General features: G+C 38.2%; 4 protein-coding genes across 4 annotated transcripts in view; all 4 read right to left on the bottom strand.

The window, feature by feature from the left end:
• Positions 1-10,421, bottom strand: part of LOC139915282 (immunoglobulin-like and fibronectin type III domain-containing protein 1) — a 16,116-nt gene extending 5,695 nt beyond the window's left edge. Inside the window, exons 1-12 of the mRNA XM_078283375.1 lie at positions 10,417-10,421; positions 10,222-10,325; positions 4,443-4,586; positions 4,203-4,342; positions 3,716-3,815; positions 3,251-3,286; positions 2,973-3,018; positions 2,668-2,863; positions 1,722-1,835; positions 1,419-1,581; positions 1,010-1,282; positions 238-612 (exon numbers count right to left, since the gene is read on the bottom strand). Coding sequence (XP_078139501.1) covers positions 238-612; positions 1,010-1,282; positions 1,419-1,581; positions 1,722-1,835; positions 2,668-2,863; positions 2,973-3,018; positions 3,251-3,286; positions 3,716-3,815; positions 4,203-4,342; positions 4,443-4,586; positions 10,222-10,325; positions 10,417-10,421 — 1,696 coding nt within the window. The remainder of the gene's footprint in view (positions 1-237; positions 613-1,009; positions 1,283-1,418; positions 1,582-1,721; positions 1,836-2,667; positions 2,864-2,972; positions 3,019-3,250; positions 3,287-3,715; positions 3,816-4,202; positions 4,343-4,442; positions 4,587-10,221; positions 10,326-10,416) is intronic.
• A 1,858-nt stretch (positions 10,422-12,279) lies between these two features.
• igfn1.4 (immunoglobulin like and fibronectin type III domain containing 1, tandem duplicate 4) lies at positions 12,280-25,982 on the bottom strand. Its single transcript, XM_071903856.2, has 21 exons — positions 25,937-25,982; positions 23,721-23,843; positions 23,092-23,231; positions 22,378-22,477; positions 21,979-22,057; positions 21,665-21,857; positions 21,353-21,466; positions 20,934-21,102; positions 20,450-20,722; positions 19,978-20,250; positions 17,061-17,176; positions 16,706-16,847; positions 16,321-16,614; positions 15,813-16,115; positions 15,295-15,474; positions 15,062-15,190; positions 14,895-14,974; positions 14,156-14,348; positions 12,926-13,222; positions 12,386-12,712; positions 12,280-12,284 (listed from the first exon to the last, which is right to left on the bottom strand). Exons 1-21 carry the CDS (start codon positions 25,980-25,982, stop codon positions 12,280-12,282), a joined length of 3,576 nt encoding a protein of 1,191 aa, XP_071759957.2.
• Positions 25,983-36,372: 10,390 nt separating this feature from the next.
• igfn1.3 (immunoglobulin like and fibronectin type III domain containing 1, tandem duplicate 3) lies at positions 36,373-44,316 on the bottom strand. Its single transcript, XM_071903855.1, has 24 exons — positions 44,265-44,316; positions 43,909-44,031; positions 43,671-43,810; positions 43,435-43,534; positions 43,282-43,323; positions 43,149-43,194; positions 42,790-42,976; positions 42,507-42,620; positions 42,195-42,357; positions 41,816-42,088; positions 41,428-41,657; positions 41,121-41,319; positions 40,900-41,024; positions 40,668-40,809; positions 40,274-40,567; positions 39,838-40,134; positions 39,513-39,692; positions 39,199-39,327; positions 38,772-39,080; positions 38,578-38,663; positions 38,093-38,285; positions 37,306-37,602; positions 36,472-36,798; positions 36,373-36,377 (listed from the first exon to the last, which is right to left on the bottom strand). The coding sequence occupies exons 1-24, from the start codon at positions 44,314-44,316 to the stop codon at positions 36,373-36,375; spliced, it is 4,053 nt and encodes a 1,350-aa protein (XP_071759956.1).
• Positions 44,317-47,998: 3,682 nt separating this feature from the next.
• Positions 47,999-69,807, bottom strand: igfn1.1 (immunoglobulin like and fibronectin type III domain containing 1, tandem duplicate 1). The gene is made up of 23 exons (XM_071903854.1): positions 69,759-69,807; positions 62,948-63,067; positions 61,649-61,791; positions 61,424-61,523; positions 61,230-61,279; positions 60,129-60,160; positions 59,793-59,976; positions 59,065-59,178; positions 58,772-58,940; positions 58,247-58,519; positions 57,291-58,067; positions 53,084-53,208; positions 52,753-52,894; positions 52,290-52,583; positions 51,814-52,110; positions 51,054-51,233; positions 50,773-50,901; positions 50,353-50,661; positions 49,978-50,063; positions 49,668-49,860; positions 49,278-49,574; positions 48,845-49,171; positions 47,999-48,718 (listed from the first exon to the last, which is right to left on the bottom strand). Exons 1-23 carry the CDS (start codon positions 69,805-69,807, stop codon positions 48,714-48,716), a joined length of 4,395 nt encoding a protein of 1,464 aa, XP_071759955.1. The 3' UTR covers positions 47,999-48,713.
• Between the last annotated feature and the right edge of the window lie 2,100 nt (positions 69,808-71,907).

Raw genomic sequence — 71,907 nt, 5'->3', positions numbered from 1 at the left:
AGCTCATGATCATATACAATACATTAATCTGAACAATTTCTCAAAAGAATCAAGCATCCCAAAACTGGACTATGAACATCAGATTAGCAAAGCTGACAATATTTGCAGTAGCAGAGACACAGAAAGAGCAGTGGAACTCAAACTTTGATCACAGTCTTGATTACATTAATCTCTGTAATACAGTTAAACACATGATGCAGTCTTTTTAACCAATGCAATGAGCAAACATGTTCTTACCTACAACAGTATCAGGAACCAAGGGGCCTGTTCGTACTCGCTTCTTTTTCTTATCTTTTTCATCATCCCCTTGCTTTTTATCCTCATCATCTCCATCTGCTAGGAGGTTCTTATTCTTGTCTTCTCCACCCCCCCCATCTCCATCTGCCTTGCCACCAGAACCATCACCAGAACTATCTCTCCCATCTCCTCCATCCCCTGTTGCAGCTCTAGCTGCTGCATCTGCAGCATCCTTTTCGGCTTGTGCACGTCTGGCTGCCTCCAAGTCGTCTTTCTGTTTTTGTAGTTTGGCCTGCTGTTCCAATGCTAGTGTAGCCAGGTCATCCTGATCCCCAGCTGTAGTGGCCTTACGACCTTTACCAGCGTTTGGATCAGCTGAATTACAGTGAACACATAGAAAGGGGGAGAATAAGTAATTTAGTTTTGTTGAAACTGTTAAAACTATGATTTTAAATAAGCAAATATTCAAGGAACACTTCTGAGAAAGAATGATCCCACTTCTCTGGGTACAGAGAAGTGGATACACTTAATCAAAATTAGATTCAAATTTCAAAAAGTAGGTGCAAAGATACAACTTTGAACATGGTTTTACATATCAAATTTGTGATTATAAGAGTCCTACAATATACAGTATGTTGAAATATGAATTGACATAAATTATTGGAAAAATATTACAAATAGGCCTATAGTTGCTATTATTGTTACAACAAGCGTCATCTTTACGGTTTTAATTTGATGTCAGTACAGAAACAAAGTAGTAAAGATATCCCACCTTCCACTTTGAGAGAGGCACGGCTGGAGGCAATGCCAGCAATTGCATAATAGGCTCCATTATCTGCCATTGCACAATCTTTCACTCTTAATGTATGAATGAGTTTGTCCTCTGAGACAGTGATTTCATATTTGTCCCCGTGTTCAACTGATGTGTCCTGTGTTGACCAAGTAATTCTGTTGAGGGGGGTTGATAAGGCACATTGAAAGATGGCATCCTCATTTTCAATGGCCTTCACATCCTTAATCTTGGCTATAAACTCCACTGCAGGGACTAAGAGAGGAGAGAGAGTGTTAAGTGTTTGGAACATAAAAATCAAATATTAGATTTTTCATTCATAAATGTGCCTTGATTTCTGTTGCCAATACAGGCATCCTGTTTCATTACAAGGGAAATTGTTATGCCTTACCTTGAAAGTCAGTTGTGAGAACATTTGCCTCATCAACGTCAACCTGGTAAAATCCAGCATCCTCAGGCTGAGGATTATTGATGCTGAAAAGATAGTTTGTCCCAGTTTTCTTAAGGCTATGTTTTGAATTTTCGTCATTACCATAGGGAACCATCGTCCCATCCTTTTGAGAGAAAAGTAGTGAAATGAGGTTTGATGTCAAATATATACAAGAGTTGGGTAATGTATGAAGCCCCTTTTTAATTTAAATTTGAGGAATGATTCTTTGTAAATTATGCCTTTTGGGATATGCTTTCAACTCACCTTGTATAAGTTAATTGCACTGTTGGGATCCCATAGCGTCATGTCTAGCTCAAATTCAGCTCTACCATTTGGTTTCACTTCAATTTGTTTCACATTCTCCAGGGTTTCCACAACCTACATGGAGAAAGAATGACATAGTTTAGACTAAATTAAAGGATTGAGTCCTGTGTATGTGACAATATGTTTGACTCCCAGATTCACCATTGAAGCCGCTGTATTCATTTTGTCATTTGCAAATCTTAGGTATATTCACACAAGGCCTTGAACAAGGTGTATACATGTTAATGCGGCACTAGGTCCGATTTTTCTGTAAAAATTCACCTGTCTTGTCAGCCTAAATCAGTAGGGCTGCAACAGAGATGTGTGTCCTATCCCCGCCTTATTGAGACCCTTTAGATTTGACCTATTTGCCTAAATGAAATTCTGGTGTTGGGTATCACTGGCTGGAAATTTTCTCCGCCAAGAAGAAGTGACAAAAAAGTTAAGAGCGAAATGCAAAATGTCTCCTAAACAGCAGAGTGAATGCTCCGTCCGGAGAAAGCTGGATTGCTGAACATGAGTGTGCTGTGTGTACTTTACTGATGTCACGTTACATGATTTCTGCATTTTGAAGTGTGCAAAGCTCAAACACTTAACTCTCACCACCATTTGGGCCACCAAAGTTGCCCAGTGTAGCGTTAAAAAAGCTTTTTGCAAATTTCATAACCTATCATAGCTCAAAATAAAATTATGTTTTTCCTCATTGTTTACAAACATTACCAACATTTTACAGGCTCAAAATACATATAAAATTAATGTTAAGCTGTAAGCTCTTGTATCAAAGGGTCACTCAATCAATTTGAGCGTGTCAGAAGAATCAAAACATCAACAAAGCCAGTAGTGGGACGAAAGTGTTTCAACAGGAGGCACCAAAGTGCAATTTCAGATTGGACCTTCAGCAGCATACCTTTGCCTGTTCGTCTTTCCTTTCCTTTTTCATCTGGCTCAGTCTCTTCAACATCCAACGGAAGTCAGTAACTCCAAAATCGAAACAGATTTTTTCATAATCCTTCTTCGGTGCACACAGAAGCAGTTCCCAGAGTTTAGGATCAATCTCTCCCTCCTTCTTTGGTGGGAGTTGCTTTTTTCTAGTGACAACCACGCTGAATAGAGAAATAGTAAGAGCAGTTAATATTTAGTAATTCTTATTTTTGGTTTTACATCAGTACACATTTTAAATGAACTTATGGTTTTTTTTTTTTCTTCCTTTACGTTTTCTTAAGCATTGATCTAAAATCCTGTGGTACTTGTCCCTTTCCTGCAAGAAAATTAGAGAACATTTTAATTAGAAAACATTTCATGAGATACAGGTTTATTTGACAAAACAATTCCGCCATCATAATAGTTTTTCTTAGCTCTTCATACAATATATTTAATACAAAAATGCAACTCTGTATGATATATAGGATATCTACATCTGTTTCATCTAGGTGAACAGTAATGGGTCCAATTCAGATCTTTGTCCTTTTTTCAGGTGATACTGTTGGAACTGCCATGTTTATTTTGACCTAGCTTTTTTTCCCCAGCTAATTCAGAGATCATTATTTTCATTCACAGTATAAGTCTAATTTTTAATTGCCATGTTGTTATTGAAACCTCAATCTTGTTATTGCCTTAAGTATTTAAGAAAAAAACATATCTGGGCATTCTTTCAAAAGACTTCAAACAAGAAACTTGTGGATGGATGGATAGATAGATAGATAGATAGATAGATAGATAGATAGATAAACAAATGAATGAAGGAAAAGCTGAAGAGTGCAAACTTGTGCTCCTTTTTCGGTCTGTACTAAATTCATACCTGTCTGGCCTTTCTTCTTGAATCCAGCTGAAAAGAACATTTTTCATAATAAGTGTATAGTTGAAACTACTGTCTATGAAACAGCCATTCAATGAATAATTATAATAATAGAATTATAATTGCAAAATATACATTACACAGTAAATCAGTTTCTCACCTTCCATAACATTCAACGTAGCAGTGCAAACAGCCTTTCCATATTCATTGGTGGCAAAACATTTGTAGGTGTCAGCTTGGTCTGGTTTTATATCAGGTATCTGATAAAGCAATATTGTCATATTTAGATTACATCTGCAGCGCAGAATATTAGATTATGTCTCCCATTGACATGAAGAACGAGCTTTTCTAATTAACTGAGGTGAAGTACATTATTGTAGCGCTGTAGAATGAAAGCAAGGCGGTAATTCAAAGTTTACCTCATCAACATTTTAAGCAATTTGTTATACAGTAGCAAGTGTGGAAGTGAAGGAGGATCTCTGGTTTGCTAACGATGTGTATCTGCCCCTTGCCTCAGCTCATTAATACAATTTCCCATTAAGATTAAGCCATATGTACAGTATATTAGTTTGTCTATATTTCATTAGATCTACATTAGGTCTAAAAATACACATGGATTTCATTTTACTTGCATGCCGTTACCTCACCTCAAGAATGTGCTCCCGAGCTCGTTCATCATATCTGGTCTTATACTTCTCTTTGTCGGCGACTTCGCCCTTATTACGCCCCCATGTGACAGTTGGTGCTGGCTCTCCAGTAACCATAGCTTTGAAAAAGGCTTTTTTACCTGAAAATCAAAATGCAACAAAATTACATGACTGTGATACAACTGTAAATGATGTCAAATAATCCGGTTGTGATCACATTTTTGTTTGTTTCTTTTTTACCTTCTTGGACAGTCAAAGGCATTGGTTTCCGGCTGAAATCCGGGGTTGACTTTCCTGCAGGAACTTGCTCAACATACTGAGTGATCATAACCCCAGGAACTCTGGATCTTTTTTTGATAGCCACTGTTAAGTAATAATAATAACCTTTAAGATCAGAAAATAACACTTAAATAACACTGAAATTAGCTTTGTGAGGTTGTGAAAGCAAACAACAGGAAGCCTACAAGAAAGAGGGGAAATACAAAACATTAGAAATGTTTTGTGTGTGTCAGTAATATATTCACACTTTTTATTAGACCTGAGCAAAATCATGGGCTTGAATATGGTTAAAAATATATAACTTGAGTTGCTCAATCTATCTTGCCAGGCACCAGTCTCAAAATTGACCCCAGCAGTCAAGCCCCCCTCATGTTTTTTTAAGTATTAAAAACGTGAAAAAATATATTCAACTTCCATTTTGCCCAGGCTTTGTAAAACACACACCATAATCAAACAGGCATGGTTACTGTCTTCATCAGTGCCTTTGAGGTTGTATTTTAGCCAATATGTCACAAGAGGTCAGTATTTCCTTTCTATTTGTCAATCAACAGAGCTCAGGAAATCATGAAAATAATGCACAAATTGACATGGTAGATACCATTAAAATCTGTTAAAGTTGGCCTTTTACTAATATGGATTTCCTATGCATTGAGACGACAGTACAAATAGTCCACTTTTGATAATGTTTTCCCTATTATATGATAGGTAAGAGAAAAGTGATAAATTCAAAATTTTACACCAGCAACATAGGGCTTGTGTTGTTCTTCTGAGCCCTAAAATCAGCCTCTTTCCTCTGTGTATCTAAATGAGATTTCAGCTGTAGGATGACTCAGCCCAACAGCACCACTCAGGTGGTGTGTGGAACCTGACTCAATGATTAACTAAATTACCAGCCCCTAAATTTGTCCAACAGCCAAAAGCTATTGCTCTCCTCCCATCATGCCCCATATTGTAAAGTGGTAACTTTTTGCAAGCTAATTTCCCCAATCAAGTCCATAGGAAATTTAGCCAAGAGAAAACCCACTGTTGACATGAGTCTTTGCAACTTAAGTAATGAGGGGCAGCTTTTTCATTTTCTCAGTTTCATCTCACCTCTCCGAAGGGCCCCCCTTCATCATATGCATGTCATAAGGTGAAATCTCTATCTGATTCATTTGCAAAATGAAAAAAAAAAAAAAAGGTAAAAGAGTCCAGTATGTTCAGTCTTCTGACTGCACAATCTAAGATTTTGTCATTGTCTTAATGAGAAACACATTTATTATACAGCAACAGAGAAATTAAGTTACCATTTCAGTAATAAATGTATTGTGGGATCTGATTTGTTCAGTTTGAAAGATTACCCCTGGTCCTGGTAAGGAATACTGCCTTTGTGGTAATTACTTTATCAGGTTTAATGAGTGAGTCCTTATAGATGCCCAGGTCGGTTTAAATATAAATGATTAATTTCATAGCTTTATAAGAAACCTGATAAATAGGAGAAATAGGAGACCATAAGGCCAATTCTGTGAGTACATCTGTCATTTTCAGGTGCCTCAGACATTTTGACAGGGATACATCCCCATCCTGGTGTGATTTCTTAATAGACATTTAGTAAAAGTATAATATATAATATATAATGAAAATGTTTTAAGTCACAGTAAACACGCACAAGCACTTCGGAAGTTGAAATATATTCCAACAGCATCCCTCCACTCTCAATCCTACCTTTACCCATGAGTACCTCGTCATCATCTGGTTGTACAAAATCACAAGGAAGCACATGTAAGAAGGCAGGTGACGGTACTCACAAAAAACACAGATCCAAAGGGAAAATAGGAAAAAAAAACACAGATTTTTCTATCAAGTAGAATAAAATGGGTTAAATTACTTAAACAATGTGAGACTGCAACTAGAAAGCGAACATCAAAGTGAAACCGAATCCTGTAGTGAAGTTAACCAAGACAGATCAAAACAAAACAGGTTTAAACAAGATGGTGGACATCGTGTCTGCTATTCACTTTCATTATAATTCGTTGAATAATGTAAGTCAATAATCTGCCAAACAAAACAGAATCGGTGCACAATTTTTTTCTTGCCTCAAAGCACATTTGCACAAAAGTGAATTCAAGGGTTGGCATTATTTCACTGCTCCCAATGTGAGTGCCTTGTAGAATCATTTTCCTGCATCGGTTTTCCTCAGCAACTCTGCTCCAGTTAGCAAGCCTTTATTGAATATTCATTAAACTGCATGTGTCATCTCTCAGGGGGTTGTAATACTTTGTTATATCATCTGAATGCAGTCAGGGTTCTGGTACCCTTGTTTTCTAAGCATTGATTCATACATAATCCAAGTCTGGTTGGACATCAGTCAGTAGCTTGCTTCCGCATACCAATCACTCCTGGAAGAACAGTTGGATTTGGACACCAGCAGACGACGGGACATCTAAAGTTGAAATATGTTGGCTGTGGAAAGCTGATATCCCTTTCATGAAGCCTTCTGAGTCCCCAAAACTAGGCCTCTACAAGGAGTTTAAATGCTTCTCAGAGTCTACTGGATGTTGCTTTCTTGGAGGTAGTACATAAAATTGTTGCATTTGTTGTCCTTCAGAAATATCTGTGGTGTGCTTCTTCCTTTTTAAAGTACTCAAAACAAAGAGGTGGGATTTCAGAAGTCAAAGTAAGCTAATTTTGAAGAGGATGTGTAGATAAGGAAGTATAGTGAACTTCTCGTTTACTTGAATCTCATATATCACCAACCTTCATAAGTACTTTTTGGTCGTAGATATGAATTAAAACATGGAAATTCATTTAAGGCATTTAATTGAGAATCAAAGACAAGCTCATACTTTTAAGAAAGTTTTCAGGGGCTTCATGACAGATCTTCAGTGGAGATGGATAGATATAGGGTCTTGAAAGAAGTTTAAACTGAAAGCAATTGTCTTTCTTCCACATTTCCTTTGTCAAGTACATTTTATCATTGAGATTACAAAGTTTGCCATCAAGTTTATGATATTCATTCATTCTTTGTGAAAACAACTACTCAGGCGATAATGAAATTTTAAAAGCTCTTTTTGATCAGTGTTCTCTTCATCTTTCGCACCAAGTCTGCAACAAAAGAGTGATGCTCGGGTGTTAAACTTACCTAACCCATTTGGGGCCTGGTTTTGCTCTGGGTTCATTGCAGTGTCTTTGGTTGTTCGCCAAATCAGAGAGTTGCTATCACTTTGGGACTGAAACACAAGGAAATATGTCACTTAAGGATTATTATATAATTTCACATATATTAGATGTGAAAATGACTACATTTTACACTTCTCAGATCAGATGTAAACTTTAAATACCAAACAGGTCATTAACTATTTAATTACCTGTATGCATATATATATATATATATATGTATATATATACATTTATATATAGCCATAAGCGGCCATTAGTGAGGTCCAGGCTCATGGCCGGGAGAATATAAGCTTGATTCTTCACTATGGAAATGTTCTACTTCTCAAAGATGGAACATTTCAGTGATAGTGCTGTATGTTATTCAGCATGACGAAATGTGGTCTATGTGAAGTTTGTATGGTCTAGCATTAATCATTTAGGAAATATGCCTCCCTTACTGTTTGTGCATCTTCACTCTCTTCTGTGGTTACAAGTATCAAAATTCTGTGATACAAATATGATGTATAGGCAGTTGAAATGAAAGTGTAAAATTTGGTGGTGATTAAGGCAACTTTGTAGGAGATATTTTTAAAAATTGTTGCTGCTATAAGGTTGGCCTGATGGTGGTACTACTAGCGCGACCAAATGTGGTCTGTCGGGTCCATCCCAAGTATGTTTCTGAAGTTTGGTTGCTCTAGCATGAAGCGTTTAGGAATTATGCTTCACTACCTGTTTTTGTGTCTTCGCCATCAACTTCATCTGTGCACCACAGCCAAATGATATTGATTTTCAAAACTCATGGTTTATTTTAGAAAAGGAAAATCAAGCTTTATTCAACTGCAGTGAATATTTGCAGCAACTTTTAAATCCTCTTGAAGGCCTTAGGGTTTCTCATCATGTGACATGTAGGTTGCTGTATGATATCACTCTCTTAAAGCGGGAATGCCTTGACTTTCTGCGTGACCCATGCAGACAGTTGGAGACACTGTAAATGGGGAATGTGAAATCCCACCTAGTGGCTGACTCTGCTCAACTGCTTCTGGAGTCAAGTGGCTGTGTCCGCAATTTAACTGCTCTGGATCCAAACATAGACAGGGGCAGAATGTCGTCGCAGTGACTTGCTAAGCTGATCCACGTTTCTGTAAATCTCTTGTATGCTACCAACTGTTTCAGTGATGTTTTGCAAAGTATTGATTCCAAGGTATCTAGATGTTTATTACCAAAACAAAAACCACAATCGCACAATTATCAGAATTGCTGGTACTAAGTGTTCATATTGATGTGAAAAAAGCACAGTATCTTTACTTGACGTATTTATGGAAAAAACACATCTTCTCCAAAGAGTTGATATGAGATAGATAATTTGTTTCATCCGAGCCCCACAGCCTTGGCAGTAAACCAGAGGCGACTTTGACTGTCGCCCTAAAGGCCAATAGGTCAAGCACCAGTAGACGACGACGGCCAAAAGATTGTCAGTGTAGGATATTTTTACTGTTGTTTCTGTTAGCTGAGAAACTATTTCAGTATTTTTAGAGCTGGCAGGCTTTTAACTAGTGCAGAATGGGCCTCCCATTGTTATTGAAGACCATGTTTATGGCCATAAGGGTTTTATGAACAGTAAAGACCTGAGAGAGGAGTCAGTTCCACCTTTACGCTTGGATTGAAGGACCGTGAGAGGAAAGCTGAAAAATGTGTGGTTCTTCATTTTCAGTTTGCAAGTATATTTGACCTTAAACATCAAGAAGCCAGCATCAAAGTTATATTAAGGCTTTGATTTGATATATCACATATGCTGTAATGCTAAACCAATAATAAACAGATTTATGGGACACTATTTCATGGGCTCCTGCTCAATCCTGTGCAAAGTCACGGGAGACCAGTTGGATAGGTCACATTCCTCATAGAAAGAAAGGCACAATGTCATGACCTTTAATGTCAGTATTACAGCATGATCTAAACAAGTTCATATGCAGATCCATGTGTTCCCCTTTTGAAGGGAATCAAAATCTTTTGACACTATTTTACAAATCACTAATTTCAGACTATGATATTCGTCCTCATTGTATGACCATTCTTAAGATGTGATGGGTGCTTTATACATAGACATTGGAGGATGGCACATGTACGTATTTAATAATTAATCATTAATTTCACTTCATTTCATTTGAATCTTTAAGTAAAATACAACTTTATCATAGTTAGAAGTTCACCACAACACACATTTGTTAATGGATAAACTCCCTAGAAGCATAAAATCTGAAGTATTGTCAAATTGGGCTACTTGTGCATCCCAAACAATTATACTTGTGTATACTTGGTCCTCTGGCTTATCTAATTGTTGAAAACCAGCCTACCAGCCTCTTCGCTAATATCATATGTGGTAATGTTTTTTTCTTCAGTATATCATGTGGTTTCTTTGTACCAAGACAGCAAACTGTATCAAACAATATACCAAAAAATATAACGGCTGCAACAGTATCTTCTATTACATCTGTAAACATCTGTGAAAATGCAGCAGGCTATCCTTATTTCAAAAGCTTTTCTTGAAATACGCCACATCTAAATCTCCTAAATAAAATAAAAAAAATCAGACTTTACTTACCTCTCAGTTCTGCGTCCTCAATGTTCAGCTCTCCCTCTTCAGCTTGTACTCTTCCCACTATCCAATATTTAAAAGGCAACACCCCTTTTTGTAAGGTGATAAAACTTTAGAACACATAGGAACCCATACACGGGTGAAATCTGCTTGGTAAAAACCCTTATTACAGCAATGTTAAGGGGTGGAGGTTCTTCTTACCCCATCCCCATGAAACCGATCACTTTGCAGTTGGAATTGGAGATACATTATGACCGCACACCCAATTCGCTTTATGATGAATCCAGTGAACGCACCATTACTGGCGAATATATGTACAGTATATTGTCACATACCAATATTCACATTCCTTTACATAAAACCGACAAATTGCACCATAATATCCCATTACCTTCAGTGATAGATATTGCATGATGTCATGGTTAAGTCCTGCTGATTTATGGATCTACAATAGCCATGTAATGTCCCACATGCAAGGACCAAAGCATCTAAAGGCTTTAGCCTGGCTGATTCACAAGGTCGCCAGTAACACGATCACCCCACTACTGACTTTATTGGTCTATAAACATCAACGTGAGACATTTTATTTGGTAAAATAATATCTGGTTGATAGTACTTAGTCATTATATGAAATATGGCTGTTCCAATTAATCTTTAAAAGTATCAATGGAAATTTGGGCAGCATGCTTCTCCAATGAAAGCAGATGGTGTTTGGTGTTTGGTGAGTCACACTGGTCCCACACCCTTGGCATTATAAAAAGACGGTTACTCATGGTTTGGTGGTGTGTTGTGCCCCTTGCATTTAGGAGTTTTAGTGGGTTCATGCTGACATAGGTTAAACAGGCATAACATACCCAGACAGTTTGAATAGCGCCAATGCGCCACCCTGGCCTCATAAAAGGCTGTGAGGCTGTGACACAACTGCAGGGAAATCCTAAGGACACGAAATCAGGACAAACACAAACATCACCCCTGACCTGGCAGAGGAAATGGGGTAAGCAAGCACACTTACATGAATCCAATACACAAACAACAAGCCTACATAAAATATCCTAGTATAAACAATGCTCTAATATTTGACTGTTCACAGTCAGCAAAAATATCATCAGATATTCTAGGCATGCTCATCGGTTGTGCAAGTTTAGTAAAATGGTCACACTCTGCAGCTGTTCCACTCATATAAAAGCATATTATGTGCAATGTTGAGCCCACTTGATTTCATCAGTAAAATATGGTACGTAATATGTTATATGTATATGATTTGAGTAGGTCTCCCTCCTTCAAATTTAAACATATGCATATGCATAGCAGTTATCAAACATTTAGGTGCTAACAAACATCTTAACTCACATTGGAAGATCTTCCCTTTATGGTATGGTGTATAACTGTAGATGTAATAAGGACTAATTTTGCAGCCTACAGCCTATAGAGATATTCTCATAGACAATTTACTGGGGAGCTTAAGTGGATATATTTGGAAATGCAATGAAAATGTACACTTGGCTCCTATGGGTTGAATGTAGTACTGACATGTGCATGCTGATGTGGGCTCGGATATTAGAGCCCTGTACTGCTGGAAACACACTGAGTCAAGGGCTATTCATGCTGCAACTTGAAACAATGGTTCTCTGCACACACAGTAATTATATCAATATCTCAAATGTCAGGTTTTGTTGCCTCAGAGATGGCCGCTGAGTTCATTTGTGTCAGTGATGTCAGAATGTTTGCAAAAATATTAATGCAGACTGAATTTAATGATAAAAAAGGCAAATAAAAAAGAACACTGCTCAAAAATGTAAATTAGTTGATTTATTGCGGTCACCACAAGAACTTTGCCCTATCCTTTTTTGACTAATTCAATACAATTTAAAAGAACACATAAAAACAAGTTAGTAAAAGTATGTTAGCACTCTGTCTAGATGGTTTGAGCAGCATTTTACATCATAGTATTGCACATTGTCAATATAGCCTATGCAGTAAACCAACATATTCAACTTTCTTGTTTTCTAAATAAACCCAGTGAGAGAAGGATAAATTGTGCCTAAAGCAAGTCTTCATGCCGATTCAATCTATGGAGAAATCACAGGGGAAAGAATATTAATGAATTGGTTCAAGAAGAAATCAAAACATACACTACTGAGTAAATACCAGCTTTTAATTAAAACCTTACCTCTAACCATAAGTTTAGTGGAACACTCTGCTTTGCCAAAGGAGTTGACTGCAACAACTTTATATTCACCGCTGTCCTTGGGTCGGACTCTGAGAATATACATGGAGCAGACACCGTATGCGTTGGTGATGTAGTAGTTGTTGTCGGCGTTGATGCAAACGTCGTTCAGGTACCAGGTTACGGTGGGCGTGGGGCATCCTCGGACAGCGCAAGTCATATAGAGTTGGTAACCTTTAGGCGGTGCGTGAACTTTCAGTGGGACCAGGATGGATGGGGGTCTCTCAAAGTTTACCTCCATTGGGATACCTCCGTTTGATATCATTTGAACTACACAGGGGAAAAATCAAGGAGGGAAAGCATTGGAAGTTTAGTGTAGGGTCACTGTAAGCGATTCCCCTCTTTGGTGCAGAGTACAGGATATTTGTAAGATGAACTTGATTGAACTTGAAATCGTGTCAAACCATAATTTACAGCCTACGATTCGGCTTAATTTAATTCCCTGATCAAAGGTAATTGACCTGGAACTCGATAATAGCCCACCTCTGTTGCTGTTGACACCCCATGTGGGAGACTCAGATGGATCTGAGAGGCCCATATCGTTCTTGGCGTAGATCCGGAAATGGTACTCTCTCCCAGGAAGAATGTTGTCGGCCGTGTACGTGTTACTGAAGAGGCGATCTGCGACAGTTTTCCACACTCTGGTGTTGGAGTTGTGCTCTGCCACCACGTAGTACAGGCGGTCGTCAAGCTCCTGGTCTGGAGAGGGGGCCCACGATACCACAACTTTGCCTTGGACCGTTTGCTCTAGCTCCACTGGTCCTGGGGTTTTAGGTTCATCTAGCAGCACCCAAGATGCAGAGATTATAATTATTACCAAGCAAGGAAAAGCGTGACCACCCACTTATTCTTGCTCCTATACCTTTATCCTATTCTGTGCTGCTGCAGTGACTTCATTTTCATTTCTTGTTTCATAATCCAGGCACTGTGAAGCCTTTTGAGACCATAACTGTGATAAAGAGCAAATACACTTTTCCATCACGGATCAATGAGGTTCATCTTATCCTACCTTAATTTTACTTTGAACTCAGTGTCAGTCTTTGTCAGGATTTGGGTTGCTGTCAATGTGCATTTGCAACTGACAACTGTCGTAAGATAAGTTAATCCTTTCATATCAGTGCAGGCAACACACAATAAGAATGGTGTTTATCTTTCCACTATGAAGGGCACAGTGTTAATTAGGGTTAGACCAATATATTGGTTTGCCAATATTGGCCTTTTATTAAATATTGTTCAGTCAGTGTTGTCCATTGTCGACACGATTGAGGTTCCTCCCTGGCCACAGCAAGATAAAAACAGTCTGTAAAACTTGCAATTAAATTATATTTTCTTTGCACATTATATTCATTAATTTAATTGTTAAATAATGTTCAATTCATTTAAAGGTAGGAATGTATCCAGATTTTCCTCTGCCACTGAATAGCAGTGGCCAGTCACCCTCAAAGAGCTAGTAACCCTAAAGGAATTTAATTCATATAGGTTTCAATTTGTTTTAGTTTTGTATAATGGTCTAAATGCTGCTTCAGAGGCTTATTCACCCTTCTAAGAATAAAATTGTATTTTTTGGCATGACAATTGTCAAATTTAAAGATTGAATATCGGCACACAATATTGACTATCAACAGCTTTAGTACAAAAATCAATATCCATATCAGCCTTCAAAAAACCCATATCAGGCGAACCCTTGTGTTAATGCCTGTTTCTTGTGCTTACCTGTGACTCGAACCTCGATGTCGAAGGCAGCCTCCCCCACAGAGTTTTTGGCCTTTATAGTGTAGATGGCTGAATCTGAGCGTTTTGATGAGGGGATAACAAGCTGAGACATTCCCTCTATGTTGATGACATTTATCCACGGGGATATTGGCTCATCATCCTTCAACCAAGTGATTTCTGGTGGAGGTTCAGCCTGAAGATATCAATATCAGATACAGTGAGATAACTTATGAGGCTTATGTCGCATTAATGCCATACTGCAATCAAGTCATCACTCAGGAATATAATAACAAAGCTGGAATGGAAGAATAAAATATGAAATGCTAAATTTACTTGAAAGATATGTGTGAAACAGGATATTAAATATGGACTACAAGATTTCAGTCTAAAATTTTCATATATGAAAGCAATAATTTGGTATGGATAAAAGAACAAAAAAGTAAAAAAGATTCTTGTAGAGAATGTCATTGTAGATGGAAAAAATACTTTTAACAATGTTTCCATCTAACTTGATAAACATGCTGGCCTCCTTTTTATAATACCAATGTAAACTAACATCTTAAAACAAATTCAACATTTGAGCGCAGTCATTTAATTACAGAAAAAGTCTTTATTAAAGTGTTTTGACTTTTTGTGAAAGGGTTACTGTCTGTTGGGAGTGAGGATTAGGCCTTCAATATTTTATTGGATTGAAGTAGGCAAAGGTAGAAAGACTTGTTTGTCAGTATCTGATCCATACCTCATAGTTTACTTTGACACGCACAGAATTTCCTGCTCTGACAACAATGAAGTCCTCTGGGTCTTTAAAACAAGGTCTCACTGAATGGAGAAACACACAAAATAAAATGTAGACAGGAAACACAAATAATCCTCTGGGTAACTGAAGTTAAATTGTTAAAAACTTACTATTGGGATTCTTTGCACACACCATCTCAGAGGGAGGGCTTGGATCTCCAGCTCCAGACTCATTGATGGCTGAAACCCTGAATTCATACTCTGCTCCCTCAGTGACATCTTTAACGCTATAGTTTTCACCTGAAGGTGAGATGTATGACAAGGTAAGAAAAGAAAATATTCACAAAGGAAAACCCCATTTTCCTACAATCAAAACATAATAGTATGCTTCTGTTCTGACAGACCTTCAATAGGCTCATTCAGTGGGTTCAGGGCAATCCACTGATTGGTGTCCTTCTTGCGTTTCTCCACTTGGTAACCGATGATTGGTACTCCTCTGTCATCCACTGGAGGGGTCCAGGTCAAGTCGATACAGGTCTTGGAGGCGCTCACCACTTTGGGGGCTCCAGGTGGACCGGAGAGTACTAAGGGATGACAAGAAGTTTAATGAACATAATATGGAGTTGTCTGCAATTCAGTGACTGCAAATGAGTTCTTTCTCTCTGACTCATCTTACACAATGGCCTCATAAAAGCTCCCCACCTCTATCTTACATTAGTACTGCAGGATTTTCCAGACAGTTCCTCTTTTACGGCAATGATAAAAGGTGGGGCTTCTACAGTGGCTATATAGTTTAGGTGATGTACGATTTGAAGCGATGATAAAACCTATCCAGAGGCATTTTCATTTATTACAAACAGAAAGAAATTAACATGACATCCTCTGAGGAATACAGAATGAGACTCCTTTTTTCTTGGCTCACTCATTATGCCAGCCATAATGCTGTCTGCTGTCTCCAGGGCGTCGCTGAGACCCTCAGGGTTTTCTGCATAGATTCGGTAGTTGTACTTCTTGCCATGAGTCACATTCCTGTCTCTGTAGGAGGTCTTGTCAGCTGAGACGTCCCCGAGCTTCATCCACAGACTTTGGCCTGCCTGCTGCCGCTCAATAATATAGTTGGTGACAGCGGAGCCACCGTCGTCTTTGGGAGGCTTCCATTTTATCTCAATTACGGATGAGGTGGTTTCAGCAATCTCCACTGGACCCTCTGGTGGACCTGGCCGGTCTGTAAGAAAAACATGTACTAAAGTTTTTATGTAGGGACACAAATGTAAATGTGAGTGCCACATATCAGCTGCTTGATTTTTTTTCAAAGTGGTTGCAGATGGAGGGATGAACGGCCGCTTGTCCAATATGAGACATAAACGTCTACATTTGATCTCACAATATTTTTCACTTTCCTCACCACATTTCTGCCAATGTTTTCGTACCAAGCACAATTAGTTGAGTTGTGGCCTCCACTGCCCCAAATGGGTTTTTGAGTTGGATCTTGATTTCTCCTGCGTCTGTCCGCAGGCAGTCTCTGAGCAGCAACCGGCTGTGGTTGGGCTCCCTTACGATCTTGACTCCTCCTCCGTCCTTCACCTCGGCGCCGTCCTTAAACCAACTGACCACCAAAGACTCCTGAGGAGGAAAGGGCATCTTGAAAGCAGCGTTCTGGCCCACTCTTACTACCACGGGTTTGGAGAACTTGTGAAGATCATCGGGGTCAAATTCCGGTACATCTGTGAAACATAAAGCACATAGTCCAGTGAATGCATTGAATCCATTGTGTTATTTAATATGCATTTTAGAACGATAGGAATTAAATTATACCTCCAACAGTGACCTTTCCTTGCGTACTGAGGTCTCCTGACACAAAACGATACACTCCAGAGTCACCGGTGCTACAGCTTTGAACTGTCAGCTTGTGAGAAGTTCCATCTTTGGTTATGCTGATCCCAGCTTTGGAGGTTAACTAGTGAGACACATTAATCCATTAAAAAGGAGGATTTTTGGTTTGCTTTGTTTTACATTACAAAGAGAATGAATGAAGTTAAAGAAAAGTCTCCTCTACTCTACTACTGGCAATCTAGGAAGTCAAGCTTATTCTACTGTTCACTCAACACTCATGAGTTATGTTAAGAGTGCCTGAATGTAAAATATAAGTATGGCAACTCGAGAGCCTTACCTGCTCTCCATCTTTGAACCAGGTCCCATCGCAATCAGTGTTCATCTGCACAATTAGTTCAGCTGGCTTGCCACGAAGAGCATAAATATCAGAGAGTCCACTGGTAATTCCAGGCTCTAGGTAACATGAAACAAAAAGTTACTCTCCACTTCAGTTGAGCAGTTGAGGAATACATTTATATTGAATAATAGAACACAAGATGAAATAAATTACCAACATGTATACGTCTCTCTGCTATTATGCTTGTTAAGTTAGTTGAACAATATTAATGATTTCTAAATGTTGCCTTAGTTGTACTTTACATAGAGGAAAAAGGTTAATGTTATGCTTTGCTCAACCTTATGATACTAGCACTGTGTGAAAAGTGAGGAAAATAAGGAATTAAGAATACAGTTTTAGCTGAAACTACTCCAACAGCACTGTCTTCAGGTTTTTAAATGCAGTGCATATTCCAACAATATAGTGCATGGTTCAAATATCAGGTCAGTGTGATCTGGTTATGAAATTTATGATCAGTACAAGTTACAGTGCAAGTTTGTTACATCAAAAGCAAGCACAATGACAAGCAGCAAACACATAGCTTTACAAACTTTGTAAACAAGTTATGTGCACACAAGACTTTCCAAGCATGAGCGTCCTTGTGGAGTGTTGAGTGGCATTGATAAGAACTGGCTTTCACGTGCTGGTTATCAAGGATCTTCTACTGTGTTATTTCACACCTTCACATTTATGGATTGGCATTGGATTTATAAGAGTTACTATGGTAAATAACAGGATTAAGTCATGTTATAAACAATCATTTGATTAGGCATTGAAATTTAATAATACAAAAAAAACAGTGAGTTATTTTGTCATTTAAAAACTCTATGGATGAGATATTATTCAAAACACTTTTGTGTTATTATTGTACTTATTCAGTACTAAATATCTGGTGTATCACCTCCTGCAACTGCAACTTGTAGATCAAGTCTTGCACCATCACTGGCCTCATCAGCTGAGTGGCCTAACAGTAATAACAATAAGTTATTTAAACAATTTTCTCCCTCAATTTTATATGTATATATCCTGTGCCACTTCCTGAATCTCTATATGCTGCTGTTGATGCTTTATCTGAATTACCTATCAGCGATCACAAAATTATTAATATAATTTTAGATTTTTGTATACCTGTAATCCAAAGCCAGTCTTACACTTAGTTTTTGTTGGTTGCGGCTGGAATTAAGTGACATATTAAACTGATTTCTTGAAGAATAAATCAATTTAACGCTTTGGGATTACTAGTTGACAAGTAGCATTATAAAGTTCCTGCTTTGGAAAATGTAATTAAATTATATGCTATTATATTATAGTAAGTAATTTGTAATTTGGCAGCATTTATGGATCTCTAAATGTATACATATTGCAGTACAAGATAGCAAGAAACAAAACACAAGACAAACGTATATACTATAAACATTATATAGAACACAATTTGTGTAATATACTGATAAAAATGCACTTCCATTCTATCATTGTATCAACCAATCTCTTGCCATGCTAAGAGGATTAGTTGTACCAGTAAAGCTAGATGGGCTTAATACTAATAAGCAAAACATGACATTTAAATAAAAAAAACATGACATGTAACATAGGCAAGCAATTACACAACGGACTAAACAACAAAACATGAAATAATGACAAAAGGTTACGATGACTGGACCTCAAAAATGGTTAAACTATACTAATATAAAGTTTCATTAAAGTAAAGGCTACATCAGACTACTGTGAGGTGTAGTTGATTTTTAGTTCTACAGGGTCAGTAGTCTACGAACAAACATATTTTAATATTTTTGCATACGGTCTACAAATCTATGTTATCTCAGTTATGGGTAAACACACTGATTTTGAAGCCATTATATTTCAAATGGCTGTCATTCAATTTTGTATCCATGCATAAATTAACGCAACCGCTGACGTTTCTTACCACCACTAACCACATCCACAACCTGTGGATCCGAAACCTCTATATTCACTGCTGGTCCATCTTTTATTCCTATTAACCATCAACACCAGTCAGTAACTGCCATATGAACAACAGGTTATCATACCAAATACATTGCATAGTATGCAAATCGCTGGACACCAAAAAAAATATGTATGAAACAAATACAGTATCATTGTAATCAATGAGACTTGAAATGAGAATGCAGATGACACTTGCGAGACAATAAGTAAACAAACAGCATTCATGATGGAAATGTGTATGTAGTTTCATTCTGATATGCTGATGGCATATCCTTTGATAGCATTGAATTTAAAAGTGAAAATTTTGGAATGGATAAACAGTATTTGAATGGCTATATATGATTTCAATAAAAAGACTTATTAAAAATGTCTAGGTAAGGCTTAACCCCTATTTACACAGGACTAGCATTACTGAATGTGGGGACCTCAAATTAATGAATTACCCCCCCAAGTTCTTCATTTTGTTAAACACCTTGGCACAGGATAATGACATTCGCTGAAATGAAATTCGCTGAAATTGCCAGTGCCTGGAGTACAATTAAGGGTCAAGATTTGACAATTTTTCACTTCCTGATTTAGCAAAGCAAAGCTTGAAGTTTCCTCTAGAGATGCCACTGCTGCCTCTATTTTTCATGAAAGGCAAATAATAGAAATCATATGTTTGGAAGAAGAACAAAATCAAATCACATTTAAATTATGCCTGAAATTACTGAAAGTTTGATTTGCACAAATTAGTTTCATCAGGGGACCTCTGTCTTCTCCAAAATATGGTAGGTAACTGTAAATTAATGCTGGAATTTTTACTTAACAAATTACAGATATTATTAGAAATCTCTGGACCCGGGTAATATTAGTCCTGTGGCAATATGGCTTCCTTGTCTGGGAATTCAGCACCCCATTTCATAAGCCTTACTTGGTTCAGGATCTTCCGGTGCCTTGGGTTCGGCCACAACTGGAGCTGGGCTTGGTGCAGGAGCAGCAGCAGGAGCAGGGGCTGCAGGGGTTGGAGGTGGAGGTGCAGCTGCTGCAGCTTCTTTAGCAGCTTTAACCTGTTCTTTCCTTTCCTCTCTCACCATCTCTAGTTTTGCCTGTTGCTCTTGGGCAACTTTCTGCAGGTCCTCTCCAGATCCTCCTGCCCTTGTTGTTTTCCTTGCTGACTTTTTGCCCTTTTGCGCGTCTTTGTCAGCTGAACAGAAGGAAAGAGGATATTCACAGTTGATGCACACTAAAAGGGCCATATTATGACATAAAAAGCAAAAATTGGTATGATAAATCATCATCATCACATTATTGACCATTATCATTCCATTATAAACCATTAGCAATGTCCATTATCCAACATTATCAGTACCAATCTTCTGCTGGAGTGCTGTGTAATATCTTACCTTCAACAACAAGCCACGCATTGCACGATTTTATTCCTGCACAGACAGAATAAATTCCTTTGTCTACTATCATGCAGTCTTTGACCACCAGCCTGTGAATGAGCTTGTCTTCTGAAACCTCAATATCATATTTATCCCCTTGTTCCAGTGGTAAATTCTTGCCAAACCACAAGATCTTGGAGAAGGGGTTTGACAGGACACACTCAAACACAGCATCTTCTCTCTCTGTTGCTTTCACTTCCTGAATTTTCACCAAGAAATCCACCATGGGAACTGAAAAATAATGAGCGATGCTATTTAAAGTCAAATTGAGGCTTGTTAAATCCATATAAAAGTTAACTGATAGAAAAACGTGGGCTGTTTAATTGGGGCTGTGCTGTATTAGGCAACTTGCAAAACAAACACTGTATGAAAGTTATATCACATACCCGCACTCCAAAATAGCAATAAGGATATTTGTTGTGTGTCCCAGTGCAGAACTTACTTTTGAAATCAGTGGAAAACATATTCACATCTTCAACATCCAGCTGATACAGTCCAGCATCATCTGGTAGAAGGTCCCTCATGCTGAAAATATACTTTCTACCCACTTGGCTGAGGTTGTGCTTCATCTTTTCGCCCAACTCCTTTGTGTATGGAACCATTTCACCATCCTGCGGGGAAATATACAACGCAATTTCCTTTTGGGGTGCTTGAAATTGTTCTTGCGAAACATAGCTACAAGATAATGTCGAAGGCTGGGAGAAATACTATTCATTTGAGATAAATATGAAGAGGATCATGTTAGGATTTCATCGGAACATTTTTCAAATTCAAATAATAACCACTATACAAGGGATGCGCTATAAATGCCATAGCTAAATGATTGGGTGTCTCAGAGGTATGAATTTTTCTCAGACTAACCTTGTACAGAAATATCCTGCTGCTCGGGTCAATGAGATCCATGTCAAGCTCAAAGGATGCAGTGCCATCTGCATTGACTTGAATAGGTTTCAGGCTAGACAGGTTTCTGACGAACTGAGTTAAAAAGGAAGAATTAAGTATCAAAAATAAACGGCATTGGGACATTGTTTCAAATTGGTGAATAAAGATACAGGCGGCCTACTGCTACTGTGATTAATATCAATTGTCAACATCAGGTCTCTATGTCACTATCAGTAAAAAAAGAAAGAAAACAAACCAGTTAACTCCATGCAAATGTCACACACGACAAACCTGTGCTTGCTCTTCCGCCCTTTCTGTCTTCATCTCATTTAGTTTTTTAAGCATCCAGCGAAAGTCGGTCACTCCAAACTCGGCACAGATGCTCTCATAGTCTTTTTTGTCGGCACTAAGCAAGAGCTCCCAAAACTTAGGATCTATCTCCCCGTCTTTTCTCTCGGTTTGCTCAGATTTAGGGCGGATTTTACTAGAAATTAGAATACGGTTTCATCAGTTGAACAGCCTTGTAAATTATTTATAGGTTAATTAAATGAATGTATACATGTAAAGAACACACAAGACCATGGACACATGGAACATAAAACCACCTTTTCCTTGCAAGTACAGTCTTAAAATTGCCATCGATAGCTTCTGCTTTTTGCTGGGCTTTGTTCTTTTTGAAACCAACTGAAAGGAAAAAAGAGGATACTTCCATGAATAGATCATATAATCATGTAATGAAAAAACATACAATAGGGACTGCTGAGTGATAACTGTTGGAATGAGTGTAATACTTTCAAGGGGATGGAGTAGTAGCCTTTCAAATTCAAATATAAGTGTACTCAATTTGAAATAGATAGCGAGTTTTGAGCGTATGCTTGAGTCTGCATGCTGTGTCAGATGTAATGGGTCTGCACTGTTTCACTACAGTTCCATTGTGCTAGGAAAGCTCAATTAATCACAACAGTTATAATGTTTTATAGGAATAGCAAGCAAACAAATCTTACCTTCAATAACATTCAGGACAACTGTGACCATAGCTTTTCCATATTCATTTGTGGCAAAGCATTTATAAGTGTCTGCTTGGTCTGGTGAAACATTCAACATCTGCAAAAAAGAAAACATCAAAGAGAAAATGGTTGGAAAATGATTGAGATATGAATATCATGGACCAGGTGTGCAATCATGTTGGCCTTGTCATTACTTTTTCAAGCCAGTGTGCCACTTCATAGTGTGAAGTCTAGGGTGAATAGAAAAATAGATGCAGAACTCTTTGAGACGTCCTGCAAGTGACAGAGCAATTGGATCAAAATAGACCAATTACACACTCTGCTCATTGCTTGATTGGTAGATGGCTCACTTATGTATGACTGCTTGCATTTTATTCCACATTTCCAAACTTAAACACAGTGAAGTGAGGAGATGATGGGAGTAGGCATGTCCAGACCCTTTTTACAAAGAGGAAATTGGGTTGAGTGTTGAGATCTTTTGTCATGTATGTCAAAGAAAGAGCAATTGGCAAAGCAAATACTGATTGTGCATGGTCAGAGGACTGAATGACATCGGAGTAATCAAATGGCTTTGACTGAAAAATTAATTGAATTTGAGTGTGTCTGTCTGTCTCTGTCTCTGTCTCTGTCTCTCTCTGCTATATTTATCCCTTCTTTACATCAGCATGCCATATGGCGTCACACTGGCCTTTGATAGCCCATATCACTTGCCTCAAATGTATGCTCATTGGAATTGGGATCATATTTGGTCTGGTATCTTGACGTATCGGACACATCTCCGTTATTTCTGCTCCATGTTACAGTTGGCTTTGGGTCTCCAATGACAATGGCTTTGAAAAATGCAAATTTGCCTGTGAAAAACAAACACACACATACACACACGGTCACTTCACTTGCAATAGATCCTTGGGAAACACAGTAAACATATGACGCAAAATATTACTGTATTGTACAATATATAATGTATAGCCTAATTATTACATGTGATGTGCATTCTATAATAATATATATAATACATACATTATCATACATTTTCATCACACCACTCGTACATGCAGCGGTGGAGAAGGAATCTTTTTGAAAACATTAACAGAATGGGTTTTTGGTCATCTAATCGCTGTTCATGGTTTCAAATTGAAGTCAGTGGGCCCGTCTGACTCAGGTTCTGAAGCCTAGATCTTGGATGACAGAGCTCTCCTCCCATTGGCCTTGCCCTAACTGAATTGCTGCTCACAATGGCTCTGGATCTAATCCATTATGCAAAATTGTGAGACTGTCATCATAGAATATTTTGTGATATTCATGTGATATTTGAACTTATTCTCTGCCATCAGGCCTACCCTCTTGGATGGTCAAAGCGATAGGCTTGCGGGTGAAGTCTGGATGGCTCTTTCCCTCTGGCAGCGTCTCAACAAACTGTGTAATCATAACCCCGGGGACCTTAGATTTCTTCTTGATCCCTCCTGCCAACATTGGAAAATGAAATGTTAGCAACCATACATTTTAACTCTAGGAAAAAAACAACAACAAAAAACATCAACATGACCATGATCATACACAGCTTTTAAAAATCTATTGAGTATTATTTTGTAAAGAAACCATCACCCACGTAAACCATGCTGAAACACATTCTAATACATGACATATTAGAATGTTTGATGTTATTCATTGTATAATTTTATTCAGAACAGTAAGTGCCTCTATAGTAGATGGCTCTTCCAATTATTGTGTCAAACACATTTGCATTTATTTCATAACATTTTTTTTATCTTTTTCTTTGTGAATGCATGCCTAAGCTTCATACTGTGAACAGATATGTAGTAATACACCTACATATCCACGCACGCAAAACCGTACGTTCTTGTATGCAAAAATCCATTGCATATCAGTTCTTGTTCTTCCCTAAGCCTACCTTCTTTACCATCGAAATGCTCTGCAGCAGGACCTGATAAGGCACATGTTGAGGAGCATACACAGCACATGTCAGCATGGTATTAGGATCACATTATGGATTGGATTTAAATTATGTACTTACGAGGGACAAAAAAAAAAAAAAAAAATAGAGCACAGGGTCAATCGACACACTGAATGGGAGCATTATGAGATTTGGCATACTTGGCTAAACCACATCATTCTAATTTCAGCAGATTTGTGGAACATATCCATGCATAAAAATACGTACATTAATGTATGCAATAATCCATTGCACATTCAGTACTTCATAACTTAAGGAGGAAGCAAACCAATCATGACCGTTGTTGTGATTTCCCCAGCTCGCCCACACTTATTTCTATTGAAAACCTTTGCAGCAGGACCTGCTAATTTTCAGGTGCACATTAGAGCACTAGGAAATTAAAGTCAGTCTATTTAGAGCCTGGGCAGCTCAGTCAATGAAGCATCAGACTTCCAATTTGAGAGTCCTGGCTTCCCTGTTCAATTCTTCTAGTGGCTATTGTGTACTATTCTGTTCTGTTTATAGTGATATACAGCCTGCGGCCTGTCTAGAGCATTGTATATGAGCTCCTGTTATGTTTGAGTGTAGTATGTCAATGCATACTGAGATGTAAATATGTTGACAAATTGCTGTCTTGAAGTTGCAGAATAAAGTGATTCTGCCTTTGAAATTGTGAAAAAAAACAAAGAACCAGAAATTCACAAAAATCATAAAACAGCCAAAGACTGAAAGCATAGCCTATGAAGTCTTTTTGAATAAGCTGTAGCCTTGATAATAGCTTGTAATAAACCGTTCAAAGCACCAAACAGACATAGAAATAAACAAATAGAGCATAAAGTTTTGGATGCATTCATCATTTTCTGCACATTTGTTCACAAATAAATCTCCCCCTTGTCAACCTCATTCCATCAATCCTGTTTACCCGCAGGGTCTGACTTGGCAGTGTCATCTTTTCTCCTTTGTCAGAGTTTGTCAAATATTGACTGAAGTTAGTTTGTGCTTTGCTTTGTTTAGAATAGGCTGGAGAGCTAACACCTTAGTGTGCTCTTTCCCCCCAGTTGGTCTCAAATTTTCATTATGATAAACCTTTATTCTGTGGACAGACTGAGGATGCAGCTGGGAAGTATTGCATGTAATACACTTCTATCATATGTTAATTTGACGATTAGGTAAGGCACTACAAATAATAATAACTTATTTGCACAGCACTTTACTGAAACAAAGCTTGCAAAGTGCTTCACAGTCAAGACAAAGAAACAAGGTTACACAAGAAAAGAAGATAGTGAAGGCCCAGTTTCCTTTAGCACTTAAGTCTAGACTGCAGTACCAGTCTTATCAATTACTTATGATCCTTTCAATTTTTCCTCTAGGTTCAGATTATTTGGTTTGCTAAAATTCTGTCTCCTAATTGTTGCAAAAGGAGCTTCATACTGCACACAGAAAACTTTGCAATAAAAGACTTAAAAGTAACTTAATTTAAAAATAAACTGATGTTGCACAGACACACTAAACTTGCATAATGGTGGTTGATGCTACCTCCGGTTTGAGTTTGTTCTTTACCCGTAGGAGTGGAAGAAGATGGGATCACACTTCACTGCTTACCTTGGCCAGCGGCCGTCCCATCCGCCTCTTTTGACCTTTTAATCATCTTGGGTTCTTTGATTCCTGGATGGACTCAGCAGTGTTTCCTCAGCTGTAATAAATGGAGGTAGAAATTACTGTGTTTTCTACTCCACTGATCTATTCAAATGGCAGGGCTAATGTGAAAATAATCTTTTATCCTCTTTCAATAATCGGAACAAAATTGATCATTCAGTGTTTGCTTTCACATTATTTGAAGAGATTCATTCATTCAAAAAAGATCTATTAAAAAAAAAAATGACACATACAAAATTAGTGAATGATTAATCACACAAAATGGAAACAAATTGTGGCAATTTTTAAAGTGACAAGTGTCTTGGTTGACAAAATGAAAAAGGGTAAAAATATAAAAACAATTTTACAGACTCGATACTCATTGGTGCTAACTTCAGGCCAAAATATATATCGCGTTTTGAGTCTGAGCTCTTTATTTGTCATGACCTCACATTGGCCATGATTTAACTGCAACCTTTATTTAAGGTCCACATGTAAGGACATGAAACATGACCATCTGAGACTGTATGTCATGCTGCTGCCTAGCATATGCTGACGGTTATCGCATTCTCCAAGATTAAAATCCTCTTAATCTGGAGTGTAGCAGGTGATGTTAACCATATGTCATTTTTACCAGGTTGAAACTTTACTTAGTTAAGGTTTTGTTGATCACTTTTAGTTGTGGGCATGCTGCTTTGATTTTCAAATGATTAGATGCTGTTTTCATATTGGCTTTTTTTTATGATCTGTCATTCCATTCACAGCAGGAATCTCAAATGGCACATAGCAATCTTTCATTACCCAAATGGATTGCTAAACTTAGAATGATGAATGTCACTTTACAAAAATAGACTGATGGAACGCGTAAGTGTAACGGATTCAGTGTTGCATGGGCTTAAGGGGATTTACAGAAATGTTACTATTTGTTTAGTAAGCCAATAGTATATGCTTATTATATGCTAATAGGAGCTTCATTCATACCTGTTTTCCTGCTCAAAAGACGGATAGACTATACAGGTTTTTAGAAGTTATTTAAGACACGAGTTAAGAAATTAATACGTTAAAAAGATGGTGACATTTGTCATCACTGTAGGAGGTGCCGGGTTGCTTTCCATAAGAAACTCTACACCTGCAGCTACACCTGTTTGTCCTCAAGTGTGGCCTGCCTGTCTCTTTCTTCATTTGGCTTCAACCTTTGGATTGTGGGTAATATGTCTACTTCAGCAATGTGTAGTTGACATGGTTTGTCAACTTGTTGAGGTCTCCACTAAATCTTAGTTTGAAATTGGCATTGAGGGAGCAAAAGACAAAATGGAACATTGCCATTATCAGTACATGTTAGAATTATATAAAGTACAGAAAAAGACAAAGTCTAGTTATGAAGCTGATGACATTTGGATTGTTTCGTAACAATCTAATAAAAAATATATAGCACTTTATCTGTGTATTAATAACCTTCATTGATATTGGGCAGTTATATAACTATTTATTGATGATGCCATTGTGGACATTGTGGTCAACTAAATGTTTGCCTGTTAACCCACAGAACTGGAATTTGATCTCTACCTTTTGAGTAAGTTTAGTTAATGCTAACGTTAGTCCTTACATTTAGAGCAACCTTACCAAGTCATGTTCTTACCTAGACTGCCCCACTAATCAGTTTGCTTGCCTAACCTTATGCTGACCCTGACAAAATAGTTGTTTTACTTGCCTCACCTTCACCTTAGATAAGTATCCATTTAGACAGTGAAAATTAATTCAAGGCCAAGTCTATAAAATTCTGAAATATGAACGTTACCACACTGGTAGTCTATTCAAAACACGATTAGCCCTAGGACAGAATATACAATTGTCATAATAGTCTGGTAAAAATGAGCCTAACAGTTTGCCTTAACATGGAATACCACAATATTTAAGAATTCACTTTGTGTTCATGCTGTGTTTCGTCTTGATTGACCAAGACGGTCAATCAATGCTGTGACCCTGATTAATTCCTTCCCAAAGCCAGAAAATGGAGAAAAAACTTTAACCTGTGGATGAATTTAACTGCAGTAAATAGCATGAGTTGGCATCTTTCCAAAGCCATTCTCTATGGCACGGCTCCAGCTTCTACATCTTAATCACAATTCAGGTTCAGGCATTAGCTCTCTGGTAAAGGTGACTATGAGAACACCCAGGGCAGGGGATTGCCTGCGGCTAGATTATATTTCCTGGCGCAGCTCCAGATTTTGCCTGTTACTGACATCACAGTTTGTATTCCTAGTGCTTTGGTTTCTGGCTTCGGAAGAGAGTTGTTCATGTTCACAAATATTGATTGTAATATGCAAACCCCTCTGCTAATTTTTTTAACCCCCCACCAAGGAGCTTGTCACAACTTTGTCAAGCTGCAAAAATGAAAAATGTGTGTATTTTGTAAGCAATGCATTATATTTGATTCAATCCAGAAGCAAGACAATCATGAAAGAAAGCTTTGCACAAGTCAGATAGCCACTCATTTACATTGTAGACATATAGACACTGTTTAGGTGAACATTAGAAACTAAATAAGAATCATTCATTGAAAAAATTCCTTTGTATGCTATTGACATCTCCTAAAATGAAATCCTGCTGATGCATGCTAACTCTAAATGGCAAAAGTAATTTTCCCACAAATATTGATGCTGGGTTGCTTTTGACCTATTTCACAGTCCCAGGAGTTTTAACAAAAAAATGCCAGCTTCCCTGCCATTAGCTAACAGAAAGTGGCACTGCAGAACTAAATCCTGGATGAAGCCAAGCTAGCTTTCTATCTCTCCTGCATAGTTTCATAAGCACACCAGCTATATTATTTAACCGCACTCTCAATGCCATCTCATGTACGCATTGTACAGTAGCTAAGTTGAACCCAATAAAGCGAATTTAGTTTCATAAGGACTGCATCAGATTCTTGACTGGGAAATTGGAACAGAGTTGGACATCTATACTATACATGACAAGTTGAATGAATGAAAGCTGACATGAAATTCATCGACATTGATAAATGTTCTACAAAGCATTTGTGTCCTGAATCGGATGTAAATTGTGCTTCCAGTCTATTACATTACTTCCAATATATTCCATTACCACACTGTGTAGCCTGTTCTCTGTAATGGAAAATTGAATGGAGACAACTATTGTTTCTGGTATGTTTGACAAGTGGTTGACCTCTGTCATGTATAATTTTTTCAACAAATTTTGAATTAATATGAACAACATCTGAAAACAAACCCAGCACCACCCAGTATAGCCGTATGATATTCTAGGGTGTCCAAGGACCGGGGCTGGTGGAGGATGAGCAAACCAGATTGTCATATGATCACAGGTCACATGCCACATAAAACTGTGATCATCCCGTCACCAATGTCATGATATGCCTGTAAATCACTGCTGGCATGACGAGTGAGTCTTACTAAAACCTGCTCAAAATAGCCAATTTAATAACTTTAGAAAAACTGTATTCTAGTGTTCATTACTTTGAGGCAAAAAAAGGTGCAACATTATGCCCCAACTCTAGATAAAGAATAGTAAACTTTAATTTAACTTGGTTTATCATGCAACTAAATAAGTATCTTTATCATGGTTTAGGGCTATACTGTGTGATAACGGATAAAGTATTCACCACAAAAAAAGTTAAAATATGTAATGAAACATTAAATATGATCAGTACTTCCCATGACTACAAATCTCATATGCTACTGAACTCAGAATCGTTGGTGACGAATGTTCTCTTCAACACTCAATGCAGGTAGTGAGAATTAAATGTTTTGGATTTGAAACATTTTAAATCTTGCTGCTCGTGCTTGGCTTTTGACACGGCACTAAGTGAACAGTCTTCTCACAGCGAGGGTTGGTTTTTATGGGTCCATGTGGCTTGTGCTGCATGCTGCTGTTAATGCGACCAGCTGCTTATGTGACCGGTGCTGAAATACAGCACGGGACAGTATGCGCGGTGACTGAGCCCATCATAAAAATGATTAAAAGCGAGACACTACTAAGGGCATGTTCCGAAAGCTTGTGGCTATCTGGGGACCTGAGTCTAGTGCTATGCGTGTTCAGTAGCTGAGGGTGGTAGGTTTGCTAAATTTGGATTATCACAGAGCTCTTTTTTTGTGTTAGCTTTAGAAAGACTCCACGGTTTCCAGTGTTTCTATTTCAGTGGCAGTTACAAGTGGAGAAATAATTGCACAGATGAAGATGGGTTGGGAAGTGTTTTGGTAAATATTTCATTAACGCTTGTATCCTCACTAGGGATAGCACAGAAAAGCATATAGAACTGAAGCTAGACTGAAACTAAGATCTCATGGGAAAGGCTTAAATACTTTTTTTCAGCAACTGATAGAGCCTTTCCAAGCCGTTTAGGTCAGTAGCAACAAAGTCACAACAGTCACCAGTAGCATCATAGTGGTTAATGGCTTTGAAATAACTTACATAATGTGTTTGTTTTCTCATATGGACCACTGCACACATATCAAGATATATACATATGTACTGAATTATGAATAGCAATAAATTTTTAAGTAACCACACAATATCCAGTCACATCAGGGGGTTTTTGAGCAGTTACTTTGAACAGTTTCGCGTAGTTACTGTCTTTTGCTGTAAGAAATATAAGTCAGTATATGCATTTACAGGTGAAACTGGTTAAATTGATAGCTTCATGACTTATGAGTTAAACTTACACACCTGACACTTTCACAACATTAGACACTTAGGTGAGCAGTGGGCCTACAAAACTGTGAAAGCATTCTACTGTACTCTGAACAATGAAGAATAGAGCGAACTATGTATCAAGACAGCTCAATTGTTTTTATTGGCAAATACAACATTCCACAATTTGCTGCAGTAAAGCAGTGTTATCTATGGACTGGATGTTATGAGTAAATCAGTCTTAGGGTAAGTATCTTGATAAAGACTTGATGATATGATATGATAAAGACCATACTTAACACCTCCAACTAAGCCTGGTGCTATAGGGGAGATGAGCGATGGACTTACCTCAATACTCCCCTGATCCTCTCGAGTGGTGCTGCTTCCCAGTCTGATATTTGAGTGTTGCCTCCCTGGTCTACAAGCTAATAAATCCTTCCAGGTATGCCAGTGATTCTGCAGCAAGCTCCCACGGTCTCAGACATGGTGCCTGCCAAGCAAGGGAATTGCCTTTTTGTTTCTGGCTTAAACGACAACCCCCGGCAAGGGGAGGAGGGAAAGCCAAGATGGGTACAAGCTTCCCTGAGGGATGACCATGACTTTTATCATTGTGATAGCTAACAAACATTCGCTGTAGCTTCATGTTTACAAATGCATGAGGTCCTTCAGGAGATGTAGCCTAATCTTAAATACATTTGAAACCTGTACGAGGAATGCCACTCAATTCGAGAATTAACATATTATTCTTATGGACAGTGCAATCGGTCTCTGTCAGCATGAATAACTCATTCCCAAAGCTAAGAGTCACCAAAAAGCAGAGATAATGCAAAATATCCAAATCCTGGATGCGATACCAATATACAGCCTGAAACTGTTCTGTGGGATGTCAGTGGCAGACTGTTTGTAGATATAAAATGCCTGTCTTAAATTTTACTTTCATGTAGACTCTGTATTATAGTTGTAGTACCTCAGAATTGGTGCCATATCCTGATCGCTCCAGAAAGTCACTCTAGATCCTGTCACATTAACATTTTCTATCTTTTGCAATTCATTTTCGCTTCATACATTTGGCAAGGCAGAACTTGGCTGGAAAAACGTGGAAGTCAGGTATACTTTTGTACTCCGCTCATAGACACTCAGTGACAATGTCAAGTTATGGTGTATTTAGATTGGTCATGCATTTTAACAGAGCGCTGATTCTGTGTTTCTGTTGGCTTCTTAGTAGGTTTGGAATGTCAATACATTCATACTTGGCTGATAGCGCTGAATGCCGACTGCTCATTAAGAAGAATTAGTCATTTTGTAGTCACTATTCAGTGATGACGGCCGACTATGCTTGTGTTGACACTCTTGTGATACTACCAGAACAACAAAAAACACTATATTAATGTTTAGTTTAGATGCACTAATGACTCCAGTTGACACCAACTAAAAATACAATGTGTTTATTGGGTGTCTGTGAGCAGTCTGGGATAGCAACTGCAAACATAATTCTTGGATAACCCAGCTGCGAAAATTAAGCAACATGTAATCAGCCCGGGATACTTTTCCAAAAAGTGTAATTTGATTAAACTTCAGGGTTTACAGTTACATCTCATTTTAACATGCTTTATTGATAGGGATTTCCACATCATAATTACAACAAAGGATAACACAATATGAGTCTGAACAACTGAACCATGTTGTCCCACATGTGATTCCTTTCCTAGAGCACAAATTGGTGCTTTGGACATGAATTGCACACCTTTTGAGAGATTGTAGTGAAGTGCACTAGAGTCACAATGGCTTAAATTTGTCTCTGTTGACTTCCTCGATCTTATTACTGTTTTTTCATCTCAACTCAAAAAGAATGGTACAACACTCATTTTTGGATTTATGAGGATTTCTCTCTAAAAGGCATCACTTCACCATTGTTAAGTTGTGTGCAAGAGACATGTTGTTGTTAGAAGGCCAATAAGTCAGATTTTTACTGCCCCATAGCACAAAATGACCATTAATATATCCACAGAGGGTTGATAGGGCTGTTGATCAATACCAATGGCTCAATGGTTACTTCATCAGCTGCTGACATTTCTGGCTTTCAAAATTCACTTTCTGGTCCGCACTCTGTTTTGAAACAATAACTCCAAACCCATTGGAATTTCAAGACCTTCCCAATCCCCCCCCCTCCCACCTAGCTGCTTTTTAAACTGCTCAGCAACTGGTATCACAAGGCATTTCACCACAAGTAATCAGTAACTGTTTGCTTTTCATTGACAGGTCTGTGATCAGTCAATTTAGGTGTCAGGAGAAACATTTCTCTCTTGGGAACAATAATGTGTTTAGTAAAGGCCATACTGTTGTACGACATGGGCATAACTTATTCAAAGCTAAACATCAGAGGTATTTTATGGTGCTCATTAAGTGTAATTAGGCAAGAGGAGTAGGCTTTCTAATTCTAATTTGTCTTAATTTGCCTGAACAGAAGGCTTCTTAATATACTATTTTTTCGTTTTTTTTCAGGGTTTTTTTGACTGAAAGTATTTACCTCTATGATAGAAGACCCATTGTTGACATGATATTGCAGTCACAATTGCACTTACACATGGTAAGACAATGACTTTACTCAGATACCTGGGCTTGAAATTGTCCATTTGCTTGTGCAGTATGCCCTTAGGACATCGTCCCCAAAGAGACCTGACTGTCTGGCTGCACAACTTCCTGAGTACAAGTTCCTGTTGACAGTTGTGGTGCTAGTTGTCTCATGTGTATCTGCAGGCGGCAGGGAGGTTAACATTGTAAAGCTAAAGGTTGCAAGTCCATTGGAATTTAATTTGGGGTTTAACAACCGCATAGCAATGTAATGTGGATTTTATCAGCCCCTGTGACCAAATATGTGGTCAGATGATTCTTGCAAGCCTGAAATAATAGTGTATGGGCCAGAAATAAGTTGATGTCTCATCAGTCTTGATTCTATTCTAGTCCAAAGATGAGGTGGGCGGCATCAGATCATTAATATTGGCTATGGTAGCTAGGTGTGAAAAAAACATGCAGACTGAAAGGGCAGCTTTTATGTGCTTCCCCTTGACAATTTTGCTATGATTCACCCTTAAAAACAGTTATATCCAATGGAGTTCCTTTGATGAGTAAAAGTCAAGTGAAAATTTTACATTTCATCTTCCACTGGCTAAATTTACTTTGTATTGTCGCATGAATATCACACTACATGGTAATAGCAACATGTGTTTTCTCAATTTGACGCAGCCTGTATCAATTAAGGATACATGGATAATAGGATGTTTTCTTTGCAAATTTGTACACAGCAAAATCATCAGTGTTAATTTAACTCTGAGTGTAAAAATCAAAACTATGCCTTAATTCACACCATCGGAGTTAATTTAACACTTTTAGATGGTTTTGAACATCTACCCCAGAGCCATATCAGCTCTATAAGGACAAACAACTCTCCGAGTTGTTTGTCCTTATAGAGTCCTTATTGTCAATCTTATTAACACTGGTAAATTTGCTGTGTAGCTACACATTGGTCATCTTCAAAAAGTAATATCCTTATTTACATTACTGGTCATTCATATCTCCTCCTGAAGTCTGTGGTACTCTGAAACTTTAAACCATGACACACAGTTATTGTCGTCTTAGCAATGACATTGCTATGCTCAGTTTGAGCACGATTGATTGTGTGTTGCGGATATTTCAGGCCATGCAATAAAAGCTGATGCTTGGCACAGGAACTACGACTGTTCTCAGGCATGGGAAGCTGATATGAGAGGCTTAATGTTCTTGAAGGCATTTATTGCAAGGGTCACCAAAGTCAAGAGCTATGAATGCTACCATGCCAAACAATGCTGAACAACATGGCATTACACAACCCAAAACTATATATTTGACATGGGCAAAGATAGCCCCATCTATTTGTTAGCAGATTCTAGTCATAGTAATAATCAGAAGTGCCGTAACGACTCTCTATTTATGTAAAATTAGACTAAAAATGGCATGGATGGGATGTTTATTTATTTTCTGGCTGATTGGGGAAAATAACTTTCAGCCTCCATGTCATTTTTTGTTCTCAAAGGAAGAAGCTTTGTCTTTTTAATTTGCCATATGGAAGAAAAACACAACGACACCCCGTATTTGTAATGCTTTTCCTTAGTAGAACCCTACCAGGAGTTTCAAAATAGACATGTGGTACAGAAAGTATGTGAATGGTTTACAGGCTTTTAAATGTCAAAGCTTGGTACATTAATGTCCCAGTAAAGACATGTGTCAATAATCGCAGGGAAAACACATGTGGCTACTGATAATATTAGTTATGTCCTGCAGCTTTACATGGGAAGATGGACAAATGTTTGCAAGGTTACACTCAGTCATGCATGTGAATTTTTATCATTTATGACTTTCCATAATTGACTCACAATATCCCCTGAAAGCGCACAACCACATGCTCACAGTAAAAGAGAAATTTGAAGCCTTGTGACAGTTGGCAAAACAAAAGCAACACGTGTCAAACTACAGTATGGCCCGGACACAGGCACAGTGGAATGTGGTAGCAGCATGCAGGGCCACTTCATAGTCAAATACAGCTCAAGTATAGCTAAAAATATGACATGTGTTATTGCTTGATTTACTGACTTTGATGTAAAATACTTGAATCTTATGATGTCTTAGAATTGGACATAAGCTATACTACTCAAAACTAGGTATACATTTTTTTTTTAGAATAATGAAAAACAAAGCTGTATTTTAGTCATTCTTAACTTTTTTTTCATCTTAACAAAACATGTATTAATAATTTATATAAAATGTATACCCACTTTTGAAACACCTGGTGTATTCCAAAATCTGGAACTTGAAACTTGTGGTACTAATTTGAGCCAAAGTGGGTTAATTCTTGATGTACTGAAGATGAATGGGGAGTTGTGTCTAAATGCACTAACAGATACGGGCAAGAGAGAAGGTCTCTGCCTCCCACTGTTTATTGATGTCATCTCTGAGCACAGACATTTTCAGAATAGCATGTCATGATGCTTGTTTTTGTACAGCAATGGATAATTTTCCATGACTGGATTCAGCTTATGTGAGAGACAAGTAGGAGAAGTCATTGTGGAACAGATAACATGATTTATTTACATTTAGTCTGGCATGAATAATAATAAGACACACAGTTAAATGCACTCTGAACCAAGGCCATATTGTCTTTAATTTTCCATCAAGTAGTAAGTACAGTAAAATCAGCTTGTTTCCAGTCCCATCCAGAAAACATCAGAGGAAATGAGCAAAAGTAATCACATCTCGGGCAAAAAAAATCAATGAAGACCTCTGGATGCCAAACTGGCATATCAACTTGAATCTGAAATGTCTCTTGTCAAAGTGCTGTAGGCGTCCAATAAGGAAATTGAATAGAATTTGTTCATAAATGCAACAGATTATTAGGCTTCTTTCTTTCTTTCTTTCTTTCTTTCTTTCTTTCTTTCTTTCTTTCTTTCTTTCTGTTTATCTCTCTTTCTTTCTTTCTTTCTTTCTTTCTTTCTCAGTCTCTTGTTCTTCCTTTTTTCCAATCAATCTTTCTTTCTTCTTCTCTTTCTTCCTCTTTTTTTCCTGTATCTATCTATCTATCATCTATCCATTGATCTTCACATTTAATACAATTTTAACACAAACACAAATAACAGCAGGTTTCAAATCGGCAAATCATTTACTTTCCATTCATTCCGAGTGTCGTGGAGAAGGACCATGGCATCACCTTAATCTGAAAGAGGAAGGAGAGGAAAACATTTAAAGACATAGCCAACAGTAGTAACATCGGTCCCACACTGTACAAATGACTGTATGGGTGTTTTTACCTTTAACAGTGAGTTTGGTTACACACTCCACTCTGCCCAGAGGGTTTTCTGCACTGACTGTGTATTCCCCGTTATCCTTGGCCCCAACTCTGAGTATTACCATGGAGCAGACCCCACAGGTATTAGAAATATAGTAGTTGGTGTTGGTGTTGACGCTGATGTTATTTCGGTACCAGGTAACATGGGGTCTGGGGTTTCCTGTCACAGCACAACTCATGTAGCACTCGTAGCTCTCTGGACTGGTGTGCATTCTTAGTGGAACGGAGAACGATGGCGGTGCCTCAAAGCTGCAGCCCTTGGAGTTGGGTAAAATCAGACTGAATTTTTCTGGATGGATTAGAGGGGGAAAAAAAGGAAAGAAAAGTTACAACCAAAAGGAAACATAATGATGACTATATTTTGCATTGCTTTTTTCCCATGTCTTTTGAGGTATTATATACACAAGGCACACAAAACACTCCAGTATGCACAGCAGCAACAATTATCGGCTCCAACCTGCTCGCTGTCTCTGCCATATGCTCCACCCGTATGCAACATAAAGTCGTGAAGGTGTTCTCACCCAGCCAATTCATATTCTTTATCTATCCTTCTGGAAGAAGGCTAAGAGCTACCAGGACGAGAGCGTCTTGGTTTCATCACAGCACCTTTTTGATTGTGCTTTGAAACTTTTTGCACTTCTATAGTGCTATGCACATACTGTAAGTCTACTAACTGTCCTTTCCTGACTGGTTTGTGTATGTATTATCCAGTATATACACCTATGTAGACCTATATAGACACATTGGTTGAAATGACAATAAACTACTAATCTTGATTCACTCTGTTTAAACCTGCCTTTCTTTTTGTGCACTTCCCAGGTTGCTGACTCAGAGGGTTTGGAAAGCCCCATGTCATTTTTGGCATAGACCCGGAAGCAATACTGCCTTCCCGGCATGATGTTGATGGCAGTAAACTTGTTATTGAAGAGATGGTCAGCCACAGTTTGCCAAGTGCGTTTAATGGAGTCGTGCTTGGTGATCATGTAGTGCAGCCTGTCGTCTCTCTTCTCATCTGGAGAGGGAGTCCAGGAGACCGTCACTGTTCCCGGCACGTTCTCGTCCAGCTCCACAGGGCCTGGAGGCTTTGGATCATCTAGAAACAGGTAGGACACATTCCTTAAGACAATTTTAGTGTACAGTTTGAAGTTTCACGCTTTAAATTTATGCCGAAAAAAGAAGGAATACCTGCACGCTGAATCTGGCTCCCTGTAATCTTTACTTGTGCCGTGCTTCAATCTAAAGTATGCGTCAGCTGGTGAAGACCCACTTTGTTTTAAACATTGCACCAGTAAAAGTTACTGAGAACAAGATTCTGTGTATGGGAATTCTTTCCTTTATTTAGCATTGACTTCTATTTTACCTTGCACCCGCGATAAGGTCGTCATGGAGGAACATAAAATATTTTCTGTGTTTAAAAATGTATATTTTGCAGGCTGGAAGAATGTCCACCCTTGTTCCTCTCTCCAAAAAACTTTTGAACAATCTCAAAAACAGAATGCATATGTAAATTTCAAATTCATATGGCCTTGGCAATCATTTCACTTTTAGTTGGTGTGGATAAGCTGAGATTTTTTTCACTGTACCTGTGACTCGTATCTCAACACTGAAGGTCTCCTGTCCAACAAGGTTCTTGACAATGATTGTGTAGATCCCTGTGTCAGAGCGCTCCGATGAGGGGATGATGAGCTGCGATGATGTGTCTCCATTGCTTACTGTCATACGCTTGGATGCAGGCACGCCATCCTTGAGCCACGTAATATTCGGTATTGGAGAGGCCTGCCAGCAAAAGCACATACAGGGGGAAGATCTGGGTTTATACTTCTCTACAGCGCGTGTCTCTTTCTGTAGTTGTATAGCCATGCAACTACATGCATGTGTACTAATGAACTCATGAATTAATGAATAAGTAGCCCGTATAAAGTATTTGCATTGCCATTAGTTGTAGAGCGGCACACTTAAATAGGAAAGTAGAGAGGTGTGATATTTGCCTTTGAGATGGGAAATTCCATTGAATAACATGATTAGGCATTTTTACATTCATAAGTTTTGTATGATTATTACACTGAACCTCAAAGTTGATGTTGACTCGTACAGAGTTCCCAGCTCTCACTACCATGAAGCTCTTCATTTTGCGGTCAGTGAATTTCGGTCTCACTGTAACAATGTCGAAAATGTCAATATTAATGACAAAAAGTGATTAATTGATTGCAAAATGTATCTTGACAATTGACTGTAGAGAATTGACAATTTCTGTGGACTCACCTGGAGGAGGCATTGCAATGATGTAGTTGTCCAGTTCTTGAGGCTCACCATCTCCACCTTCATTGGTAGCAATTACTCTCACCCAGTACATGGCCATAGACTTTAGACCCATAATAGTATAGGAGGTCATAATGATAGCATTAGAGTTACAGCGACCCCATTCTGGGTTTTCTGCTGGTCTGAGCTCCACAAAGTATCCCTTGGCCTCATCTTGGACCCCTTCTTCCTCTGTGGGTTTGGTCCATGCCAGCGATAAGGTGCTGTAGGTGGAGTCTGTCACCTTCAGGTCAATAACTTTACCAGGCGGCTCTGAAAGCGTACGCAAAGCATATAGCCTAATCTATGCAGGTTATAGCTCTATGCAGTGATCTTAATCCATATTGAGATAGCTACAATATACAGTATTTGTTTTTGGCCTAGAACTCACTCTTTGGATCTCTTGCAAATACAAATTCTGAAGGCGGGCTTGCCTCTCCAGCACCGGAGATGTTGACAGCTGCAACACGAAACTCATACTCGATCCCTTCAACCACATCCTTCACTGCATGCGCTTTGCCTGTTGGCATGTCAAAGGGTATGGGTTAGGTTGGTTTTTTTTTTTGGTTTTTTTTACCACTTCCATAATATAAGAATGAAAGAAAGCACATCTCACTTGACAAGCCCACATCTCAAATCCAACTTGTAACAAATAAATGAACATATTGAACATAGCATGAGTCGACAATTCTGAAATGATCCTACCCTTAATGGGCTCATCGGGTGGGTTGACAGGGCCCCATAGATTGCTGCCATTCTTGCGTTTCTCCAAGTTGTATCCCAAAATGTTGGTTCCTCCAGTGTTAGAAGGAGGAGACCAAGCAAGATTGATGCAGTCTTTGAAGGCACTAACAATTTTGGGTGCAGCTGGAGGTCCAGGGTATGCTAAAGGATGATAAAACAGAAGACACTTTATCTCTTTTTAACTGCCTGACACAAAGCCTTTCTCTATAGCACTTGTTAGTTTATATTCGAGACACTTTGGCACACTTTCACAAAAAAATTGTCATGTTCTTGTAAGAAGGCTCACCCTTTGTCCCTGCCTGAATATCATCTGTCTCCATCATTTCACTGGTGCCTTGTTCAGTTTCAGCCCTGATGTGGTAGCAGTACTTTCTGCCATGATCCACATCAGCGTCCCTGTATTTAGGTTCTGGACCAGTCTTGCCCAGTTTCTTCCAGCTGTTTCGGCCAATTTGCTGGCGCTCCAGAATGTAGTTGGTAATGGGAGAGCCACCAGTGTCTTTGGGCGGCCTCCATTTGAAATCAATGCAAGTTGCTGAACTTTCAATGATATCCACAGGGCCTTGGGGCGGTGTTGGTTTACCTGTGGTCAAACACAGTGATAGATTGCAACTGGTATTCTGGATACAGTAAGGGAATGCTAAATATAAAAACCTTACATTTTTCATTTGTCAGTTTTATATAGAATGGAGAACATATTGTGTGCAAATCATTGCACTTACCCAATACAGTTAGCTGGGAGAGGGCTTCAGTTGTTCCACATTCATTTTTAATCTTAATCTTTATTTCTCCTGTGGCTTTGCGCTGGCACTTGGTTAGCAGGAGGCGGCTGTGTGAGGAAGACTTCTCAATCTTGATATGAGTGTCCTCCAGCAGCTCGTCACCCTCATTGTACCACTGGATCTTCATTGGTTCCCGGCCCACAAAGGACAGCTTGAAGGCTGCATTTTGGCCAACTTTGATTATGACAGGCTTTGAGAACTCACTCAGGTCATCAGGGTTGATTCGGGGTGGATCTGGAAGAAAAACACTTGTTATTTAATATGTAGCTCAAAAGGATAGTGTTGTTTTCTACATGTTCAGTTAGGTGTCCCAACTCCACTTGGATTTTATTACCTTCAACATTTAGCATAGCTTCTGTTTTACGTCCGTCAGCTTCAAATCTGTATTTTCCAGTATCTTCCTCTTTGCAGTTTTTGACAATTAGTTTGTGATGAGCCCCATCTTTAACAATACAGATATCATCTGTTGCTGTTATCTGAAATGCACAAACACACATTTAAATCTGCGAAGGTAAAAGGTAAAATCAATTACTTTATTCCATCAACACTTATGTTATCTTCCTCACCTCGTTCCCATCTTTGTACCAGACTCCATCACAATCCTCACTGCTCAGCTTGCAGACAAGTTCTGCCTCAGTACCAATGACAGCAGTTACATCTGACAGTCCGCAGGTGAAATATACTCCTGGGTCTAAAGGTAATAAAAAAAAAGGTTAGCTGGGAACAGGAATATCTGAGCAGCATAACAGTACTTAGAATTTAATTACTATGCTATGATGTCTCTCACCAATGACTGTATCAGGGACTAGAGGGCCTGTTCTCACTCTTTTTCTCTTCTCTTGAACAGGAGCCCCATCCTCTTCCTCCTCTGCATGTTCTTCACCTTTTATCTCTTCTGCTTCGTTAGGCTCAGATGCTGACTCTGATGACGTAGGTTCACCTGGTTCAGACCCGTCTTCTTTCTTAGACTTTTGCTTTGGCTTTTTCTTTTCTGCATCTGCTGTCGTACTCTGTTTGGCTGTTGCTCCTTCTGCTGCTACTTCTGCACCTCCTGCTGCTGCTGCAGCTGCTGCTGCGGCTTCCGCTGCTGCTGCGGCTTCCGCTGCCGCGGCTGCGGCTTCCACTGCCGCGGCCGCGGCTGCTGCTGCAGCGGCCGCGGCCGCAGCTTCTGCCTCTGCCTTTGCCTTTGCAATCAATTCATCTCTCTCCTTTTGTAGCTTAGCCTGTTGCTCCTGAGCGATCTTCAATAGATCTGCTCCGCCACCACCTGCTTGAGTTGTTCTGCGGGCTTTCTTCTTTCCACGCGTGTTTGGGTCATCATCAGCTAATGAAAATTATACCATTCCAAAGTTTGTTTAATGTTATAAGGACACATTTTTAATATTTGATTAAAATAATTAAAATATAGATACATGTGATATAGATTGATAAATGTGATGTGAAAGTCTGAAAAAGGGAGAATTTAATATATGCAAACTATACCTTCCACTATAAGCCAGGCATTGCAGGATTTCATTCCAGCCACAGCTGCGTAAATTCCTTTGTCCAATTGCAGGCAGTCCTTGACCACCAATCTATGAATCAACATGTCCTCTGACACACTGATGTCATATTTGTCCCCTTGCTCCAGAGTGGTACTCTTTCCCGTCCACGTAATCTTTGTCAGGGGATGTGAGAGGACGCACTCAAAGACAGCATCCTCTCTTTCCAGGGCCTTCACCTCTTGAATCTTGACCAAAAAGTCTACATTGGGAACTACATGAAAAAGAGCATTTAATTTAATCATTGTATTCTCTACTGTGACGTTGTGTAGAAACCAAAGTACAATGAAGTAAATAATTAAATTGGCGCATCATCTTACGTTTGAAGTCAGTTGAGAAGATCTTAACTCCATCAACTTCCACTTGGTATAATCCAGCATCCTCTGGGCTGATACCATTGATGCTGAACACAAACTTCTTTCCTGATTGCTTCAATCCGTGCTTTACCTCTGTCTCGGGACTAAAAGGAATCATAACTCCATCCTGTTCAAAAATATGAAATCATATATGGTGTGTGCAATATGTGTCTGCCTGTGTGTATATGTGATATCTATCACAGAATTTGTAATATAACTTTCAATACTTTCAGTCAATTGATTTGAAAAAAATAAACATATAAATTGAAACCTCACCTTGTACAGGAAGATTTTGCTGGTAGGGTCTTTGAGTGACATTTCAAGTTCAAACTCTGCAGCACCGCTGGGTTTGAGTTCAATGGGCTTTAGGTTGCATAGTCTTTCGACAACCTACAGTAATTGGAATCAGACATTTTAAAATAATCAAAGTATATTAAATTGACTCAGAGAAAATCATTTTGCTATTTATATTTCTTAGAACGTGGTATTCTATCTGTTGTATTATCTTAGATTTTATGCAGTGTCTTCATATTAATACTTGGTTGAAGCTGAAACAAACCTTTTCTTGCTCTTCCTCCCTTTCTTTCTTCTTCTCGTTCAGTTTCTTAAGCATCCATCGGAAATCAGTGACTCCATACTGGGAACAGATGCTCTCATAGTCTTTCTTGTCTGCACTCATCAAGATATCCCAAAACCTTTCATCAGTTTCTCCGTCTTTTTTCTCTTCTTTGGACTCAGTGTCAATTCTTTAAAGAAAGAGAACCAATTAATTAGTTCAAAAGTTATTTCATCCATCTTTGTTCCACTTTGGTATGTTGATAAATAATGTAATGCAAATTCAGTGACTCAAGTGATACATGGCAAAAGGTATTGTGTCATTTTGTACTAACCCTAGCCCTTGACTTAGGTCCTACTTACCTATTTTTTAAGGCCTTTTTAAAATCCTCAGGTGTCTCTCGTATAGCTACAATCAAACCAAAAGTACGGTTATAATTTCCATTAAATAAATGAATCACATGGCATTGTTATAAGCCAAATGCAGGTTGTGTACCTGTCCTTGATTGTTGCATGGCTCTGCTCTTTTTATAACCAACTAAAATGGGAAAAAAGAAGAGATAGGAGAAAAAGCAAGTGAGAGGCACTGCATGGTAAAATCAGTTCTGAATCAATACATAATGGATTAAAAGTTAATGGATTTCATCACCTTCAATAACATTGAGGGCAGCAGTGACAACAGCTTTTCCATATTCATTTCTGGCAAAGCATTTGTAGGTGTCAGCTTGATCCGCGGATACATCTGGCATCTATGAAAATAGACTAATATCATTATATTTTGGAAGACCAAGAGTGGGGGGATAAACTGTTGATCATTCTGTTTGATTTATTGATCCATCAATCTTTATTTATCTGAATGAACATTCTTTGTCACAGTGATCTCACCTGTAGCTGATGTTCACCAGAATTTGCATCGTACATGATTTTGAATCTTTCTGGATCAGAAATTTCCCCATTATTTCTCTCCCAAGTCACAGTAGGTGTTGGATTTCCAACAACTATTGCTTTGAAAATAGCAAGTTTTCCTACAGGTAAGAAAGTATGTACATTTGTGTTAGCTTTAGAAACATTTTAACAGAATCATTGTATTAAAGAAATGAGCATGTGCATGTGATTACCATACCTTCTTGAATAGTCAGAGCGATGGGTTTGCGAGTGAAATCTGGGGTGGTCGTTCCTTCAGGTAATTGTTCCACAAATTGGGTAATCATAACCCCAGGCACCCTTGACTTCTTTTTAATTTTCACTGTCATGAAGTGAGATAAATAACATTTGTAACTTGAATGTGTGAATAACTTTATTAAATTCAATATACGATAAATTTGACTTCATGCTGTGTCTCTAAATAGGATATATACAGTGTGTTGTTAGTTTTGAAACATAAACAATTTCTTGGGACAAGTTTAGTTAACATATATTTTTGACAGTCATTTATAATGAAAGTTGGGATTTCAAAACCTAGCTATCTTCTTTACTTACCCTGCCCTGGAGCAGTTGGCTCCTCATCCTTAGCTTTCCGTATCTTAAACATCTTGGTTTAGACAACAGCTTCTCTGTTAAAGAATATCACAACAAGAAACTTTTTTTAAGTGAAACACTTAACATAAGCCAGAAATCTTACATTCATTTAGAAATAATTTTGAATAAAGTCCACAGTTTGAACTATGTCAATGTAGTTGTCACTTTGAAGTTCGCTGACCTCCAAAAAGTTTATATTTAGAATCTTATGTCATAACAACACAGAGAAAACAGTTGACATGACTATTATGTTGATGGCAAAATACTTTGGACTTTGCATGCAGTGTGGAGCTGTAGGCAAGACTTGACCGCTGTTAGTAACTATGAGAATCCCCATCTGTCTGACATGCAGGCGGACTGAATCAGCAACGGGTATCACTTACTCATGGATTTAGGCAGTATGTCTGCCTTTGGAATGTGATGTTGACACATTTTGAGTAAACCCTGGTCTTGGTGAGAGTGTAATGATATAATTGGACATGGTTATACAGTAAGTGGGTTTTGGTGTAAAAGAATGTGAGTAATTTAGCACATTCTCCCTTTAAAAATAAGTATCTACCATTTTGTTTAAAATTACAATTAGGCTACTCCTAGCAAATAAAATGTTTTCTTCAAAAACTAGTTATCAACCATTTAAAAAATGGAGAACTTTCTGAGGATCAGAGTGTCTTTATTCATTGGATTTATAGGAGTTTGGGATGATAATGTTCAAATTAAAATAAGGAAATATAAATGTTCTAGCCAACAGTGCAAATCTTTTTAAAGAGCTACATTACAGGCAAATGGTGTAATGCTCCCTGAGTTAGTAATTCAATCTGGACTGTAAATGAAAGAATTCCTGTGATCACAAAATACTTAGCATGCCCTAAGTAGGTTCCCGCAAGTGACCTGCCTAATTTTGCATGCAATAGGTCACATACCTCATAAACTATCTATCACAAACCCGGAAGTGTCTGACTGCAAATGGAACAGGCTAGATTGCTTATAAGCAGCTTTGCAGATTTAGCCCTAAATAATCATAAAAATTGGGAGGAAAGGTGCGGCAGGCAGAATTTTTTTCTTCTATAAAAAGTTCATGTAATTAATCAAGTATCACCATAACATATATTTGTGGAGCAAGAAGCAATCTTTAATCACCACTCAATATATGTAAAAGTTCAAGCTCAAAATACACTTTTGTTCAACTTTCTCTGTAGCAATACCCACCAAACATTTTTCAGCAAATATGCAAAACTTATACAATATTTTAACACATGGCTCTATAAATACTAGCTATTGATTACTAATTCAGTTACATAAAGAAAAACTCAAACCTCCTTTTCGGATATAGTTTCAAATTAGTTTAATAAAATACTGCATAAGGTATTGCATCATTTGCATATCTATGAAAACTTAAAGTGCAGAAAAGTTTGTATTCATGTGTATTTTGAGCAGAATTTGTTTTAATTTGATACTGTAGGTGGTAAGAAAATAGATGTGCTCTGAATATCTTATTGTATCTTGAAAGCAAGATTTACGTTACAAAATAATGGAACTGCTTAGCATCTGTAGCGTCACCAGGCTTACTGGAATCTTCATTAGTTTTTGTTAATACATTACTTTCTTCTTGTCACAATCATGATAATTTTGATGTATGGATTAGTTATGATAGGTAGTCAAGCCATTAGCATTACACCTCACTTAAAGACATAATTTTAGTTGAGGTTTAGCGTTTCAACAGTTGGTGAGCTAGCTCCATATTTAACATTTTTGTACACTTAGTGCAGTGCTACTATATTTGACTGGGACAAAAAATAGCTTTGCCAAGCAACTGATCAGTGGGACTGATTTATGAATAAGATGTCAGGTCCATGTCTCTGAGCTCCGTCTCCGTCTGGCAGTGCATGTACTATTTCTTCTTCAGCTTTTTTTGTTTTATAGCATTATGAAGGTTGTATCACTACACAGCAGTTAAAGCTTAGTATGGGCTGTAACCCTTAGATCTTTGCAGGGTGGGGAGTATAGGATTGATTTCAATATGAATACATGAACAAGTATTGGTTCAATCCATTCCTTTGCATAGTATTATTTTTGCATTATCATTTTGGGTCAAATGTAAAAATGGGCTGAATAACAGTAATGTCTCTAACTGCACAATGATTAGTTTGAGCATCCATCAACATTTTCCTAGATGTATGACATCTCCGTAGACTGTGCAATAATTTTTCTTTCCTGCATTATAAACACATTATAATTTGATTATCATTATTACATCATCAAGATTCATCATCAAATAAAACTGTAGAGAAACAGGAGTTATAGAAACTGCACTGAATATACACACAGATTGCCCTGAATCGTTCATACATCATGATGCAGAATTTGTCAGTATTTTAATGAATATAGAGTAAACTGAAATATCCAACCACATGTTCATAATTAGCAGTCTTGCCCAATACCTAGTACATTTACTTACTTTTGTTTTTCAAGAAACTGCTTTTCTCTCCTCTCCTTTGCCAGCCAAGTTCCAGCTGATTCTTGAGTGTGGGCTCTTCGTTTTGAAAGGCAATAAAGCCTTTCCGAGATAGTCAGAGCAAGGCTGCTGGGGATAGGTTTACTGGCATGCACTATGGCCCTATAGTGCTATAGGTTCATGAAAAGGATGCACCGCAGGCAGTCCAGCAGTGAAGCTTTCTAACCCCTCCCTCAAAACTGGAGTTTCAGCTTCAACATTGCAGTGGGGCAACTCTTTTGACTCCACTTTTTAAAAGGGAAAGTGCCACGGAAAGCTCCATGGAAGTGCCATGGGCTGCACTGCCTTGCCATCAACTTATTCATCAATGTAGACTGCCTGATCGTCATCGCTGCATTCTATAGTCAAGAGGTAAGCTAATTAAATTCTGGCTTTTTGAGCTCATTACATTCATTTGGTATGCATGTTTAAGAATCTTCAGTGTATTGAACAATACTCTTAAATGAGTGAAAATCAAAAGTGAGTGGATTTGCATGGATGCCCACACTCGCTCTGAGACTGTTTTGGACATATTAGATAAAAATCAAGCAAAGCAACCTAAGTGGTAACATGTGAATGATATTTATGAGCCATCATTCTTTTTTCTGTCTTGTCTGTCAGACTGAAAGAAAACAAAAATAAGTACTTCATAGTAGCATTTAATTTGTCATTGTAATTTGTCATTTCTCATTGAAACTGAGAGCTGTCACCCTGCACTGGTCAGTCTTGCTTTGAGTTTTAGCTTGGGGTGCAACAGTTGACCCTCTCTTCTTCAGTGACTCTAAACTTGGACTTAAGTCTGACCCCACAAAAAAATATGCCCAGAGTGGTAATACAAGAAGTCTGGACATAAATTATTCACATAAACCTTCATGCGAGTGAACAAGTGGCTTGAATTTTGATACTTGTTTGCTATGTCAAGGCTTAACCCAGGTCCACAATATATGTCAGAGTCTATCTTCATACACATATATGCATTTTCTCTCTGAAGTAGTATTAACTCTGGTTTAGCAAAGTGAATGCACAATCTGGTAATCTGGTAACACTCAACAATTAAAATAAAAATAAACAATCCACATACCGGTAATATGAGCTTTATTTATTTACACCAAGCCCCCATACAATTCATAACATAAGAAAAATACATTTAACTTATCTATATTAGCTTTTGTTTTGTTTGTCTTTTGCATTTCTAATGAGTAAAATTAATAGCCTATATTGGAAGATTGCAAATTCAAAATTGGGGGAAGAAAATGATAACCAGTACAACCAATCACTATACATGTGGACTGATAAACTTGATATCTAAATCCTAATTGTAAGAGAAAACTCACAGATCACTATTACTCTCTTAAAAAGTATAAGCTGCAGGCAGAACACATTTCCTCAAATTAATAATTACCGCTGAAGTCAATGAATCACAGCTACACAGTTTTCAGTTCTGTCCTTTGAATGTTTATGCTGTTAAACATGCAAATTATTACATTAAGACTGCTTTGTTTGTTTCTGCTGTTAATTCTCTGGATCTGATTCAGAGTCGTGGAATATGTGCAACATTGCCCATTCATATTTAAAATTAGCATCACACTTCACTTTATTGATATGCACTATGGAAATCAAGACAACAAACAGAAGCTGTTCATGGCTTTCCATCTGGCAGCATTTGTATGCCTAAGACTTTGTTGTTACTTTGAATAATTGCCTCTCTTAATAACAAAATAACTGATGCATCAAAATGGTAAACAACTTGAGCATTAAAACAATAGGCATCCCAGAGAGTATTAAATTATATAACATTATATGTGACAGGGATTTCTCAGCTTCAAAAATATGTATTATCTGTGCATATAACAAAAAACGCTCAACTGGGTTTCTGTTATGTTTTTTAAAACGATTTCAGCCATCTTCATCATGTTGATTTATTCTGGGGGGAAAAGGACAAAGGCAGTGGTTAGTTTCAGATTGTTGTTCATCACTCTGATGTACATCAACATAAAACATCTAGTTACGGCACCTTAAAAACACAGACACATTTTGATCTAAGCATTACCTCTGACAGTCAGTTTAGTGGTGCATTCAGCTCTGCCCAGAGAGTTTTCTGCCACGATCTTGTACTCTCCGGTGTCTTTAGGTCCAACCCTTAGTATAAGCATAGAACAGACTCCACAGGTGTTGGAGATGTAGTAGTTAGTGTTGGTATTCAGACTAATATTATTGCGGAGCCATGTCACATGAGGTGTTGGGTCCCCTCTCACAGCACAGCTCATGTAGCATTCATAGCCTTGAGGAGCGCTGTGCATTTTCAGTGGGACAATGAACTTGGGAGGACGATCCAGGTTGCATGCCTTAGACTCTGGCACATTCACTATGAACTTCTCTGGAAAAAGGTATGGATTGAATGAAATTAGTTTTATGAGCATTAAAATTGCATTGAATGGAGAACGTGCTTATTCTGATGAGTGGATAGAAGAGCGTTCACATACCTTTTTTGCTAGAGATTGACCACTTTGGTGACTCAGAGGGATTGGAGGAGCCCATGTCGTTCTTGGCATAGACGCGAAACTGGTATTCTCGCCCTGGCATTATGTTGCAGGCTGTGAATTTGTTGTTGAAGATGCGATCTGCTACTGTGTTCCAGGTTCTTTTGTTTGAATCACGCTTCATCACCATGTAGTGCAGCCTGTCATCGCGTTTCTCATCTGGAGATGCTGTCCATGAAATGGTCACTGTGCCGGGCACATTTTCATCAATCTCCACAGGTCCTGGTGCCTTTGGCTCATCTAGAGTTTAAAAACAAAATAGTTTGGTTTTCTTTTATTTATATGTAATAATATTTGACCATTATTGATAATTGACCATTTTACCAATCTCACCTGTGACTCTAATTTCAATGCTGTATGTCTCTTGGCCAACGATGTTCTTGACAACAATGGTGTAGATTCCAGTATCTGAACGTTCAGAAGAAGGAATCAGAAGTTGGGATGCGCCCTCAGCATTGCTGATAGTCACTCTTTTGGACACAGGTGCTCCATCTTTCAGCCAAGTGACCTCAGGCCAAGGGGAGGCCTGCAAAGAATATAGAAATATGATCATCTCCAGATAGATGTTTACAGGGCACAAATTGATGGCAGGTTCGTTATACGTGTATTGTTATGTTATAGACTTAATCGCTCCTTAAATTACCTCAAAGTTAATGTTGAAACGTGCAGAATTCCCTGCTCTCACCACCATGAAACTCTTGATTTTGGCATCAGTGAACCGTGGTCGCACTAGATGAAGGATGAAGGAGTGTGAAGGTAAAAATATATAATAAAAATCAGATTACTGTACTGTAAACTACAAAAATAATTATTAGGATTATGGTTTATTGTTTTTAGTAACAACACATGCCACATTACAGTAATTAATAAAATGTAGTCGTGCTGCAATATGTTTTTCATTAGTGCCAAAATGGATTTAAGTATTAATTAAATGTTGACTGTTACCATGTAGTGACTGTACCTGTAAGATATTAAATAAGTTAGTTTGACGTAAGCAGTTTGAAGTTCATTTTCTTACCAGGAGGAGGCATGGCTAAGATGTAGTTGTCCAACTCCTGTGGCTCTCCCTCTCCTCCATCATTAGTAGCAATTACTCTCACCCAGTACATAGCCATTGACTTCATGCCTTTCACTGTGAAGGTATTCATGATGATGGCATTTGCATTGCAACGATCCCACTCTGGGTTTTCCGCTGGTCTGATCTCCACAAAATATCCCTTGGCTTCATCTTCAACCCCTTCAATTTCCTTGGTTTTGGTCCAAGACAGGGAAAGGGTTGTGTAGGTGGAGTCGGTCACCTTGAGGTCAATAACTTTACCAGGAGGCTCTGAAATACATTATTCATATTCAGTGCTAAGGTTTGCAGGCCATATAAAATATTAGTATAAAATGATAATGACTGGCATAATGATATATTTAAAAAAAAAAAAAGGCCTACTTTTAGGGTCCCTGGCGAATACGAACTCAGATGGGGTACTGAATTCACCCGCTCCAGAGTTATTGATTGCCGACACACGGAATTCATACTCCATGCCCTCAACCACATCTTTAACAGCATATCCTTTTGCTGTAATAAAAAAGTAAATAAATCACGCACCATATAAAATATAGGAATGACAGCAACAAACCATCTCACATTATATTGATTATTGTGTTGTGAAAGGCTGGCGTAAAATGATTGATGAGAAATTGTCTTGTAGTAATGGTTAAAGGAGAAACCTTGGATCATCTGATCAAGTGGGTTGACAGGGCCCCACAGATTGCTGCCCTTCTTGCGTTTCTCCAGGTTGTATCCTAGAATATTGGTTCCACCAGTGTTGGAAGGAGGAGACCAGGTGAGATTGACGCAGTCCTTGAAGGCACTGACAATCTTTGGTACCGATGGAGGTCCAGGGTAAGCTGTATACACAAACACAAGATTGGGATTTGTGATAGTTTCTCACTCCTAAAGGGCCAATACGCAAGATTTTTACTGCCGCATCACACAAAATGACCATAATATACTGTATCTGCGGGGGGTTGATAGGGTTGGTGATGAATACTAATGCGTCAAGGATTACTTTTTCAGGAGATTTCTGGCTTTCAAAACTCACTTTCCGACCTGTACTCCGTGACCTTTGGCATTTCAAGAAACTCCCAATCTCATCCTCCCTACTTACTCACGTTTTCAACTGCCCAAAGATGGAGGATGGTGCTACGAGTGCGCGACCAGTATCATAAGAAATTTCAGCTTCGAAGGTTAAAAAGCCTTGTTCTCAAGCCAAAAAAACAAATGACAAAGCAGTATTATTCTGTCAGTATTTTGCATCATGATATATTACGTCACTCACTAGACGTTTCTGTTGGAAACTTTACTGTTTGTGTCAGTTACCGGCTTCCGTAATTCAAGGGGACAGAGACACTTTAAGAATTTACTTAAACATTTTCTAACACTGGTATTTTAACATGAGAAAATTAACCAATAATGATCAAAGTTCACCTTTTGTGCCTGCTTGAACATCCTCGGTTTCCATCAGCTCACTGGTGCCCATCTGAGTCTCCACCCTGATGCGATAGCAGTACCTCCTGCCGTGGTCTACATCAACGTCCCTGTACTTGGCCTCTGCACCGATTGGACCCACCTTCTTCCAGGTGTTGCGTCCCACTTGTTGTCGCTCAAGGATGTAGTTGTCTATCTTGCAGCCACCGCTGTCTTTAGGTGGCCTCCACTTGATTTCAATCGCAGAGGAGGTGGCCTCAACAATCTCCAGAGGTCCCATTGGAGGAGTGGGTTTATCTGTCAAAAAGAAAGTGGGATATAGAATGATATTACTCTGCAATGAACTTATTACCAATAGTATGGCATCTTCACGCCATATGACCAGTAGGTTTCAAAGTAAGTGAACCAGTAAATAGCATATTTAAGAAAGTTTTGAAAAAGAGGTTTAATTTTAACCAAATCTTGATTATACATACCCATTACAACTAGCTGGCTAAAGGCCTCAACAGTACCAAACTCATTTTTGAGTTTCATCTTGACTTCGCCACTGTCCTTGCGATGTAGCTTGTTTAGAAGCAGACGGCTGCACCCATCGGAGTGCTCTATCTTGATGTTTGTTTCATCCGAAAGCTCTTCACCTTCAAGGTACCACTGAATCTTTATAGGTTCCCGTCCAATATAAGGTAATTTGAAGGTAGCCTTTTGACCTTTTTTCACGGTTACAGTGGCTTTAAATGCCTCCAGGTCCTCAGCCTCAAATCTAGGCGGATCTGTAAAGATTGTTAAAATACGGAAACAAGTGTTTAAAAAGTGACATATTTTAGAGTAACATGCAATATTATATCAGTTTCATTGCAAGTATAATTTGAATGAATGATACAAGCAATTATTCAAAGAAATAATTTTTGTACCAATATTTTAGAAGGAAAATGTTTTTACCCTCAACAACAATCATGGCCTCAGTCTTCCGACCATCTGCCTCAAATCGATATTTCCCAGCAAATTCCTCTGTGACTTTGTGAATTTTGAGCCTGTGGAAACTTCCGTCTTTAGAAATGGTTAAACCCTCAGATGATTTAATCTGGAAAGATAAATGTGTAGATAGGTTAATATAGCACAATAGATATACAGTAAGTGTAATTGTATAAAGTCATATCAGACGCTCCAGCTTGTAATCATCATCACTGATAACAGCTGGACTATATTACCACAGTATAGCACCCGGGCCTATTTTACATCAACATTTTAAAATAACCACACAAAGTCTTACCTCATCTCCATCCTTGTACCAGATTCCCTCACAGTCTTCACTGCTCAGTTTACACTCAATCTCTGCTGGTTGTCCCATAATAGCTTTACAGTCAGAAAGTCCAGCATGAAAGTGAACTCCTGGATCTGGGGATTTATCAACCACTAAGTTAGTGAATGCACAAGTGTTACAGCTTACACCTATACATTTTTCTGTTCCATTTTCAGGGGCAAAGATTATTTTTATAGTAAATGCAATTCTACAATTACATTAAGTTCATGCATCCATGTATGTATGGATGCATGATACATGCTTGCATGTAATCCAGGCATACAAACTTACCTCACCTTTTAACCTGTCAAACATCACTATTTACATTTTGCTATTGATCTCATGTATTTTACTGTGGCATTTGCATATAAAATACATGTTCAAATGCAAATATTGATGTTTGAATGTACAGCGTTTAAGAGACTACATAATCCAAGTTGGTGAGGGATGTAAGAAATCAGATTTTGTTTGCCTCCATTTGACACTTGTGAAAGTTGTCTTCACGAGTAATGAGTAGCTTGATTGTTTTCGCTTGGAGTGTCCTTCTTCAACTTCATAGTTTGCAGAGTTGAAATTTTGGCATAGCTCTTCATAATGCTATCACCAAAGAATTCATTTAATGACTTTGCCTTTGTTCTTTTAGTTACTCTTGAAAGATACTCTTGAAAGATACACTTGCTTTTAAAACTGGTAATTACATTTGATTTGTTGAATCCTTTCCCACTTAGGACTGACAGTTCCTTGGTCAGGGTAAGAAAGTAGGGATTCGAGTATTCAGAGCAAAATGCAGGCTTTAATATGCAGGAATTGATTTACTGCATGTCAAAGGTAATCTTCCAAAGTCAGCTTGGGTTGTCTTCCATCTTCAAATTATGTATGAGTGCATGAGATGTTATACGATTTTCTTGTAGCTCTATGCTCACAATTCATGCTTTTTCCCCTCGTCTCCTTCCCAAGTCTTAGTGTTGCCATAGTTTATCAAGAACATGATCAGTTCTCCAGTTGCTCAATTAACTAATTAATTAATCTGAATGCACCACTTTTTCCTGGATTTTTAAGATGGAAAAAAGCAAGCAAGATTGTTAACACAGAGCACAGATGCATGTAAAACATCACACACACACACACACAAACACACACACAGTCCTCAAACACTGAGACGGAAACATAAATATTCTATTCAACAATAGATTGGCCTGCTGACATCAAACCATCCATAGAAAATACAATTCTATAACCAGTGTTCTGTTATCTACAATCTTATGACTAAAGAATTGTTTGCTGTGTTTCCATTTAATCCACCATTTTGGCAACTCCAAGAACTATACTATATGCTGCAAACAAAAATCATTTGTGCATGATCATTTTAGCACTTCCTAAAGGCAGTGTCAAGGTTAAAGCCACTCATTCTAAAAGGCAATTTAACCTATCAGAGATCAAATGTAGCATTCTTCTGACTGGTCACACACTTGCTCTGTAAACCTTCATACCACTGGAAAAGTCATCTGTTCATCAAATGACTTTGCTCCGTGACAGTGCCTCCCATGCAGCATTTAATGCAGTGCCCATCGTCTTACCAACAACTGTCTCCTCGACCACTGGGCCTTGCCTCGCACGGCCTGAGCGCTTGCCAGCTGCTGCTGGCTCGTCGCCGTCTGCAGCCTCACCGTTTTCAGCAGATTCATCACTGCCTGCTGTCCCGGTGCCAGCTTTTCTGTTTTTCGCTTTTCGCTTTTTAGGGTTTCCTATCAGCATAATTACCATCAATCCAATGTTTCTCATTTGCTGTTGGATATGCCTTACATGTAACATTAATGAAAACAGTAACAACAACAATTATAATGCCACCATTAGCACTAAAAGCAACAAGATCGACAGTAACGACAGAAATAAACAATAACTTAAAGGCAAACAAAGAGTGTGTTGGCAAAGGTGATATCCAACTTGTTATTCAAGATCAATTCAAGAATGAAAATGCAAGGTTGTCATTGTTAAAAAGGGTTGCTTGGTTACGTACTGTAAGGGATAATGTTCAGCAAGCTGGTCATTTCCCTGTCAACTCCTGACAGGGTGATTGTCTTGATTGCCCTGAAGGAGCTTATTTTGCAATAATGACTCTGTACATTATCCCACTTATTACACGACTACTTACCAGAGACATAAATCATTTGACACAAAATATTGATTTAAAGTATTTTATTACAAGCTAAAGAAACTTGCAAGCTTCTGCCAAAAAGTAGTCCAGTAGGACTGTCAGTTACTGTCTGCAGTAACCAAGGATTTAAGTATTTTTGGCACAGGGTGTCACCAGTTAATTTGATTAGGAATCAACAAAACTTCTTGACTGCAGAATGATATTAAATGTGAAACAGCAGTTGTTGTTTTTTTCAGAAATAACAAACCTCAGAATGCGTTCATTGGCCAATCATAATTGAGTATTCAACAAAGCCGTGTAATACAAAAAAACATAATAAATGAATGAATGTCCAATTCTTACACATGTTCTAAATGTGAATATTGTTATTCACCAGCACTTTTTAATATTCATATGTTCAACTTGAATGCATTTATTGGTTAATCACCTTTCCATTTTTCACCCTCCAAATAACATAAACTCACACATGAATAACAAGGTATTTATAACACCATGAAGACAAACATGTCTACAAACATGAAACCACACATTACATACAACACAACAAATATAGACCATATTTGTATTTATTTTATTGAGCAAAGGATTAGGAATCTGCATACTATGCTACTTTCTATTTCCTCAGTAAAAAGAGTACGAAAATTGATATATAAAATTATGTTTTACTAATCAGCATGGGCTAAATTGGTAAGTTTAATTTATGGGACAAGGTTAATATTCTAAGCCCAGGGTTTTCGTACTGTACTGTATGTTGCTAGTTTCTCTCATCTTGTAGTGACTAAGCAGAAGCAGCTGCACAAGCCATTCTGACCCGCAAACTATAATTAAACAAACTAGGCTCTAAAACTGCTACGGTTTGAAGAAATGCAAATCAACATAATTGTAAACCCATGTTACTATCTCAGGCATTCAGCATGAAGCGTGTTCTCTCACTGAAGCTTGACTAAACTTTTATCTTTTATCTTGCTAATATGATTTGAAATTCACCTGAGCCGTATGGAGCTTTCAGCTGATTTTATGAGCGACACGGAGCAGCAATGCACAGCACATTCTGTGTGGTGTGTGTTAAAAGTTTAATTTGGTCAATCCTGTTATATATATAAATATGTATAGTGTTAATACATCTGCATGAAAGTTAGAGTTTAGAATAGTATCTACCAGTTGTGATGCCAAAGTCATTTTCATTCCCAAATGACTTTAATCGTCAGTAAACCGTCTACAGCATGCAGCCTTCGGCATCTCTTACCGACAACAGCCTCTTCCACCACCAGATTTCCCTTTCTGCGACGCTTTCCTTTTTTGTCAGATTTTTCACCTTGTTCATTTGGAGCTTCCTCATCATTATTATCACCTATTAGTGATCACCAATAGCAAATGTATATAGAATGATATTTATGCATATTGATATATATTCATTTGTTATTTAATGATGATCTTATGTATCATAGACTTATGACCATCATAAATGTGACATACTGGCATTCTCTAATCTGCATTCTGTGAGCAAAATTGTCTTACATGACATAATGCTATTGTCCCTGTTCTATTTACTAGGATATCATTTGTTTTAAACTAATTTTTAAAATTAATTTAAAATTTGTAAGATGCTTATTTAAATACTGTTGTATGTTTGTCAATTGATGTTTTATAAGCAACAAAAAATACACATTTACAATCATTCTGAAAGTTAATCGCAAAGACAACAGCACCAAGAGCATTGTAAAACAGACCAAAGCAGCAAAAAAAAGAAAAACTCATAGCAGAAACAACTGTTTCTCTATATATATATATATATATCTAGAGATATATATATTATGTTACTTAAAAAAGTAATGTATTTTTTTAAAATAATAATAATATGAATAATAATAATTCATAAATTCAAGACAACTTTCTCTTTAGAAATAGAGAGACATGTATATTACATTATAATAAGCATTAAGGAGTCTTAAGTCCTGAATTTTGGCAGGAATGTTATCATTAAGTTTATCAGTTTACAGTATAGATGAATTAATTTCTTACCTATCACTGTATCTGGCACAAGTTGACCATCTCTCACACGTTTCTTGCGCTGCCCTTCCTCTCCTTCTCCCTCTCCCTCAATTTCTTCATCAGACTCTTCAAACGATTCTTCGTCCTCCTCTCCCTCAAGATCCTCTCCCTCTTCAGCACCTTCATCTTCAGCTTCACCCCCTGCTCCAGCTCCGCTTCCAGCACCAGCACCAGCATCAGCTCCAGCACCGGTGCCTTTACCAGCGCCTGCACCTTTACCAGCGCCTGCACCTTTACCAGCGCCTGCACCTTTACCACCATCAGCTCCAGCACCTCCCGCAGCATCAGCACCTCCAGCACCTCCAGCACCTCCAACACCTCCAGCACCTCCAGCACCTCCAGCACCTCCAGCACCTCCAGCCCCAACTGCAGCAGAGTCCGCGCCATCAGCTGCACCGTCTCCTGGCTTTTTAGCTTTCTTTGCAGCTAACTCCTTGTTAATTTCTGCCTTAGCCTTAGCCTTCTCCGCGGCCTTAGCCTTAGCCTTAGCCTTAGCCTTAGCCTTAGCTGCTGCTTTGGCTTCAGCGGCTGCCTTTGCTGCTGCTTCTGCCTCCGCTCGCGCATCCGCTTCTATAGCATCTCTCTCTTCTTGGGCCTTTTTGGCAGCTTCCCTTTTTACCTCCATTTCTTTTTCGTATCTCTCCTGCTGTTCCTTAGCTATTCCCAGCAAATCTGCATCGTTACCGCCTCCGGCCATAGTAGTTTTGCGAACTGCCTTCTTCCCCTGGTTGGCAGGATCTTTGTCAACTATGAAAGATAACAGATATCAGAGAAGTATGACATTTTAATATTTTTTGGCTGGATGTAATATTCAGAATTTAACAAATATTTGGTGTCAGATTAAAGTATCAGATAGTTAGATGTTTTTTCATTTATAATTAGAATCCCCCAAGATAAAGAAAGAGGGGAAAAATGAATTATCTTACCTTCAACTACAAGCCAGGCATTACAAGATTTGATTCCTGCCACAGCTGCATAGATACCGGCATCCAAAGGCAAACAATCCCTCACAATCAACTTGTGGATAAGCTTATCCTCAGATACAATGATTTCATGTTTTTCGTCATTTGACAGTGCAACGTTCTTGCCCATCCACTTGATCTCATTCAGAGGTGCTGTCAGGACACACTGAAAGAGAGCGTCTTCTCTTTCCTCTGCCTTAACCTCCTGTATTTTGAGAGCAAACTCCACCTCAGGTACTGCAAGGAAGAAAAAGATACAGAAAAGGAGAAAGAAAGAGAAAAAAATATTTACTAATTAAGAAGGGGCAGGTCGGAGAAATAATAGCTATTTGCCGTATCTATTAAGAAAGAGTTTTGGTGTTTCTTTTAACTATTTAGTTAAGTTTGTTTCAACTAACAACAGCAGATCAGTTGATCCTAGGAAAGTAACTGAATCTGTTTCAAACAGTAATTTAAATCAGATGTGCTGTCCCTTGACTGAAGACTTGCCTTTAAAATCTGTGGAGAATACATTTACACCCTCCACATCCACTGAGTAGAGTCCTGCATCTTCTGAATTGAGTTTTTTGATGCTGAATACATATTTCTTGCCAACTTGTTTCAAACTATGCTTCATCTCCTCCCCCAATTCATCGGTGAATGGAACCATGACTCCATCCTGCAGAATTTATGATGACAGTGCCATGTTGACATTTTGATAATATAAAAATAACAATAAAGACATAAAGAAACTTGTTATAGATTATTAAAAGACAGCAAGACATTAGCAGTTAAAACCTCACCTTGTAGAGGAAGATTTTGCTACTGGGATCCTTGAGATCCATGTCCAGCTCAATTGTTGCACAGTCGTCATCACTGACCTCAATGGGTTTCAGTGTCCTGATATGTGAAATAAACTACAGTAGAAATGAACACATAAAAGACACAAAATTATCTCAACAATGTCCAATAAGTTTGCAGTTGTATAAGATAGACACAAGAACTAAAACTAACACACCAACAATAATGATAAGAATAATATACATGTTATATGTAATCACATGATATTCAAATTCCATTTACATAATTTAGAGAAACACTAAACAAAAAGAGGTAAACATAAAAAACTATCATATAAAATCTGATAAAACATAAAACATCTTAATTTTGCTGCAGTATTTTGACGTTTTGATGTTAAAAAAAATCTGACCGTTCGACAATAAAATAATACATTTACTTTTGTTTTGTTTATATCTTAACAAGACTCAAAGACAAAATACTCTTCAGACCTGCTAACCATGAAAATAACTAAACAACAAAACAAAACTCAAGGGCTACTTATATAACTGACATGAAGCCAGAGTTTAGATGTATACATAATACATTAATGTGAAGCAGTGAGTTGCTAGCTTTGTTTCTAGGCAGTAGAAACAGCACCTTTTGTGTTATGGTCGTCAAAAAAGTTTGTTAAAACTGCTTTGGTTTAAATGCTCGTAAAACAGTGGCACCGGAGAATCAGGAGGCCACGTACCTGCGCAACCTCCACCTCTCTCTCTTTTTTCATTTCGGTAAGCCTCTTCAGCATGCCACGGAAGTTTGTGATACCATACTCGATACAGATGCGCTCGTAGTCTTTCTTGTCGGCACTCAGCAGGATTTCCCAGACCCTCTCCTCCGGCTCCATTGGCTTTTCCTCGCGTGTTCCATCAGTGTTACTGCAGAGTGGAAATGATTCGCATCAAGCTCCTCACACCAACATTGCATGCTTCCGCTGAACAGATTCTTCTCGATACTAGTAACTTTCATAGACAAACCATAACACTTTTAAATGGGCTGAACAGGTTCATTTCACAATGTTTTTTCTTACCGTTTTTTCAGGATTTTTCTGAACTCTATGGGCTCTGTGGAAGCACGTGAAAAATGTGGAAATATTAGAAGAGTCATCACCAAACAGGATAAATGAAATATTGTATCTGGATGTGATTTTCTTTTGCTGCTTCTGTAGCTGCTACATGATAGTATTAATGATTGACCCTACAGTATATTGCTTAAAGCTGCACAAGGCAAAATTACATTCACTCTTATCCTCAACAAAGAAGAATGTCCTGTCCCCACTAATTGAAACCCTGTAGATTTGGCCTTTCTGCCATCGGTTGTGAACACTTCTCCACCCGCAGGAAGTGACAAATCGAAATTTTAGAGTGAACTGTCTCCTAAACAGAGCGCTGCATCCAGAGAAAGCTGGACTCATCAATATCGGTGCTTTTGGCACGCGCGTGCGTCCCTTCCTTCACAGATCGGCAGGTTTGACTGACATATGCGTGCTGTGTTATGTTACTGACGTCATATTCTGGGTATTGAAATCCACATTTTTCAAAGATTTACCCCTTACTGCCATTTCGAGCCGTCAGCATACTAAGATGCCCAGTGCAGCTCTAAGTTATTGCTGAGCGTAGACCTACTGATGTGACAGATGCACCATAACAGGTAGTTTTGCCCAATAGATTTCTAAAATGCTGATCACATCCGTTAAGAATGTATTTTAATGAATACAATGGCATGGTTACTATTAAAAAAATATATATCAGCAAGTCTTACTAGTCTTAGGCCTATGGCTTACAGAGCAGTTGAGCTTCGTTCCTGGTATTGGTAGTTTAGATGCATACCATCAACCTGTATTCATTTTTGTACACAGATGGTTGCCCAATTGCCTAAAATCCCCTTTTGTAAAAAATGATGAATGTAATTTTATTGGGTTTCATTGCTTGTTAAGTGTGTCCCCTATCAAGTGCTATTTGCATCTCGCAAGGAAAAGTAATGTATTTGCTGTATTTTAGGCATAATGCGGGCCTTTAAATGGAGCGACCTAACGCAAATAGCCACCAAACCCAAATTGCTCAATACCTAAAAAAAATGAACACAACTTTGTCTTAAGGTGAAAACTGGTGCTTCAAAATATGTTTATAACCTCACCTTCCCCATGTGACCTCTGAAGTTCCTTCGTCATATGGAATCCAACTGTAAACAAACATTAATCTTAATATCCATTACTAATTAATTCATAGGAATGCGTAAAATAGGCCAAATTCTCAGGAGGGTATATAATGCAGTTATTATCTTAGTTGAGAGAATGAGTGATTCAAAGAGTGATTGGGATCCTACCCTCAATAATATTCAAGACGACAGTGCAAATAGCCCTTCCATATTCATTTGATGCAAAACACTTGTAGGTGTCTGCATCTTCTGGAGCTACCTTAGGAAACTAAGCAAATGGAAAGACAGAGTTGATGGCATTTTTAATGACACTGAAGCTGTTTAAATCTTACTATTTGTCACAAAGGTGCATCATCATCATTCACGCCGATTAACTACCATAGTAAGGCTTACCTCAAGTGTATGCTCATGAGATGTCTCGTCATACTTTTGCAGGCACATCTCAGGGTGATAAATTATTTCTCCATTTGCTCTGCTCCATGTTACAGTCGGTGTCGGAGTGCCCACCACAATGGCTTTAAAGATAGCATGTTTACCTGAAATGGGATAAAAAAGGAATTTCTCTATTAGTGACAGATCATCCATTGCCTCTGGTGATGATGGTGATGCTCCATGCACATTGTGGAACATTTCTATACCTTACTACTATCTAAATAATAGAATTAAATATTTCCAATAATATTTGGCATGAAGGGCTAAGGCAGTGAGTAAAATGTTTCATAGTATATAGTTTTTTATTGCTTTTATTAGATAGTTTAAAGTAGAGAGAAACAGGACAGACTGGGAGAGAGAGAGGGGGGTGACATGCGACAAGGGTCCTGGGCCAGATTCGAACCCAGTACGACATGTTTAGGCTACATGGTATACACCCTAGACCACCTAGCCACCAGGACGCCCCATATGCTCTACTTTCAATATCACATTTTTAACTTGTAACTGCAGGACAGCCCAGCTCCAGTTTAAGGAGTGTCATCTCATCAATATAAGTTTACACGTTTCTTCCCAATTAAGAAAGTTATTTTCTCCCAAGGCCAAATAAGGATTTGGTATGTGTGTAGGAGTGAAGAGGAATTCCGCCCTCATCATAAATTATGTGAGTCTGCAATACCTTTCATATATGTAACACGTATGGAGGGTAACACTAGCCCTCTGAGGGTTGCATTTCACGTCCCCCACGTCCCCCACACATCACATGCCTCCTTGCCACTGTCATATGTCATAGCCCAAGACTTTAGGAATTTCCCTCTAAAAAATGTAAATGATTAATTCTCAACATATGTTATATGCATGTCTGCCCATCCCTCCTTCTCTGTGAAGTCCCCATTCTGCTCATGCCCATTTGGGATTGAGGTCAAGTTCCCTGCTATGGGGTATAAGTATGTGCAAATATTGGGATGAGAAAATATACTGTAATCAAGATGAAAATGCATTGGACAAAAGTGTGATTAGGGATACAATAAAAAACTTGTTTTTTAGCCCCGCGACAGCAGGGGCTCTATGGATCGGTCGGTCGGTCAGTCGATCGCTCTGTACGCCACTTTATGGGTCACGTGGGTGAAAGTGCGCTGCAGAGAGTTAGACTGCAGACTCTCATTCGGGAAACCGGAGTTCGATTCTCATCAGGAACGAACATTCAGTGTCGCGGGGCTGTTAGTCTTGTTTTTTTGTTAGTGTGGTTAGTTGGAGACTTACCCTCTTGGATGGTCAAAGCAATGGGTTTGCGGGTGAAATCTGGAGTTGACTTTCCCTCTGGAAGTTCCTCCAAAAACTGCGTGATCATAACACCGGGTACTTTTGACTTCTTCCTGATGCCTGATCAAATAAAAAAAAATATCAACAGTTAGACAAGGCATATAGCGGACATATATTTCCAATAGTAGCCACTCAAAGATTAATGAACATGATGTATGATGATCCATGAGCGAGAGTTAGGGCGCATATCAGATATACACTTGCATCCATTTATATAGTATATTCAGCGTAGCATGAAAATGTTAATGAGTTTCATTTTGAGGAACTCATACTGAACTGTACCTTCATTCAGTATATATATGTTATTTTTTTTAAAATAAACTTCCCAAGGTTCTATTCTAATCCGTTCAAAACCTGATAACTAATGTAACATGATACCCAGAGAAGTTACCCAGTGAACATTTGTCTGTGTAAACTTCCCACAGTATCTGATAGTCACATTTACTCATACATGTTATGTGTATATTCAACTTTTTCTAAATGCAGGAAAGGACTTGTTTTGGGCTGAAATGCAGAAGACTACCTCAGCTAAAACAATAATAATACTAATACAAATAATAATACTAATAATAATAACCACTCCAAAGGTGAACTTCAAGCTAGTAGTTGCAGTAATCATTCTATCAGCTTTATCCTTTTTATTTATTTTTTCCAAAATATTCCATGATAGGGATAAAGCAAGCATTCTGAACCACTAGAGAATTACTTTCTCTTCTAGCTCAAATATTCAATTAAATCGGTCCGTTTGGATTGTTCGACCCTACTGAAGGTCTTTTGTACTTAACTCTCTGCTAGTGCTCTCTTTGTGTTGAAAGTACTTGATTGCCCTTGGTGCAAGAATAGAACAAAGTTTACATATACCCCGCAGCTTTACCCCTAATGTGTTGGCTAACAAGCGAACTGCTGTCTGGGCCTGCCGTTCTACACTCAGACCAGGGTTAATGTGGAGCGCTCCCAATGGATCAACAGCACTCGTGGTGAGCAATACATAAGACCTACAGCAGGGTCAAAAAGTCCGGACGAACCCTTTAAGGAGAGGTAAACTGCAAAGAAACTATTTTATCAGTGCTACATACCTACAGTGAATGTTACTGAAAACAACTATGACTATGAGCATGAAACTACTTGTAAATACTGATGTTAATGTTGTCAATATATCACAGCAAATTGTAGAAATTAAATCTAAAGCATTCATTTACACGTCAAGGAAATGTTCCAATTTAACTTAATATAACTTTGTTATAGTGTTTTTTGAAAAACAATTTTGTAAAAGAGTCCAAGTATATGTTTTCTGTAATAATGTGGTGCTTTGGACTATCCCATCTCATGGGCCAGTTGATATTAGTAGTGTGTGTTCAGTGCCACTATCAGCATGCACCCCCAAGCAAATGGTTTGGACAAAACTTTGTTTTAATTCTTTGACTTTTTTTTTTTTTTTTTTGTTTTAAATCCTATTCAACTTTAAATTCATAGTGACCGGCTTGGAGACACCTTTTGTGTAAACTGTCTAAACTGCATGCATCTTCTCATATATGAGCTATTTTTTCAGATAGATTATCATTGCATTTTTAACACATTTTCAGATAACTTGAAATTTGTTTTAGAACAAGATACTGATATTACAAGATGGCATATAATCCATAGTCACATAACTGTGCTTCAAAGATTTCTAATTTTCTCATTTTAATGAGACTTAAATGAAAAGGGAATCAATCTTTTAGTCTCTTCCAACATTTTGACAACTTGGTCCAAAATATTTGAGCATTTTTTGAATTTTAAATTGAACATATAGTGCATATACATCCATTATCCAAAGTGATAACAAAGAAATTTGCCCGTGAGAAGATACAGTGTATTGTAAGAAGTCTATCACCATGTTCATGAAGGGCGAGATTTATTGTTTACTTAACCTCCGTATTTTCATATTTGAAATATATTATTCTTATGGCTCAGGACAGTTCAGCCTAAATGTGTGAACCCTGTCAATTCCCACAGAGAAAATTAGAAAGATAAATCTCAAATTTGACTGGCCAGAGATTTTCTATTAGGGGACGAGGAGAATGAGCCTCCTGTTACAGCCTTTGCCAATTGTTTCAAAATTGAGATGTCTATCTGTGTTGCCTGACACAGGTGACAGAAAAAAGACTGTGTTGTGTTTGGTAATGTGCAGGAAAGTCTGGCTTCAGTGACATTTCCAGGGCATTGTATAGGGTGGCACTGTCAATCTAAATTACAGGTGTTATATAACAGTTTACCAACAAAAAAAACATAATTTTAGCTACAATCTACATACAATGTGCCTGTTAACTTGCAAAAATAAAACTTTTACTGGAAAAATCTGCCGTGATGAATGCAAAATTTGCCATGATGAAACAATTCTTATTTAAAAGAAAAATTACTTCAATACGCTAGCAAAAAGACCAAACTTTAGTAACAACTTTAGTAAAACCTATCCACCCACAACATTATGCTAGCTACTGTTATGAACACTGTCTACAGGATAGCTAGCTACAGGTTGTAACCAATTTCATTGTGCCCAAAACAATTCCAGGAATATTGTGTCACTCAGTTCATAGGCAACAAGCTATTTGATCTAGAAAAAATATTACCATGAGTGTCCTGGAGGGGGGCGACACAATGCATGATCTCTGATCTGTAATGTGATGGGCAAAGTAACATTTTAGCAAGAACAGAGAGCTTTAACACCAACAGAGCGCTGACAACTATATTGGTATTGCTGCTTTTAACAAGCTTTGTCTCCACACTGTGGAATTGCGAAGATGAGGCAGCCATCACTAAAAGCAATGTCTTTGCCTGAAAATGTGGATCAGCGTATTGATGTAGAATCAAGATCAAAGCTGGGGGTTTAAGCCAGGCATTAAATGCCCATTTTGCGGGCAATCAGAATCAAGTATTCTATGGAGCATAATATGCATAATTTGGTACAAAAAGATTCATAAGGATTCCTGTCATTCTTGAGCAGGTTTAAGATGGCTTCTGTGCTTGATAGTGAGATGTTTGGTATGTAGTTAAAATGTGTTAATGCATATGAGTTCTATGAGTTCTACATTCATAATCATCACCAGATTCTTGATATCTTGTTTTTCTGGAGGTCTTGACAGCCTTTTATACTTACCAGAAGGGCGAGCATCTACTGTAGGATTTTCAGATAGTCCTTGTCTGAAATGCATGTGGTAGTAACCTTGATAGGCCAACTGATGGACTGTAAGTGTCTGCTGCTATTTTTCAATGCAGTTGCACTGGAAGGTTGCTTTTTCCATTTCTCATTTTTCTACACTTCAAATGGCTTGCGAAAGTGATTAATTTATAGTTTCCCAGTCTCCTGATAAGGTAAGTCATTTTCAAACATTAGATTATTTGAGTTAGGTTTTTGCCTATTGTTTGTTGTATTTCTTCATTGTAAGTGGGCTTAATCCTTTGTTTAGATTGAAACATTACTGCAATATGTTGTGTATGTTAGCAGCAATATTAGTTGTTAAAGCTGCTACCAGTAGAATTTGAAATTTGGCAACCCCTTGAGTCCCTTAGTGGTAACGTTTTACAGTTACTGTTAACCACACACAAAACGTCTTTCAGTCCACGCTCAGTATATTCTTATTTAACAGGCAAAACTGTTCATCTTCCTAGTCCAGTTACACTCATCGAGTAACACATCATCACTCCAATAAGCATAATACTTCGTTTTTCACAATCTGCCATTTCAAGCAGCTTCATGCTGTTCATTCAAATTGAGGCAGTCCTCTGCCTGTTTTGGTTGTTGCTGCGTTCACGTGTTTAATTGGAATGCCCACATCCAAAATCATTTTTATTCATCAATTTAAAATCAACAATAAACAAAGTGCAGCAGACATCACTCACTTTTCGTTTATAACTGATAATTTTGATTTTTATTAACTTGCTGCTGACTACTGATATCAGTGGATTCACTGCAGTGTTTGCGAATTTGATATATTGAGGTTGTAGCAGTAATGATTGCATAATTGATGTGTAAGTCATAAGAACACAGGGGGGAGGAAGGTTTTTTTGTTTTAATTATGTATTTTTTTCCCCACTACTTCCTCTTTATTTTTTATATTACAATTAATTATTTATTTATTTATTTATTTATTCATTCGCTCATTCATTTTCCATACCCGCTTATTCTTCTTCAGGGTCACAGGTGGCTGGAGCCTATCCCAGCATGCATTGGGTGGAAGGCAGGGGAAAAGCCCTGGACAGGTCGCCAGTCCATCACAAGGCTAAAATATTTATTTATATATTATAATAATTATAAGGAAGTTTGATAACTCCAAGCCTTGTTTACTTGTGGTCATTTACCCAAAGATTATCTCCCAATTTTCCTCAAAGTAATTTAGAGCCAGACACAGTCTGAATTCTCACAGGAATACATGAACTACAAAGATAAGGGAAAGCACCAGAAAATAAGATATCAAGAGTTTGGTGAAGCTTAATGGATTTCAGAAGTCATAGATGTCATTCCAATCGATTACTTCAAGGCCTCAAAACACCTTGTTATCTTGAGAGTACATGGTTCTCTTAGACCTGCTTTGAACTGCTAGGATCGTAGAAATTGGAATTTTGTATCTGTGACATTCTTAGTCGTCACAGTGAACCCAAGAGAACATGTAGATTAGGCATGAAAAGGCCAAAATTGTCAGAGGAATATAGAAAGGATAACTTGAAAAGTTACTCCATTGGCCTCTGTGTTCATTGTATAAAGAAATGAGCAGCCTCAAATAAATGATACGATCTTTTCACTGATACCAAATGCATGCTGTTTGCAGGTTAACAAAGGTTATTAATCCAAATTTACAAATTAATTCTGAATTATATTCAATATAGCTTGAACATTTCTGCGTTCTTAAGGGGGCACTGGGCTGGCCAGTCAGATTTCAGGAGTGGTCATGCACCCCCAGGACATGTCCCTGCAGAGCAAGTTCACTTATAGAGACTGAACTGTGCTAACGCACAGGAATAATAGGCATGTGAGTATGAATTCTAAAATTCTGTGGCATTTTCCTTTTAAAGTACAAGATCAAATACCGCATGGCAATCAACCGCAGTGCCCTCTGGCAACAGCATTTCTAGCGACTATATATTTGGAGTTTGTTTAAAATGTCACAACAAAATGCATCTGTTGCGAAACTGAAAGTTGAATCATCCATTCTGGATGACACCTTTCAAGGCGTGATGAAGACCACATCACACATGCAACTCACCCACCATGGAATCATGCATTTGTAAATAATGTAAAACGTTGGTGGAAATTGATTTCTTTTTGCTCGCATACCTTTTTCGTCGGGGTGTGCTCCCTCAGAATTGTCGACTTAACACGCAACGTGACAGCAGGAGAGGAAATAGGACAGGAAAATATTAATCCTGACAGAAGCACCATGGTAGCCTTGGAACTTCGGCAGGATTACGAACACATACACACATACACACAACAATATTTAACACAATGACGGGAAACAAAACAGACTCAGCTTGAGTGGAAGGAAACCTTCGAAGAGACATCAGACACATCACACAGTAAAACAGGATTAGTCATAGACAAGATGTAAATGTTAGAAGTATGGTGTTAAGGCAACATGTAAATAGTTTTGCTGTGCTGATCAGATGTTGATCACTGAACTTCAAGACCCTTCAGGCATTTTCTCCCGGGTGATCTGTCAACAGTTATACTTGTAACGAGAACTGACACAGTGCTTGACAGAATTATGTGCAAGTACTTTGGGGAAAAGCAATTTGTAGGAAATAAATTTCAGATAATTCTTGATTCTGTCTTCCATCAAACAAGGACCCCTTTTCATTTTCAGTTTTCTCTCCATTGGTGGCCTCTGCTTGTGTCTGTTTTGTTGATCTTCAAAGATGATCTTGTTTTTGTTTATTGGCCAACTACATGCCATTATTGTTCTTCAGTTATGCTCAGGATGACTTAGAGTGAAGATTTTCCATTCTTTGTCTTGTTAGTATTTTTTTTTTTTGTCTTCACAATCACATTATTCACAACATTCTCTCATTCAATGATTAGAGCTGATTTGCATCTCATCTTAGATTCTGTGATGCCCATGATCGTGTATTTGATTGACATCTTCATAATCACATCCTAGAGACAGAGAAGGTGATGGATGATATTGGCAGCGCCACATTCAGACTGAAATAGACTTGTTGCAACGATTTCTTTTTCATGTAGAAAAAATCTTATCCATTAAAAAACGCACAGCTTGTGTTTCTTCGACCAAAGAAAAATGCTCTCTTTTCCGCCTTGTTTTCTTGACATCAAAGATGATACATTGTACGGGGCTTTGGAAAAATAAGAAATATTATTTGGACTGCTTTCACTTGACAGAAGAAATAGCAGTGGTGCTCCTCTTCAGTTTTCCCTCGACAGAAATGGTCAGCACTCAGTATAATATTATGCAGACGTCTTGGGTATTCCAAGTCTTCAAAAAAGATAAATTTGAATTCAGTAGACTGACCTCACGTTTTCTGCTGTCCAGGTGTTTTCTTGTGTGTTGCATGTTACTGTCTTGAGTGCAATGTCACAAGATTCTTGATGCTCAAAATGCTCTCGGACATGTTGTGTCAAAGTTTGTCTTGTAAGTTATGTGGATCTTGGTGATTGTCATTGCTTGGATATGAGGACATACAGGTGTAAGACAGCTGCAGTGGCGACCCTTGATTGACATAACCAGAGAGGAGAGGACGTCCATCATTCTGCACTTACCCCCCTGCCCAGCGGCAGTTTGATCAGTCACCTTTGACCTCTTCCACATCTTGGTATCCTCTTGAGCTCTGCTGACTCAGAAGGCTCTGCAACAAAAAAAGGTGAAGGAAGAAAGCATGACTCAAAAGGATGTCAGTGATTGGTATTCTGTTCAGAGTTTGAGGTGCCAATCATTCTTTTAAATTTTTTGGATTGTTCATGCTTTTGATGGCTCATTCTCCTTTGGAAAAGAGCGACCGCACAAAGGTCAGCGCGGCTTCTGTTACAACTTTCGGAGAGATTTCAGCAACTAATGCACTGCGGTAGCTCGGATGACACCGCTTCTAACATACTGCTCTTCTCCTCCAGTGCAGTTACTCTAACCAGTCAGTAAGAGGCAGCAGCCCGTGTCATTTATCTGTTGGCCTTGGACCCTAACACTGGATGAATGCCTATCTCAGGAATGTTATGCTGGTTTGATTGCGCAAGGGACTCGTTGATGCCTCTCTCTAAACCAGGGGAAGGGTTCGGCTGAGGTTCAACAAACTGTACAAATTGACACTGCTACAGCTTTTCTGTCCAGATAATATCAGTTGATGTATAGGATAAAATAATTTTACACTGACAAAACAACTGGTTTGTGGACACAGATTTTCAGTAGATTGTGGGTTTTACACTAAAAAAAACAAAAATAAAAACTGCAGTAGATGCAGTAGACACCTTTGCATTTCCACCACACCTAGAACTCCCTACAGTTACCTGCACTGTCTTGGTCCCAATGGGAGAAGGTCATATGGACAGTCACCCTGATTTAACAAATCAATCAAAAATAAATAAATAAATAATCTTGTCAGGAGAAACTACATTATAACATTCAGTTTGACAGTGGAGCATTTGTTTGCCAGAACCATGATTTGGGTTGTTTTCTCCTGTAAGATGCATAAGGAGTTGTATATAAGTCACATCAGGTGTAATCTGAAACTAGTCCAGAAGATCACAAGATACTGACGTGGTGCTTTTTTGACTAGTATATGAGTCATAGCCCCTCTGTGTAATGAAAGGTCACATTACTATTTTTTGTTCTTGTAAAATTTGACCTAATGACGCTCAAGTTCAGGGGCCTTTACCTTCTCATTGGATGGAGACTTAAAGTGGGTGTGGTTATTGTCGTCAATTAATTAGTATTTTTTAGAGCTTAACCTTGATTTTCAGAAAATAGTTGACATGAAGAGGTGAGTACAGTTCGAGTTCTGCTTTCAGTGCTCTGTGTGAATGACTGCATTATAGTATGTTTTTTTCTGGAATGGCATGGATGACATTGTACCATAACCATACCATAATCTTTTGCTATTCATTTTCATGATACTATGTTTGCTTATGACCAGTAAACTGTCTTCGGGTGTGTTTGAAAAATGCATGATTAGGATTGTGGTTATGATTATGGCTATGATTATGATGATGATTATTATGTTTCTGAATGATTATGATCATTAGCACTGCTGTATCTGTACAAACTTATTATAGCAAAGGAGAGCCTTTCTCCCCGATCCAATGCTTGTATTGGTATGCAGAGTTAGGATTTTGCATGAAAAATATCACTAATATTGATTGCATGGCCCTTTTATAAGCTTATCATAACTGTCTGTCTAACGATATAAGTAGACACATAGTATGCTACCTGCTTTATCATTTTTTCCAAGTTTTCAAGTTTTTTAAAGTGTTCCAAGAGCATGTGCAGCCTGTCCCGACCCGATGTGTCAACCCTTACTTTAACCTGTTAATCTTTTAAATAAGTCATAAGTAGAACATTGTCTGAAAGCTGATGGATATCAGTAACTAAGTTAGTTTTTATGAGTCTGACTGTTTAAATGAGGGTTTTATCCTTCCCCTCTGTTTGTCTGTTGTGTATCACACTCTACATAAACACGGGGATAACAGACAAGACTGATATCATCTCTAGATTTTGACTCTTCATCGTTGTTTCTGCATATTGAAATCTCAAAGTTACATTTTCTTATCCAGAATTCTTTACTGTTTATGTGGAGCTGCGTTGCATTTGTCAAGAATTTTGAATATCTCACCCCAAAATTGAAATGTGTTTGGGAGTCTGCCCTCATGTCCCAGTGCAAATAACACGCACTACCATCTTGGAAATGAAGCGTTTTATTTT

This window comes from Centroberyx gerrardi, chromosome 5 (genome assembly GCF_048128805.1).
Source record: "Centroberyx gerrardi isolate f3 chromosome 5, fCenGer3.hap1.cur.20231027, whole genome shotgun sequence".
NCBI classification, from domain to species: domain Eukaryota; kingdom Metazoa; phylum Chordata; class Actinopteri; order Beryciformes; family Berycidae; genus Centroberyx; species Centroberyx gerrardi.
Note: the sequence above shows the minus strand (reverse complement) of the source record. Positions and strands in the feature narration are given on the sequence as shown.

Excerpts from the sequence above, each read along its gene's own strand:
- igfn1.1 (XM_071903854.1), bottom strand. The coding sequence starts at position 69,807 with ATGTGGAAGAGGTCAAAGGTGACTGATCAAACTGCCGCTGGGCAGGGG. Across the intron at positions 61,792-62,947 it reads TGCTTTGACCATCCAAGAGG|GTAAACATGCTATCTTTAAA; the intron begins GTAAGTCTCCAA and ends ATCCCATTTCAG. Across the intron at positions 51,234-51,813 it reads TGTTCAAGCAGGCACAAAAG|CTTACCCTGGACCTCCATCG; the intron begins GTGAACTTTGAT and ends TTGTGTATACAG.
- igfn1.3 (XM_071903855.1), bottom strand. The coding sequence starts at position 44,316 with ATGTTTAAGATACGGAAAGCTAAGGATGAGGAGCCAACTGCTCCAGGG. Across the intron at positions 41,025-41,120 it reads AGTCCCTGATACAGTCATTG|ACCCAGGAGTATATTTCACC; the intron begins GTGAGAGACATC and ends TATTACCTTTAG. Across the intron at positions 40,568-40,667 it reads AGCTATGCTAAATGTTGAAG|ATCCACCCCGAATCAACCCT; the intron begins GTAATAAAATCC and ends TTTTTCTTCCAG.
- igfn1.4 (XM_071903856.2), bottom strand. The coding sequence starts at position 25,982 with ATGATTAAAAGGTCAAAAGAGGCGGATGGGACGGCCGCTGGCCAAG. Across the intron at positions 22,058-22,377 it reads TGTCCTGAATGTTATTGAAG|TTGGTTTCAAAAAGAACAAA; the intron begins GTAAGATTTGTT and ends TTTTCCTTTCAG. Across the intron at positions 14,975-15,061 it reads GTGTGCAAAGAATCCCAATA|TGAGACCTTGTTTTAAAGAC; the intron begins GTAAGTTTTTAA and ends TTCTCCATTCAG.